The 72089-nt window shown below is 35.9% G+C and overlaps 2 protein-coding genes and 1 long non-coding RNA gene across 14 annotated transcripts; 1 reads left to right on the plus strand and 2 right to left on the minus strand.

Moving 5' to 3' along the window:
* Nucleotides 1-8455: 8455 nt before the first annotated feature.
* LOC122317790 lies at nucleotides 8456-31534 on the minus strand. Of its 4 annotated transcripts, none has more exons than XM_043134795.1 (9): nucleotides 31145-31530; nucleotides 30799-30912; nucleotides 24349-28154; nucleotides 23650-24174; nucleotides 12746-13483; nucleotides 11383-11880; nucleotides 10483-10971; nucleotides 9603-10331; nucleotides 8456-9474 (listed from the first exon to the last, which is right to left on the minus strand). In XM_043134795.1, exons 3-9 carry the CDS (start codon nucleotides 26017-26019, stop codon nucleotides 8827-8829), a joined length of 5298 nt encoding a protein of 1765 aa, XP_042990729.1. In that variant the 5' UTR covers nucleotides 26020-28154; nucleotides 30799-30912; nucleotides 31145-31530; the 3' UTR covers nucleotides 8456-8826. The 4 variants fall into 4 exon arrangements, with proteins under 4 accessions (XP_042990729.1, XP_042990728.1, XP_042990730.1 ...); XM_043134794.1 differs by having other exon boundaries at nucleotides 24349-28159; XM_043134796.1 differs by having other exon boundaries at nucleotides 24349-28191.
* Nucleotides 31535-40991: 9457 nt separating this feature from the next.
* LOC122317794 lies at nucleotides 40992-46221 on the plus strand. Of its 7 annotated transcripts, none has more exons than XR_006244647.1 (7): nucleotides 40993-41449; nucleotides 43286-43529; nucleotides 43658-43902; nucleotides 43998-44207; nucleotides 44374-44465; nucleotides 44544-45330; nucleotides 45813-46221. It is a non-coding gene; the product is annotated as an uncharacterized LOC122317794 (long non-coding RNA). The 7 variants fall into 7 exon arrangements; XR_006244642.1 differs by having other exon boundaries at nucleotides 40995-41449; nucleotides 43998-44045; nucleotides 44127-44207; nucleotides 44374-45330; XR_006244645.1 differs by having other exon boundaries at nucleotides 40992-41449; nucleotides 43998-44639; nucleotides 44728-45330.
* Nucleotides 46222-55625: 9404 nt separating this feature from the next.
* On the minus strand, nucleotides 55626-66101 carry LOC122318091 (protein BONZAI 3-like). 3 transcript variants are annotated; one of them, XM_043135224.1, is made up of 16 exons: nucleotides 64953-66095; nucleotides 63682-63729; nucleotides 62427-62575; nucleotides 62250-62298; nucleotides 61409-61465; nucleotides 60960-61139; nucleotides 60742-60876; nucleotides 60576-60637; nucleotides 60373-60466; nucleotides 60165-60279; nucleotides 59953-60029; nucleotides 59348-59485; nucleotides 58567-58731; nucleotides 58364-58477; nucleotides 58192-58288; nucleotides 55626-56830 (listed from the first exon to the last, which is right to left on the minus strand). In XM_043135224.1, the coding sequence occupies exons 1-16, from the start codon at nucleotides 65106-65108 to the stop codon at nucleotides 56709-56711; spliced, it is 1758 nt and encodes a 585-aa protein (XP_042991158.1). In that variant the 5' UTR covers nucleotides 65109-66095; the 3' UTR covers nucleotides 55626-56708. The 3 variants fall into 3 exon arrangements, 2 of the variants coding, with proteins under 2 accessions (XP_042991158.1, XP_042991159.1); XM_043135225.1 differs by lacking the exon at nucleotides 60960-61139 and having other exon boundaries at nucleotides 64953-66096; XR_006244714.1 differs by lacking the exon at nucleotides 55626-56830 and having other exon boundaries at nucleotides 58592-58731; nucleotides 64953-66101.
* Between the last annotated feature and the right edge of the window lie 5988 nt (nucleotides 66102-72089).

The following is a 72089-nucleotide window of genomic DNA, read 5'->3' on the forward strand; positions in this document are numbered from 1 at the left end:
CATTGTCTAAAAAGGACACTACCAAAGCCGAGCCTTGAATTACCTCCCACGGTTGAGGTTGAAAAAGCTCTTTAATGTCCATCGGCACCCCCTATGATTTAATGACCCATTTCTGACATCTATGATTTAAGGCCACCAACAATTAGGATGTAATTCTACAAATTAATGGGTTAATTACCCATTAATCTCGGAGAATACAATAACCGGGCCAAGTATAACTTCCAAAAAATATATCATACATAAACCTTTTTTTTTGGGGGGGGGGGTTAAAATGTGCATGATTCATCTAGAGAAAACAAATTCCATAAGGTATTAAGCTTAGAGAAGGTAAAATCAGGGGAACACGGGGACTGAAAATTGTAAACAAATGGGGCTTCAGTTCCCTCATATCAAATTTTACCGAAAAAGAAAATAAGTTTCTAACATCCAACATTATTTCTTTTCCTTTCCATCATTTTTATCAAAACCAAACCGAAAATGATATAGATTACCTCGAATGAATTCTGCAAAATTGCCGAGCCTGTAAAAGGGGCGAATAAGAAGCTTTTCTCCCCTCGGCCCTGCACAACCAATCTTCACTGTGCCTTACGCACCCCAAAAGCTGAATCACATCGCCATACACACAAATATCAAGACCGACCCAAAAATTTCCAAACCAACACAAAACCTAACCCTAACAATTCAGACCATCTTACCTTCGGTCACAGAGAGAGAGATAGTGAGAGAGGGCGACGAAGGCTAAGAGAGTCGGAGACTGAGAGTTGAGATGGAAGATGCGACTATGAGAGGCGGAGACTGAGAGCTGGGACTCTGGGAGTGGGAGAGTCGTGGACTGAGCTGAGAGCCTCAGAGGGAAAATCAATTTGCATCTAGCCGTTTTCTTACATGAAATCGAGACAACGATTAAATGTGAATGGGCCAAACGGCGCCGTTTACAATCGGTTAAATGTGTCTTAAGCTTTGCAGTGAATGGGTAATTAATCGACTCGAACCAAAAGAATGCAGAAATGTCCAAAAGCTTCCGAATCCAATCCATTTTGTTCTGGGTCTTTTATTATTAATATTATAATTATTTAAATCGGATCAGGTCAGGCTCATGGTTGAAATGTACACCCCCTATTCCAATGGGTATGTGATTTCTCTCATTGATAGAAAGTTTTCATTCCAAAGCATTCTCCAACAATTACTTCAAATATGGGAACATAATAAAATAACTTCCCGAACAAAAGCTTGTGAATGTAATCACCATTTTGACTTCATCATCCCCCCGTCACAATTTCTATTATTTCTTCGCATGAACTTATACTTATTTTTCTGAGTTGCACCAAGCTTTTAGCTATTGGTTATGTTATTAAATTAATCAATCCTTTACAATTCAATATCTCAAGATTCGTCAAATTTTGCAAACACACCGAGGATGGCACTAAAATTTTCAATTTGTGACATTCTTACACTGTTTGAATTTCCAGTACTTTACAAAAAGATTCTTAGGCGTCTTCTTTCCACAAATATTGTGTCGGCATATGTTCTTTAGACACCCTAAGTTCTTTTAGTTGTGGGAGTATCCTGGCATGCTTTCTTGGGCCAATAATTTCTTCATACAAGAATATTTCTCCAGATTTTGTAACTTTTTAGTCAATTAGATAGAGAAACAGCCGATGTATCATGGTTGCATTTCACCTCTAGAACTTTTAACTTGCATAAGGACTACCAAAAACTAGTCATGCCATGTGGTGTGATGAAAGTCCGATTTCAAAACCTCCCCCTGTAAAAGAACCAAAGTTAGCATTCAAATTTCTCGAAAACTATGCATTACAAATCTCTTTATCTCGAGATAGGGGAAGAAGAATATGAATCATGCTATTTCAAGAGTTAATTGATTGGCCTCTTACTGTTTCAACCTAGAAAAGAGGATGTTGATGTGACTCTCAAGTAGGCATTGTTGACTTGTATGTTGAAAGCTTGAGGATTTGGAAGCAAATATGCTAACTTGGACACATCTCCACACTTTCAATTCTTTCAACATTGGCCGTTCTAAATTATGCGTCCTGGGGAAAATTCACTTGAGTTTTGGTAATGCCCTGAGCGCCAGAGAAGTTAGTTTAGGGAACACAAGTTTTCCTTCTACTTCTTCCTTCTCAGCAATGACCTCAACCCTGCAGTCAATTACCTCAAGAGATTCCAATTACATGCGAGTTCTGGCCATGGAAGCTGGAAAGAGACATTCCATGCTCTCACACTTGTTGGCACGTACATCACGTAGATTTTGAAAGCTCAAAATATCATGGGGATTCTTATTCGATATGTGCTTTAGCTTTGGTAGATCACTCAAATATAAGTACTTCAATTGTGTGACTGTTACAACACTTGTTTCTTGAAAACTTGGCCCTCGTAGGTCAAACACTTGTTTTAGGGAACCGCAACCGCTGCATTCACCAACTCCAGACTCTGGAAGACTTTAAACATCTTAAACGAAAAGATGCTATTAAGATTTGCACAATATTCAACTCTCATCATTTGAAGTTTGCAAAAGGAATTTGTTGCCAATTGGGTATTCCATATAACTTTCATGTCATCCATGTGGGAGATTACCAATATTTCCAAACAAGGTAATGTGACCTGTAGGAGTAGGATTCATCCAATAGGTATCAAAATAGTGACAAATCTACGCATCATAACTTCACATAAATCCATCTAACATACCTAGTTAAAATGGCAAAATATTTCGATGTTTACAATCATTAATTTCTTGCATTTTTCATCCACAAGAAGACATTATAAACAAATGTGAACATCTTAAAAGAGTACTAGTTGAGGCTATTACCTGATCTTGATCAACCAAGAAAAGGGATTGTTCACTTGAGATATTGCTTTGTTGACTTTCTTCAAGTGCCTTTTGAAGGCTCATATATTCGGAAGCAAATATCTCAACGTTTTGACATCCATCCACCTACATATTTTTCAATGATGGCCAATTTTTGAAGTATGCACTCATGGATAAAACCACTTGAGTTTTGTGGGAGATTAGATCTAGACAAATAATGGCCATTTTGAAGTATGCATTCCTAAGAAACCCAACCATATTATGTCTCTCATATTAAATCTAGACAAATAAAAGTTGATAACAGCTTTATGCTACTTCCATAAAATAAATAGTATTATAATTTTGTTGATTGGCAAAAATAGAACCGTCTTCTCATTAGATCTAGGGGATGTCATGATTACAAATTTGGCTTATAAATTTCTTCCGTAGTTATGTGTGATGTTGCATGTTTATGACAAAATATGACATTTTAATTAATTATCAAGTTCAATGCAAGTAAATCTTGCTCAAATTTGTGGTGCTTTATTATGTTCAACATTTATGAGTATACTTTTCTTGCTATATGTAATGGCAACATATATCCATTCACAACTTAGTAAACTTTAACTATTATAACTAGTTACGTTTAGAAACAATGTTAGTTCTAGAACTTCTATATTTATTACTAGAGATGAATTAAGCCACTTTTACCTCATGCACCAAGAAAAGGGGTTGCTAAGTGGAGATCTCATGCCGGCTCTCTCAAAGTGTTTCTCAAAGGCTCAGAAGTCCATAAGTAAATATGTCAACTTTTTGGCATCCTTCCACCCATATCTTTTTCAGCATTAGACATTCTAAAGTATGCACTCCTGGGTATAATCACTTGAGTCTCGGTAGCCTCTTAAGAGTTAGGAGAGATACTTGAGGGAACACAAACCTTTCTATTGCATCTTCTCTCCCTTCACCTTCAACAATTTTCTCCACCCCACAATCTATAATCGTAAGATACTCCAATTGCACGAGACTTCTAGCAAAAGTGGCTAGAAAGAAACTTCTTAGATTCTCACATCCACCAACCTGTATTCGTTTTAGATTTTTAAAGCTAAAAACTGTTTTGAGGTCTTTACTCTAAACATGCTTCATTTGTGGAAGACGAGCCAACCACAAGTCTTTAAGTGATATGGTTGTTACAGCTTGATTTTCATTAAAATTTAGCTCTTGCAGTTCAAATACTTCTTGTAGTGAACTGCAACTAGTTACAATAAGTTCCTCTACACTCTAGAATCTTGTCAGCATATCAGATTGAAAGATGCTCAAAAGATTTTCACAAAGTTCAACTTTTATGATTTGTAGATTGCAAAAGGAATGTTCTGCAAATTGGTTATGCCATATGTTAATAATCTTCTTTCTTAAATAGGAATTTTCTTATTTTAATTGATCCTTGCATTCCATTCAATATTGCTCATCTGGACTTATTAGAAGTTTTTGTTTTAAATAGGAAAAGGTTTTTCTTTAAATCCGAGGGTTGGGAAAATCTTCTTATACTAATATGGACAAATTGTCATGTGTCTTGTGAGCATATAAGAAATACATGTATTTTTTTTTAATTAAGGGGCCGGCACATGTCAATTTTAGCTTTGATTATTAAAAAAAGGTATACGAATTACGTGCTTAATAGACTTTTTTCATTTCTAAATTAAAATGGGTCGAAGAAAATCTGGTCTCCAACATAGTTTGGAAAAAAATTATGTTCTTTAAAAAATGTTTGAGTTAGGTTGGGTTAAGTCAAAAATTTTTGCATGTGCCAAAAGTACTTGGGAATATTAAAAATGACTAGAAAAAAAAAAAAAAAAAAACAGCTGAGAAAAGTAATATCTAATTTTTTTTTCTATAATTTTTCATATATAAAGATATATATCCTACTTTTTGGCTGATTTTTTACAAGGACAAAATTTTAAGAATCCATGACTTTGATGATCTCTACCATTTCTCTACAAGAATATGTAGTTATTATGAATGTGCCAGATCGAATGATTTTCATAGTCTATAAATATTTTTTTTTGATAGAATAAATACTCTTCATTGATAAATCAAACAGTTACAAATTTATCCACCCATACAATTTGCGCTAAAAACTCTGGACAAGAATTCCACTAGATTGCAATGTCTTCTACATGCCACCCATACCGACCCAGCCTCTGAGCTGCTCCATTCCCATATTCCTCCAACATATTGGATTGAACAGCTGCTGAACCTAGCTAGCCATTAGCATTTTAACTTCTTTTATAATGTTCCCCAACAGAGACCAGGCTTCTTCGCCATGTTGCAGCTGTGTTACCATTGCTAATGAATCACTTTCTAATATGAGTTCCTCAATGCCCAAGGGGAGGCACAGCTGTAGACCACGCACCATAGCCAGCAACTCTACTTCTATCGGGTCATTAACTTCATTTTCCTATTTACTAGCAGCTAGTAATACTTCACCTGTTTCATCCCTGAGTATAATTCCCACCCCTGCTCTGTACTGATCTGGGAGAATAGCTCCAGCCACATTTATCTTCAGCACTTTTGGTGGTGGTTTTGCCCATCCAAGTGTGGAAGTTTTGTTCTTCTCAGGTTTTGTCTTCATCTTCTGATGTACCTTCAGCAATGATAAAGCCTGCTCTAAACACTGCTCAGTAGCTGTTATCTTGCCCTCATGTACATGCTGATTCCTTCTATACCAAAAACTCCATGCCATCATCACAAAGGCTTCCAGCTCCTCTTTTTTGCCTCTTCCATTTATCTGTGAGCTAATCTCCATAAAACTCTTACTACTCATTATGTCCTTGACATATGGGGCTAGTGGGGATGTATTCCAGCATTCTACTAGTTGTTGATAGGAAACTAAAGCATGTGAAGCATCCTCAGGTTCTTGAAAACAGAATTGACAACAATGATCCACCAACACCTTTCTCTTCTTCAGATTGCATCATGTAGGTAAGCTTTCCTTACATGCTCTCCATGCAAAAATTTTTATTCTATAAGGCACTCTCATCTACCATAAGGCCTTCCACACGCCCTTAAATAAATAAGTGCCTCATGAGACCCACCATAAGTAATCTTGTAGGACCTAGATCTGCACATATCTCTTTAGATTCAGATTCAGCTTAGGTGGCATGATCAGAATGCTTGATTTTTCTTCCATTTCTTTACATTTATATCTCATGGTTCCTCTTAATGTCAATTGCAGTCTAATTTTCACCAAATTTGGCTATGATTTTGCCAAGACTGATTTTGGACAGTCTACAAAGCGATTTGACAATCGACTAAACTGAATGCTACATCGAGTGTTACTATTCACTTCAAAAAATGCAAAATTAAACACTTCACCATAAAATGATAAATAATCATACGAACCTAGTGGTACAATTCGTTTCATAAAATTCAACTCCTAAGTGCTCCAAATAAAATCAGTCGATCTTCATGCTTAAGCACTAAAGCTAATTCTGCATGCACGACGTTGCACTTGCCACTTGGACGGTGTCGATCGGTGGAATATATTGTTGCTGCTGTTAACAAATTAAACTTCTTATTCACATAGGCAATTTTGAATTTAGCTAAAATTTTAAAATTCTTCTTTATATTCGGGTCAATAATGACGGAAAAACATGATTACATACATTTTAGTGCAATGAGAAAGTTACTCTTTAATTTAATGAAATGATATTCATAAGAAAAATCAGTTTTGAAAATTTTTTCCAAGAAATATAAGATAAAAAGTTAGGATACCGATACAATTACTCTCTATATATATTTATTTTTTTGAAAAAAAACTAGGCAAGCCACAAATAAAACTCATCAATTATTTGTTTTACTTAATAGTTAAAAAATACTTTTTATTGAGTTTGTGAATTTTTTTAAAAAATGTTTAAAATCGTTTAAAAAAATTTTGAAACAAAAATTTGCACGTTTAGTAGGAACGACTTTCGATGGCTTTCCTCGAGTAGCATTACCTCTATTATTTAATTATATTCTTATTTAAAATTCCAAATTCGAGTAAAGAAAAAAATAAAAACCAATCGTAATGCTCTTACGAAGGAACTTTGGAAAGAAAAGATAAAAGGGATTGACGGACCACTTGCTACTTTGTCTGTTTTGGCGTAAGGCAAACAACCCTTTCAGAGCTAGATGTGGAATGAGAGCAGATTTCCATGCCAGCTTGGATGATCTCTTATCACTTTGGATACTAATATTTGAAAAAAAAATTTTGATAACACTAAAATAATAATATAATAATAATAATAATAATAATAATAATAATAAAATAGTTTAAAAATATTTGAAAAACAATTTATATTTTCCAAACGTAACCTTAAATGTATTTTAGAAGCCATTTAGAACCGATCAACGCAATTATAACCTAAAGTTTCTTACAATTGATTTTGAAACTTTGAGTTTATAAAAAAAAAGTTGTAAAAAATTATAACAGTGTTAAGTCCATAAAAATACACAATAGACTAAAAGAATATATTTTCTCAGAATTTTACATTCATATTCAATAGATAAATTATTTTTAGCAACTATTTATCAAAATATATCTCAACGGGAGGGGGAGTTAAAAAAATTAGGAGGGCCAAATACTAACTTTTTATACACTCCACCTTATAAAAAATAGCATTTCAAAATTTAATTTTTATCCGATTCCAAAAATTGAATTTTTATCCGATTCCGAAAATTGAATTTAGCAGTTCCGCCCCTGCATTACATATTCTATGACTCGGTGATGTAACGAATGCCGAATGGTTGAACTTCTCAAGTTTCATTCTAACTACATACAATGAAATGCAAGGCCTGGTTAACTCCAGTTCGATAAATATATATATATATATATATATATATATATTTATATATAAAGAGGGGAATACTTGCACAAATGTATATTACAAATTAAACTGATACAAAATTTGCACATTCTAAAGAATTTCACCAAGAACTGCAATATTATATTCATGCAGGAACCTTTCTGCAATAAAAATAAAAAATAAGAAAGTCAAAAATTATATATTTTTAATCTTCAAGAATAATTAATTATTTAAATAATATCTATTTATAAAAATTGGCATTTCTACACTCACCGAGGATGTAGCCCGAGATATTCTCCCTGATAAGGCCATTTGGTGTTTTTATTATATATATTCTTAAATATCTTTTAAAAAAAATGCACAATATCATTAAAAAATATTTTCTTAGTCACCAAATTAAAAACAAAATGAATTATAAAAAATATATCGATGGCCCAGGCATTTTCCTCAAAGAAAAGGTGTTCCAGTGAGCCAAAAGATTAGAGGACTGATAGGTGCACCGGATCCCGTGCCCCAAGTATCCAAATTCCAAATCCTACTTGTAATTATTAATTTCGTTGATTTCCTCAAAAAGTGAAAAAAAGATACAAATTTATGATTGCTACTTAATTTACTAGAGTGGCTCTAAAGCCACACATGGGATTCCAATCGGGTTCTTGACATAGCAAAATTTCTTTTTCTTTTTTTTTTCATGTATTACTTTTAAATATTTTTTTTTAAAAAAATACAACATTATTAAAAATATTTCTTTAATTACTAAATAAAAATAAATAAAACCCTTTTGAGATCCTCATCGGGATCCTCCATCTAAAAGAGTAGCAATTCTCTTTACTAAAAGTGTCCAAATTCATAATATTACAATATTTTTACCATGGCATGTTTTGGGAGGATTATGAATTAGAAAACAAATTAGTGGTGCTGAAAATATGAAAGGTGTAAAATAATATACTTGCCTTTCTTCGAATAGACTGCTGGCAATCAAACTAGTTTGTTCTTCCAAAGCGAATGTATAGTGCTATTCAGGTTATTCTTCCAATCGGTTTGTGATTTATCTCCTCTTGTTGTTGCTTGGACACCTTTTAGCTTTGGTGCGCTTAGAACTCCGTGACTGAAAGTTTTCATCCCAAGGCATTCTCTTACAAATACTTCTTCCAAATATGGGAACATAATAGAATAACTTCATGAGCAAAAGCTTGTGAAGTTTGGTAAGCAATCAAATTTTAAGCAAGTCAATTTGCTGAATGTAATCACCACTTTGGCTTGATCATCCCCCTTCGCCATAATTTCTGTTATTCCTTCGCATGAGCTTACACTCATTTTTCTGAGCTGCACCAAGCTTTTGGCTGTTGGGTATGTTATTAAATGGATCAATCCATTACAACTCAATATCTCAAGATCTGTCAAATTGTGGAAACATACCGAGGATGGCACTAAACTTTTCAATTTGTGACATTTTGACACTGCTAGAATTTCCAGTACTTTATGAAAAACTAGAGATTCCTGGATGTCTTCTTTCCACAAATGTGTCAGCATTCGTGCTTTAGACACCCTAAGCTCTTTTAGTTGTGGGAGTAACATGGCATGATTACTTGGCCCAATAAATTCTTCAAACGGGAATATTTCATGCCAATCATTACAGCTCACAACAAGTTTCTCCAGATTCTGTAAACTTTTTAGTAAATTAGATGGAAAAATAGCTGATGTATCATGGTTGCATTGCACCTCTAGAACTTTTAAGTTGCAAAAGGACTCTATAAACAACTGGTCATGCCATGTGGTCATGTCATGAAGATTCGATCTCAAGACCTCCAATTTTGGAAATGTACCCTGTAAAAGATCAATCAAAGTTAGCATTCATTTTTCTTGAGAACTGTGTATTATGGAACTTTCTCGAAAGAGGGAAGAATACAATATGACTCATGCTATTTCAAAAAGTTAATTGATTGGCATCTTACCTCTTCAACCAAGAAAAGAGGATGTTGAATGGAACTCTCAAGTAGACACTGTTGACTTGTTTCTTGAAATCTTGAGAATTTAGAAGCAAATATGCTAACTTGGTCACATCCCCACGCTCTCAATTCTTTTAACACTGGCAATTCTAAATTATAAGCCCTCGGGGAAATCCACTTGAGTTTTCGCAATGCCTCGAGTGCCAGAGAAGTTAGTTTAGGGAACACAAGTCTCCGTTCTGCTTCTTCCTCATCAACAATGACCTCAACCCCGCAACCCAATACCACAAGAGATTCCAATTCCGTGAGAGTTCTGGCCATGGAAGCTGGAAAGAGACATTCCATGCTCTCGCACCCGACGACATGTACACGACGTAGATTTTGAAAACTCAAAATATCACGAGGATCCTTATTCGATATGTGCTTCAACTTTGGCAAATGATCCAAATATAAGTGCTTCAATTGTGTGACTGTTATAACATTTGTTTCTTGAAAACTAGGCCCTTGTAGGTCAAACACTTGTTTTAGAGAACTGCAATGGACTACATTCAGCAACTCTAGACTCTGGAAGACTTTAAACATATGAAATGGAAAGATGCTATTAAGATTTGCACAATATTCAACACCCATGTTCTGAAGTTTGCAAAAGGAACCTTCTACAAATTGGGTATTCCATATAACTTTCATGTCATCCATGTGGGTGATTATCAGTATTTCCAAACTAGGGAATGCGACCTGTTGGAGTAGAATTCATCCAATAAGAGTAAAAAAAGTGACAAATCTAAGCATGCATCATAACTTCACATAAATCAATATATATATATATATATGTATATATATATATATGTATATATATATATATAACATGACTAGTTGAGGCTATTACCTGATCTTGATCAACCAAGAAAAGGGGTTGGTGACTTGAGATATTGCTTTGTCGACTTTCTTCAAGTGTCTCTTGAAAGCTCATGTATTCTGAAGCAAATATCTCAATTTTTTGACATCCACCCACCCATATCACTTTCAATAATGGCCATTCTGAAGTGTACACTCCTGGATAAAACCACTTGAGTTTTTCCAGCCCATCAAGATGTAGTATACTCATATGAGGGAACACAAACCTTGGTGTTTCTTCTTGATCTCCTCCTCTTGCGACAATCTCCTCAATCCCACAATTGCATATCTTAAGAATCTCCAATTGCGTGAGACTTGTAGCCACCAAGACTGCTGGAAATAAACTTTTCAAGCTCTCACAAAATTTAACCTCAAGTAAGTGAATATTGCAAAAGGAATTTGCTGCGACTTGGTCATGCCATATGGTTATCAAGTTATCCATATGTGAAATTGCTAACTTCTTCAAGCTTGGGAATGCTATCTGTGAATTCAACCCAATTAATGTGTTAACATATTATATATTCTCATCCACCAAAGCATCTATTTGATTAATTTTGATCTCTTTTAGCCATGACATCCAAATTAACAAGAAACTGAAGTGTTGCAATCCAAAATAAAATGCCAAATAGAAACTCAGTAAATCCAAACTAGAGAATGCGACCTATAGGAGTAGGATTTATCCAATAGGTGTCAAAATAATGACGAATCTAAGCAAGCATCATAACTTTACATAAATCAATATAACATACCAAGTTAAAATGGCAAAAGATTTAGAAGTTTATAATCACTTCTCGAGTTTTTCATCCACAAAAATAAATTATTCTAGTTGAGAGGCTATTACATCTACTACTCAAATGTGAACATCTTAAAAGACTTGTTGAGAGCCTATTACCTGATCTTGATCAGCCAAGAAAAAGGGTTGGTCACTTGAGATCTTGCTTTCTCGACTTTCTTCAAGTGCCTCTCGAAAGCTCATATATTCTGAAGCAAATATCTTAACTTTTTTACATCTATTCACCTCAATGTATTTTAATGATGGCCATTCTGAAGTATGCACTCCTGGATAAAACCACTTGAGTTTTGACAGCCCGTCAAGATTTAGTGTAGTCATACGAGGGAACACAAACCTTGGTGTTGCTTTTTGATCTCCTCCTCTTGCGACAATCTCCTCAATCCCACAATTGACTATATGAAGATCCTCCAATTGCCTGAAACTTGTAGCCACCGAGACTGTTGGAAAGAAACTTTTCAAGCTCTCACATCCCTCAACATAAATTTGACGTAGGTTTTGAAAACTGCAAAAGGACTCTGCTGCGACTTGGTCGTGCCATATGGTTATCAAGTTATCCATATGTGAAATTGCTAACGTCTCCAAGCTTGGGAATGCTACCTGTGAATCCATCCCAATTAATGTGTTAACATATTATATATTCCCATCCACCAAAGCATTTATTTGATTAATTTTGATCTCTTTTAGCCGTGACATCAAAATAAACAAGAAACTGAAGTGTTGGAATCCAAAATAAAATGCCCAATAGAAACTGAATTATTTTTTGATAATTTAGTTAATTTTTACATTAAGCAAACTCTTTTTTCCACACTGTTTATTGATGATTTGATCGGTACTCAGGCAAACAAACCCCAAGTTATGGAGTGTTCAAGCATTCTTATCTCCGTTGGCTGAAAATCTCTTTGTGGTATATACTTCTATCTCTCATATTAGATCCAAACAAACAAAAGTTGATAACTGTGGATTATAGATTTCAACCACTTGAATAAAATAAATAGTATTAAAATTTTGTTGATTGGCTCCAAAACTTTGAATATTTTTTTGTCCAGGAAATAGTCATACAAAGTATCACAATAAATATAAGATGTGGCAAAAAGAGTACCATCTTGTCATTAAGTTTACAATGTGACCAAGAATTAGAACAACACTAGATAGATCTAGGGGATGTTAGGATTACAAATTTGGCTTATAAGTTTCTTTCATAGTTATATTTGAAGTTGCATGCTTATGATAAAATATGACATTATAATTAATTATCAAGTTTGATGCAGGTAAATTTTGCTCAATTTTGTGGCGCTTTACTATTTTCAAAATTTATGAGTAACCTTTTCTTGCTGTATGTAATGGCAACATATATCCATTCACAAATTCAATACTTTAACTATTACAACTAGTTAGGTTTTGAAGCAATATCAGTTCTAAGACTTCTACCTTAATTACGAGAGATTAATTAAGCTTTTTTTACCTCATGAACCATGAAAAGGGGTTGCTGAGTAGAGATCTCATGCCGGCTCTCTCGAAGTGTTTCTTGAAAGCTCAGAAGCCCATATGCAAATATGTCAACTTTCTGGCATCCTTCTACCCATATCTTTTTTAGCATTGGACATTCTAAAGTATGCACTCCTGGGTAAAACCACTTGAGTCGTAGTAGCCTCTTAAAAGTTAGGAGAGTTACTTGAGGGAACACAAACCTTTCTATTGTATCTTCTCCCCCTTCATCTTCAACAATTTCCTCCACCCCACAATCTATCATCTCAAGAGTCTCCAATTGCATGATACTTTTAGCAACAGAGGCTGGAAAGAAACTTATCAAATTCTCACATTCACGAGCCCATATTTGTTTTAGATTTTTAAAGCTGAAAACTCCTTTGGGGTCTTTACTCCACACATGCTTCATTTGTGGAAGACAATCCAACTTCAACTCTTTCAGCTGCATGGTGATTACAGCTTGATTTTCATTAACATTTAGCTCTTGCAATTCAAATACTTCTTGTAGTGAACTGCAACCACCTACAACAAGTTTCTCTACACTCTGGAATCTTGTCAGCATATCAGATTGAAAGATGCTCACAAGGTTTTCACAAAGTTCAACTCTTATAAATTCTAGATTGCAAAAGGAATTTTCCACAAATTGGTTCTGCCATATGTGTTTTAGGTAATCCATGCGAAGGATTCCCACTCCCTTCAAACAAGGGAATGCAACCTGTAAAGTTAATCCCATATATCAATGATATAATATACCTGACCATAATATCTCACATAATAGAGGAACTAATACGTAGCTAGGATCTAAAATGATATTTATCCATGTAAAGGCAAAAAAGTTGGCTAGGATTAGATGAGTGAATGATAAGGCTTATCTTATCATATTATTTATTATTGTTGGATGAATGTAAAAATAATTATTGATTTATATCTAAACAATGTTGAGTCTATCTAGAAATGTTAGGAGTTGTTTAGATAAGTCCCTGAAGTCAAAATCGAGTTCTGATAGCATTACACTTATCCAAAAGAAATCTGAACAGAGTTTAGTCTATATCAGAAGAAGTTATCATGAAATGTTAGCAGTCCGTTGGAACGCGTTTTCGCGTCTGTTGCTAACCGTCAGCAGAGTCCTACTGCAACTAGAACTCTTTTCAGATCTTCTATTTAAAGGGGATTCGGTTTTGTATCTCTTCAAGGACTTCAAGCCACGAATTTTACAGAGGAGATTTTGTGTGCTTATGAGAGAAAATTCACTTGAGAATTTTCATGAGATTTTTCATATCTTCTTGAGTGTGATCGTGCTTTGAGTGCGAAGCAACATCGATTGGGTTTCAGCCTTTGGAGTTCCAGAAGAGAGGTCAACATTTGAAGATCGCCAGAGGTTCTGGCTGCTACTGTGGTAGAAGACAAACGGGTCGTTTGTCTAGGCAAGTAAGAGAGTCGAATTGCAAAGGTTTTGTAATTGATTATTATTTGTAATTGTTCTTCAAATAATAAGATTGACTTTCCTGGGTTTGGCTGCCCCGTAGGGTTTTACCTTTAAAGAGTTCTTTAAAGGGTTTTCCTTCGTAACCAATCGTTGTGTCTTGCAAGTTTGATTATTTATTTTAAAGTATTTGATTCATTTCATAATCTTTATAATTGAGATCTAACTTATTTGTTCAAAGAAATTGGTAGACAATTTCGTGGTTTTACATGGGTACATTGGGAATTTCAATTGGCATCAGAGCGTGGTTCACTCTTTCGAGTGTGATCCGTGCCCCTGCAATATGTCATCATTGACTGCCCCACCGCACTTCAATGGTGAAAATTATGCATATTGGAAAGTACGCATGCGAGCCTTTCTCAAATCATTGGATGAGCGAGTGTGGAACGCGGTTGTACGAGGTTGGATTAGACCAGAAACAAATATTGATGATTGGACGAAAGAAGAAATCACCAACTGTAATTGGAATAGCAAGGGGCTGAATGCTATATTCATGGCTGTATCTCCAGAAGAATTTAAGAGAATCTCCATTTGTGAGATTGCTAAAGAGGCATGGGATATCCTGGAGGTTACACATGAAGGAACAAAAATTGTGAAGAACTCAAAATTACAATTGTTAACTTCTAAATTTGAGGAGATTAAAATGCTGGAAGAGGAAAGTTTTAATGATTTTTATTCTAAACTAAATGATATTGTGAATTCCAGGTTTAATCTTGGAGAAAAGGTGGAAGATTCAAGAGTTGTAAGAAAGATTCTAAGGTCTTTACCTGAAAGATTTCGACCCAAAGTTACTGCAATTGAAGAAAGTAAAGATCTGGATGCAATAAAGGTAGAAGAACTGGTAGGTTCTTTGCAAACATATGAATCTTCACTTCCTCAAACAAGAAAAGGTAAGTCCATTGCTTTAAAGACTATAGAAGAAAATTATAAAAATATTTCTGATGAAGAAAGTCTGAATGATGAAGAGATTGCTTTACTTGCTAGAAAATTCAGAAAGTTCATGTTTAATAAAGAAAATGGTAAACAAAAACGAGGAAAAAATGTTTTTGCTAAGAAAAATGAATCTGAAAATTGGAAAAAAGAAAAAACTGAGAAAAAGGATAAAGTTCAATGTCATGAATGTTCTGGGTATGGTCATATAAGAGTTGAATGTCCAAACTTCAAGAAAAACAAAGGGAAAGCATTGAATGTCACACTTAGTGATATTTCAGATTCTGAAAGTTCAAACTCATCCTCTGATGATGAAAATTCTTTTATGGCTTTCTCTACTATTGTGAATGATTTTCCTGATATTACACTGACAAAATCTGAAAGTAGTTGTGAGTACAATGATTCAAATGTATCAATTGTTGAGGCTGATCAAGAACTGAGTTTACAGGAGGCTTACAATGATGTGTGTGAAGAAGTGATCAAATTAAAGAAACTCAACAAGAAGTTGTATAAGAAGTTCACTGATATGGAAAGTGAGAAAAACAACATGTCTGAAGCTTTAAAAGTCTCTGAAAGTGAAATAGCCAGGTTAGAAAATCGAAATATTGCACTAGAAAAAGAATTGAAAAAGGTTGAAGAAAAAACAGCAACACAAAAATTAGAAGAAATGTTGAGTTTTCAAAAAATGAATAGTGACAAAACTGGTCTAGGGTACACGACTTCTAAAGGAAAAGAAAAATCTGCCTCATCATCCGCTGCTACAACCTCCAAATGTATTGTTTTTGTTAAAGGAAGTCAAGGTAAGAATTTTCAAAATCATGCTGAACTTAAGCCAGTTTATTCAAAAAATCTGCATGATAAATTTATCTCTACATGTCATAAGTGTGGAGTAATAGGTCATATAAGACCACATTGTTTTAACATGAATCAAGTGCAGAAATTTGAAGGAAAAAGAAAAGAAAAGAGCCTACAGACTCAAGTTGATGACATAAGCCAACAAATGAATCTAATAAATCTTAAGCTTGGGGAACTAGCAGATATTTGTCTTCAAAACAAAGAAAAACACAAGTCAATACTCAAGACAAAATGGGTGAGAAAGAAAGATGCAGTATGTCTTGTTGCTCACACAACACTGAAATCAAAGGAAGATTGTCTGTGGTACCTGGACAGCGGCTGTTCTAGGCACATGTCTGGAGACAAAAACTTATTCAAAAAGATTGAAACATCTCATGGAGGCACCGTGACCTTTGGAGATGGGAGCAAGGCTGTCATAGAAGGGAAATGGAGTATTGAAATACCAGGACTACCTGTGTTGCATGATGTTTTATTTGTTAATGGTCTGAAAGCTAATTTACTTAGCATTAGTCAGTTTTGTGACAATCACTTTTCTGTGCAGTTTTCAAAAGATGCGTGCAACCTATATGATAAAGGTGGAGAATGGGTCTTAAAAGGTACTAGAACTACAGACAATTGTTATGGAATTTCTCCAAAACCATTGGAGAAATGTCATAGAGTCACACTTGATGAAGCTGAATTATGGCATCAACGCCTTGGGCATATTAATTTTAAAAATTTGTCAAAAATCTCAAAAAGAAAAATTATTGATGGACTGCCCAAGGTAATAAAAGTGAAGAAAATAGTGTGTGGAGCATGCCAAGAAGGAAAGCAAACTAGAGCTCAACACAAGAAGATTTCTCATATTCTTACCTCTCGGCCTCTTGAGCTATTGCATATGGATTTGATGGGTCCAACACAAACTGAGAGTCTTGGAGGAAGAAGTATATCATGGTGATTGTAGATGATTTTTCAAGATTCACATGGATAATGCTCTTAAGAGAAAAATCTAAAGCTTTTGATCTTGCCAAAAAGCTATTCAAGAAACTACAAATAGAGAAAGAAGTTTCTATCTCTAGAATACGCAGTGATCATGGTCGAGAATTTGAGAATACTAATTTTACTTCTTTTTGTGATGAACAGGAAATACACCAAGAATTTTCTGCACCTATCACTCCACAACAAAATGGAGTGGTGGAAAGGAAAAATAGAGCAATTTAGGAAATGGCACGAACAATGTTAAGCAACAAGAAGATGGCTTTATAATTTTGGGGCGAAGCTGTGAATACAGCAAATCATATCTTGAATCGAGTGGTTCTAAGACCCGGCACCAATCAAACCCCTTACGGTTTGTGGAAAAATAAAAGGCCTACGGTAAAGTATTTCAGAATTTTTGGTAGCAAGTGTTATATTTTGAAAGACAGAGAAAACAATCATAAATTTGAAAGCAAAAGTGATGAGGGATTGTTTCTTGGCTATTCCTCCAATAGTAAGGCTTATAGAGTTTACAACTTACGTACACAATCTGTTATGGAATCAATTAACGTAGTTGTGGATGACATTTCAGTAGAAACTACCATGAAGGAGCTTGAGAATATGAAGGAACTGGGGCATACCAGTGGAGAAGACTCACAAGTGCAAAATGAGGAAGATAATATAGAGGAAACACCACAAAATCCATAAATCAAAGAACCTTCTTCAAGAATCACTCAAAATCATCCTAAAGAAAACATTCTCGGTGAGCTAGATGGAGGTATGAGGCTTAGAAGAAGAGTACTAAATCAGGTTTCTTTTGTGTGTTATTTGTCACAGGTTGAACCCAAGAAAGTCGAGGAAGCACTAAATGATGAAAGTTGGGTCAACGCCATGCATGAAGAACTCCATCAATTTACTAGAAATGATGTATGGGAGTTAGTTCCTAAACCAGAAAATTATAACATAATTGGGACTAAGTGGATCTTTAAGAACAAATCCGATGAGCATGGTACTATTGTGAGAAATAAAGCAAGGCTGGTTGCACAAGGTTACACACAAGTAGAAGGGATTGATTTTGATGAAACATTTGCTCTTGTGGCCCGGCTAGAATCTGTTCGCATTCTACTAGCACTTGCCTGTCATCTAGACTTCAAATTATATCAAATGGATGTCAAGAGTGCCTTCCTAAATGGAGTGTTACAAGAAGAAGTATATGTCAACCAACCAAAAGGATTTGTTAATCATCTCTACCCTGAATATGTCTACAGGTTGAAGAAGGCGCTGTATGGACTGAAACAAGCACCTCGAGCTTGATATGAAAGGTTAACTGCCTACTTACTTGATCATGACTTTGTTAGAGGACAAGCTGATAGGACTTTGTTCATAAGAAGATCAGGTAAACAACTCTTAATTGCTCAAATATATGTTGATGATATTGTTTTTGGAGCAACACTTGAATCTCTTGCTTATAACTTTGCAAATGAAATGAAATCTGAATTTGAGATGAGTATGATTGGTGAGTTAAATTTCTTCTTGGGTATTCAAGTAAAACAATGTAAAGAAGGAATATTTATTTCACAATCTAAATATGCAAGAGATCTTGTAAAAAAATTTGGAATGGAAGGAAAAAGCAATGCTCAGACTCCCATGAGTACTTCAGTGAAAATCAGCAATGACTCCACAGGTAAAAATATTGATCCCACTCTTTATAGAAGCATGATAGGAAGTCTTTTATATATTACAGCAAGTAGACCTGATATAGCTTTCAGTGTTGGTGTATGTGCTAGATTTCAAGCTAATCCTAAAGAATCTCATCTTACTGCAGTAAAAAGAATCATAAAATACCTTAATGCCACTGTTGATTATGGGATATGGTACTCAAAAGACACTAATCTTACACTTGTTGGCTATTCGGATGCTGATTGGGCTGGGAATGCTGATGATAGGAAGAGTACTACGGGTGGGTGTTTTTATATAGGTGGAAATCTTGTAGCTTGGATGAGTAAAAAGCAAAATTCTATTTCTTTATCTACTGCTGAAACTGAATATATAGCTGCAGGGAGTTGTTGTACACAGCTATTATGGATGAAAAAAATACTTGATGATTATGGTTTTTCTCAAGACACTATGACAATATATTGTGATAATTCAAGTGCTATAAGTATTTCCAAAAATCCTGTCCAGCATTCTCGAACCAAGCACATTGATATTAGACATCATTTTATAAGAGACTTGGTTGAGTCTAAAATAATATCCTTGGAACATGTGCCTACTGAACATCAACTGGCTGACTTGTTTACTAAACCTTTGGATGGACTTAGATTTGAGTTTTTACGAAAAGCTATTGGTATATGTGATCCCAAGTGAGAGTTTTCTATCATGCTAGTTTAGGATATTTTCTTCCAGATTTTTTTTCTTTCTTTAAAAGCATGAATGTTTCAGTTTTTCTTTTTTTTTTTAAAAAAAAATATATAAAAAAAATAAGAAATAAAAATTTATAAAAACAAAACTGGGTTGTGTATTTTCTTTAAGGTACATGTTTGTTACATCACAGTTTGAGCATGTATGGAATTGCTTTCAAAAATTTTCTGATCTTATGTATTACTCCTCTTTGTGCAGTTCTCTGTAAGTATACTAACCCTATAGGTCTTTTTGGCAAAGTTATTCTATAATGCACTGTGAGGAACCTATATGTAAGCATCCTATAATTAATTTTTTTTAAAAAAGATGCTCATCAAAGAGGGAGTTCATGCCTTGAATTGACTAATACTAGTTGAACCTAGTACTTCTTTAAAGAGCTCTCTTCTTGCCAAACACAAAGAGTGATCCATATAGAAAAAGTCGGTATCTATTCATTGCGGAAGAAGACAAACACCCTACACGGATCTATCACCTTGAGTTCTTACAGAGAAAATCGTTGCTCCAATCATTATGGAAAAAGATGAGCAACCAACATGAACAAAGGAGGTGTACAAACTAGTGTTTGGAGGAGATGCTTATGTATCTAGGCCCTAGCATAAAGTTTGACTTTTAAGGTCAAGAAACAAACTCTTGAGAGCATCTTTATAAAAAAATTTATCTTTCTTTGAACAAAGGTATCAAAAATAACACAAAAGAGAGCAACAAAAAAAAAAAAGGGGGAAGCTCATAACATGCTATGATATAAGTATACTCACTCACACACTCACATGAACTTTGGCATTACTGATTCTATGAGGAGTGAACATCCAAAAAGGGACTGTTGCAAACATGAGTGTGTTAAGGATTATTGAATTTTGTTTGTATATTCTGACTTGATTAAACTAAGATGATTTTAGGCATGTTATCTTTTTTTTATATATTAAACAAAACAAAACAAAAAAAAACAAATCTTTTTATAATAAAAAAAATAGTTTTCTTTTTCGGTTTCTTTGTTCTGTTGTTCCTTTTTATTTAAAAAAAAAAAGAAAAAGAAAAAAAAAAGGGTTCCCAGTGTGTTGCATACATATATCGGGTCTTTTATGTCTAAGTGTAGAAGTCCTAATAGGACTCTTTGGTCCAGCACGTGCACCGGGGGGGGGGGGGGGGGGTCTTCTTTTAAAACCCTTTAGCATACCTCTTGGCCTTTGTCACCTACACTCAGCCCGATCCTCATAAGCATCCCCTTACCCATTTTCACGGCAGCTTGCTTCCTTCCCCCAATCCTCCATACACGGTGCTCTTTTCACTCTCATTCTTCCTCATTCCATCTTCACGGTAAGTATTCTTGGATCCTCTGTTTTTTTTTCTCTTCTTTCCTTCTCTCCAGTTTCGGTATGTTGATCTCTACAGTTTTTTTGAGAAGGGTTTTATTTTTTATTTTTGAATCTTGGTTGTTTGGTTGAGCTGCACTACTCGGAAATGGGTTGGTTGTATTGATTCTTCCCATTATATACATGTATTGAGGACAAAGCTCCATTGCACATGGATTCTCTGTTTTTATTCTCCACGGGTGCACACCAAGTGTTTGTGTTTTTTCCTGACTCATGTCTATTTTGTTTTGGGGACTTGTTAGGATGGCTCTTTCTTATCTATACATAGTAAGGTTTTATGCACATATTGTTTTTGGGTTGTTATCAACGTTCTAACTTATAATAATAATAAAAAAAAACCCAAACCACCCTTTAATATCATGTTTTGTTTTATCTATTCTTATCCTCTAAACAGTTTGAAAATTTTCTTTCTAAACTTGATTCTTGTACTGATTCAGATGAGATTCAAAGAACGGGCAAAACGCAAAAAGTTCACTACTCCGGTGCCATCCGAGCACTCTTCAAGTGAGGATGTCCCATCACTTGAACCAATGCAATTAGGCGACACTTCCGCCCCTCCTCCATCTCCATCACCATCTGTGCCTGTGCCCACAGAAGCACCTACTGATCGCTTCACCTCCATTGAAGCCGAGAATGCTTATAGAAATATATTTTCCAAGAGACCCGTCTTGGGTGAACGGGAGGTAAGCATCCATGACTTTCCTTCGGATGACTTTCAAATTATCCGCCATATATTCATTGAAAGAGGCTGGGAGAAGCTCACTCATGCCCTTCCTACACTTTGTGTTGAGGTGGTCCGGGAATTTTATTCCAATATAGCCCACTTCAATTTAGATGATCATAGCATCATCTCTACTGTTCGCGGGATTCAGATTGAGGTATCTCCTGCTATTCTCCGCAATCTATTTACTCTTCCTGAGGTGGAATCCCCTCTATACCCATATAAGGGCATGGGCGCCCCAACTAAGACTGCAATGCGCAATCTGTTTGTTGGTCTCACTGGCCCCAAATGGACTGCCAAGACACACAGACTGCCTCTTCACAATATGCTTCCTCAGTATCGGCTCCTGGCCAAAATAGTCTTGACCAATCTCTGGCCTATTAGTCGTCACACTGAAATTTCCCTAGAAAGAGCTTATTTTCTGTATGCTCTTGCTACTGGTGTGTCTATTGATTTTCCACGACATGTCATTGATATTATTCATTGTTCACATGTGGAAAAAGAGTTAAATCTCCCATTTGGAAGTCTAATTACTAAATTGGTCATGATTGCAAAAGTGCCACTTCGAGCAAATGAACCCACCATGAAGCTGCCAGGGCCTATTTCTGCCTTAACCGTGGTTAAATCAGCAGCTGTCATCACCAAGAAGCGCCCCCTCACTACTGAGTCAGCATCCTCTCCACCTGAACCATCCATCCCCACCTCTCAACTTCTTGAGCAAATCTCTTTGTTATCTCAGAAGATGGATAGCTTCACAGCTAAGTGGGAGGCCAGTCAGTCCAAGTTGGAGCAACAATTGGCTGCAGTACGCTCTGATTGTGTACAAGCAAATGATCGACTAGTTCAACTGTCCTTGGATGTCCAACACATTATGGCAAGCGTAGCAGATTCTGACGAGGAAATATAGACCTCCATGGCTGATTGTTGACAAAAAGGGGGAGAAAAGTTTGAGGGGGAGCAGCAGCATCAAAGGGGGAGTACAATTGAAAAACTTATCATTTTTTTTTGTTGTCCAGTTTAGTTTTTTTTTTGGGACTGTAATGCAGATACAATTTGACATGTATTTTGATTAGGCTAACTGACCATTCTGGTTTTATTAAATCACAACTCTTTATAATCTTCTATACTTTTTGTGATTTGATAGTTGACATATTTTCAAGGAATTTACATTCATCAAACTGGTTTCGTCATCAATCCGCCAAAGGGGGAGATTGTAAAGGCAAAAAAGTTGGCTAGGATTAGATGAGTGAATGATAAGGCTTATCTTATCATATTATTTATTATTGTTGGATGAATGTAAAAATAATTATTGATTTATATCTAAACAATGTTGAGTCTATCTAGAAATGTTAGGAGTGGTTTAGATAAGTCCCTGAAGTCAAAATCGAGTTCTGATAGCATTACACTTATCCAGAAGAAATCTGAACAGAGTTTAGTCTATATCAGAAGAAGTTATCACGAAATGTTAGCAGTCCGTCGGGACGCGTTTTCGCGTCTGTTGCTAACCGTCAGTAGAGTCCTACTGCAACTAGAACTCTTTTCAGATCTTCTATTTAAAGGGGATTCGGTTTTGTATCTCTTCAAGAACTTCAAGCCACGAATTTTACAGAGGAGATTCTGTGTGTTTATGAGAGAAAATTCACTTGAGAATTTTCATGAGATTTTTCATATCTTCTTGAGTGTGATCGTGCTTTGAGTGCGAAGCAACATCGATTGGGTTTCAGCCTTTGGAGTTCCAGAAAGGAGGTCAACATTTGAAGATCGCCAGAGGTTCTGACTGCTACTGTGGTAGAAGACAAACGGGTCGTTTGTCTAGGCAAGTAAGAGAGTCGAATTGCAAAGGTTTTGTAATTGATTATTACTTGTAATTGTTCTTCAAATAATGAGATTGACTTTCCTGAGTTTGGCTGCCCCGTAGGGTTTTACCTTTAAAGAGTTCTTTAAAGGGTTTCCCTTCGTAACCAATCGTTGTGTCTTGCAAGTTTGATTATTTATTTTAAAGTATTTGATTCATTTCATAATCTTTATAATTGAGATCTAACTTATTTGTTCAAGGAAATTGGTAGACAATTTCGTGGTTTTACAGGGGTACATTGGGAATTTCAATCCACAAAAAAATAAAAGGAAAGAAAGGAGCCTGACATTACCTCTACAGTGAAGAGAGGTTGCATAACAGTTAAAGGCCTCTCCACTGCATTCGTTTGAATGATCTCTTGGATGGTTGTTGCGCTTGAACTTATAGGATTAAATATAAATGTCACTAATTTAGGGCAATGGTCTATCGACAGGATCTCCAAGGACGAAAATTGGATGTTACATCCTATGCAGAATCTTTTGAGGTTTGGGAGATCTGTTAGCCTCAAGCTTTCTAGTCCAGGGAACACCTCCGTAATTTCGCTAGCTTTTGCAATTTCTTCTAGGACTAATACCTCTTCCATAGCCTTACAGTCCGATATGTGAAGATGTTTGAGATGCACCATAAATCTAGCTGTAGAGAATGATAGCAGATATTTTATATTACAAGAGCCCTGCACCTCCAAGTTTGACAAATTCTGAAACCTCGACATTGCTTCCATGGTGGTTAATCTGTGCCTTGCCCGATGTTGGTTGTGATGTGTCTCTTGCAACTGTACTGAGGATAGTTCCAATGTTTCCAAGTTGGGGAACACAATCTGAAACAACATTTAATTTTTTTTCCATCAAAATTTTTATTTTTGTTATGGTTCTTCATTTGAACCTTGAGAAAATAACAAAATTAAAATGGAGTGTGGCTTTTAGCATTATTCTTTGACACATGCTGTGTGTGTGGAATTATTACTTTGGAAAATAAACTTCACCTAGCATACCTGTTCGTGTAGAATTGGCATGTAAAAACCAAGTGTGTCCTCTGAAACGATTTCTCCAGCATCAGTTGCGAATGAATTTTTTGTTCTTAAGAAGCTTATAAGCTTTGGAAGATGCTCAAGTGCCGAGTGACGTAGTTGAGGGAAAAAGATCATATCTGTGTCTTCTATTTCGCCTTCTTCTTTCATGACTATTGCACCCATGATGCTGCATTCTCTTATCTGCAATTCTTGGAGATGTGAAAGGCCCCTTACTACGAATGATGGGAAGACAAATTTTAGTTTTTCACAATTTTCCACTTTTACAACTCTCAAGTTACAAAAGGATGTTGAATGAAGTTGGCCATGACAAATATCTTCCAAACCAGTCATATTTTTCAGAAGGAATGTCTCCAAGGCAGGAAAGGAAATGGTCGAGATATGCATCGGAGAGCTAATGATATATTTGATCTCGTCATTATTTTGTATATGAAGATGCTTCAGTTGTTGAAAACCTTCTCGATCTAATTCATGTAGAACACTTTTAACACCCTTTAACTCATCTAAATAAAGACATTCTACTCTATTCAACAACATCTTTATTACAACCTCTGATTGAAAGCTTGTCTTTAACTTGAGTTTTAACATTCTTGAGCATCCATGCTTATCAGACCAGTCCCAGACTTCTCCTACCAATATGTTGTATCTTTTTAATTTCCCAAACCGCTCGCGTAGATCTTTTGGAAGCATGCAGGCATCTTGAATATGTATCTCCAGAGTAGTCAAAAGTAACATATACTTTAGCTCACCAAGGTTAGCATTGTTTGATCTTTCAGTGAAGAGTCCTTCAGCCTCCCATTGAACAAAGCTATTTTCCATATACAATTCTTCTAATTCCACCAAGCTAGATAGGATATTAGGTGGAATCACTTCAAGTTTGGAACAATTGCTCACATCGAACAACCGCAAACAACTCAACAAGCCTATTTCTCTTGGTAATGTTGAAATGTCAGAATGAAGAAGACTAAGAACTACTAAATTCTTAAGTTCTCCAATCGCAGATATGTCTCCTAACTTACATTGATCAAGGCACAATGTTTGTAGGTTTCTAAGAAGAAGAAGTGATGAAGGAAGTGATGAAAGTTTCATTGCCGTCAAAACCAAAACTTTGAGCTTTTTTGTCCCTTGAAAGAAAGTGTCTGGGATTGGTAAAGAACGATCTCTGCCATTGATAGAAAGGAAACTTAATTCTGGACATTCTAGTTCATTTGGAAGTTGATGATGAATATCTCCACCACGAATAGAAAATGCCTTGCATCTTTTTAGTGCATCCATATCTGGCCATTCTTTGGGCCCTCCATCATCACCTATGAAAAGCATACCATAATCCCTTAAAGCAATTAACATAGCAACATCACGAACAACGTCGTGCATACGACAAAACTGAGAGTCATGAGGAAAGTCTTGCAACAGACAAGAGTCTTTCAAGCTACGTAATATTCTATATAGTCTATTCCTCGCATCTTCCAATGTGTTAATTCCATGAAATAAACCCAAACCATAACAGTATTTCACCAAGTCCAGACGGTCAATGTCGAACTCCATTCTAGCACAATGCACAAATACATATTGAATCTCCTGACTTTCAAGATGTCTAAAACTCAACTCTATACAAGAGTATATAGTTGACTGCATTTTTGTGAGATGTTCGGGAGCAGGATGCCGTAGTTGCTGTAAGGCATCCTTCCATTCACATAAATCCTTATTATTTAATGCCTTGGAAATTGTTACAAGTGCAATAGGCAAACCTCCACACTCTTTAGCTACCTCAGTTATTGTACATCATAAATTGGGGTCTTTAACAAAATCAACCGCCATCTTCTTAACATGCATTTGAGAAGATAATAAATCGCGTTGTCTGGATACCGGCACTACTTTGCATCCCTTATAAGGATCAATTCCTATTGCTTCCAAATCAAATTTCTCCCATATATCATCTAGGATAACAAGTATCCTTTTTTCCTTTGTTGTTAACCTCTCCCGTAGACGACTTGCTCTTCCGGGCTGTATTGTCTCCTTATCAAACGTGAGATCTACCATGTCTACGATTTCTCCTTGAATTCGTCCTAGGTCTGGGCTTTGCGTCACATCTGACAGAGCCACCTCATTGAATAGCTTATCTTCCTTGACTTTACATCCCTTACAAGGATCAATTCCTATTGCTTCCAAATCATGTTTCTGACATATATCATCTAGGTTAACAAGTGTCCCTTTTTCTGTTGTTGTTAACCTCTTCCGTAGATGATTCGCTCTTCCAGGTGTTGACTCCGCATCAAGCTTGAGATCTAGCATGTCTGCGATTTCTCCTTGAATTTGTCTGATCGGGTCTTGGCTCTGTGTCACATTTGCCCAAGCCACCTCATCGAATAGCTTATCTTCCTTGACTTGCCTGGCAACTTCTCTCATCAATGTAGTCTTTCCCACACCAGGCATCCCCCATAAACCAATCACGTTGATATTAGCATCTTCGAGTGCCTCCTTATGTCCCTTCACAGTTGGCATTCTTGACACAAACTCCATGCAATCCATGTTTATTGGAGTCACCATTTCTTGCGAAGTAGGACGATAGGAAACTCTATTGAAGTTTCCACTTTTAAGAAGTTCATCAATATCACCCCCCATCTTCTTTGCCTCCCGGCTTAATTGATGTCGATGTTTCAAGTTTAGGCATGCCGCATTAGAGCTTCTCGTACCTGCTTCTTCGATTTCACGAAGTCTCTTGGTGGCCAATTCTGTAATTCGATCTACATCTGTCAACCACTTGCTAACATCAGAATAAATTTTCTCACCATTGTTTGAAGCATCATCAACGGATTGTTTCACCCTTTCTTGAGCATGTTGCAACTTCTCTTTCTGATTCTCCAAATTCTTTATGTTGTTGTTGTATTGAAATGAATAGCATAACCACTGTCCAACAGGTGCAACAGTGTACTTTACTATTGTCTCCGCAATTAAAATAACAATCTCCATTCTTGGTCCAGTGGTTTTTTGCCCGACCTCTTTTGCTTTTTTTTGGGGGGGGGGGGGGGGGGGTTTGGATTTTTGTGCAAGTATAAAAGCAACCAAATACCTATTGTATCAACTAGAGTTAAGAAAAGCAAAGATGGAGAGAAGAGAGAATAGGAAAATCAAGATAGATCGGACTTTGGCAGAGAGAGTACTTCAGAGGAAAAATGAGTCCAACAGCCTAAAGAGGGAGAGGCTTTCATTTCACAAGATGATGAGTGAATATTAGTAGCAACCAATACACCTTAAGGAAGAACAAAGAAATGATGTGGTCACCCAAAGTCGATGACAGATCCTCCAAGGAGTAAGTTGTGTGCTGAGCATTCAAATTTGTGTACACATTAGGAGCTGGTAAGATTATAAAAGTAGTCACTACAATAAATTTTGAAAACCAAATTGGAAATATGACTGACAGATAATGGTTGAAAAATAAACCTTTACAACCAATAAATAAAATGAGAAAGAGAAAGAAAAGAAAATTGAGTTTTGTGCAAGTAAAAAAGCAACGAATTAACTATTGTACCAACGAGAGATAACAAAAGTAAAGATGGAAAGAAGAGAGAATAGGAAAATCAAGATAGATCGAACGTTGGTAGTGAGAGTACTTCAAGGGAAAAATGAGTCCAACAGGCTAAGGAGGGGCGAGGCTTTCATTCCACAAGATGATGAGTGAATATTAGTAGCAAGCAGTACACCTTGGAAGAACAAAGAAATGATGAGTGAATATTCCCAAAGTCGGTGACAGATCCTCCAGGCAGTACGTTCTGTGCTGAGCATTCAAATTTGTATACACATTAGGAGCTGGTGGAAAAAGCAAACCTTTACAACCAATAAATAAAGATAAAAAAATAAAAAAAAGGTAAAAAAGAAGCATGAAAGACTGAAAATGATAATAACCCACCAAATTAAGGTCTATTTCAAGTTTCTATAGTGAAACTATATCAACTTATCTTATTTAATAATTATAATTTTTATAAATTTTTTAAAAAATACAATACATAATTTAACTTTTTTAAATTTTAAAATAAAAATAATATTTTAATAATATTTTATTAAAATTTCATTTCAACTCACCATCCAAACTAGGCCAAAATGAGTTTTGATTTGATTTTTCACTATGACAAGTCGTTAGTGTCCATCGTTGGCACCATTGTGGCCCTTGTGAGTGTCATGCTATTTGATAAAGAAAAATTATACTCATCATCTTCATATCATACACTACATATAATTTTTTTTCTTTTTTTTTCCCCTTACCAAATGTGTCTGATGTATAAATAATAAGTAGAAGAAATCAATTAGTTTATGAAATATAAAACAAAAAAAATTAAAAAACTTTTTAAAAAATAAAAATAAATGTGGTGTGTGGTATGTGGGGATGATCTTCTTTCTTACACAAATTTTTGCTACTCATCATCCCCACACACCACACATTACACTTATTTTTTTGTATTTTATTTTTTAAAAATATTTTCTAATATCTAAAAAAAAGTTCTAATTTTTTCTAATATCTACACACCACCACAAGTATTAATATCTAATTTTTTTTTTCTATAATTTCTCATATATAAAGATATAAAGTGTGTATACACTAAAGAACGGCCCCGGGTGCGTTAGCCTCGGGGTGCACATAACATAATGATTTAAATAAAAAAAAAAATGAAAAAGTCAGTAACTTATTTGTCTGGAAAAAGAAAATACAAGGTTAAAGAAATGGAAAAGATCAAGATAAAAAAATCTAAATTTTAGCAAAGTATGAGCATTTGTCTGCATCTATATTAGATTATCTATTTACTATCTACATAATAATAAAATATTCTTAATTTTATTTTTTAATTTTTATTTTTATCACATTTTATAGTTCTACTAATTAAAATATTAGTAATAATCATATTCTAATCAAATTACTAATATTAAATATTAATATTAATAATAATTATATTCTAATTAAATTAATAATTAATATTATATATTGAGTGTTTTAAGTATTTTATTAGTTAAATTTATTTAAAGTTGAATTTTACAATGAGAATGCTTTAAAGCGTTTCTGTTATAAAGAGTAAAGTCATTTTAATTTTTTTATTTAAAAAAATTGAAAGAAAAAGAAAGAAAAATGAGTACACTATCAAAACAAAAAGGACATAAAAAAAGACGTCAATTCATGTGCACCGTGGGGCCATTAGGGGCCTTTTGATAAAACATAATCATTCGTTAAATTCTACAATGGAGCTACACGTCAAATGATCAATGGTCTTAACGGTCTTTTAGTAAAATAGGACTTAATAGACTTGACAGAAACACAAGAAAAGTTAACGGAAAAATAATAAAATTACTATTCGATAGCCACTTATTATAATAGAATATATATTCACAAAATTGTTACTCGTTTGTCTTGCTATATATTTTTTGACCTTTTGCTTTATGAAGCAAATATATAGTATATTTTGGCTGATTTTTTTACAGCACTATGTTTTAAGAATCCATCTCTTTGTCCTCAAATGCCCAATCATAAATTAACTCCGTTTTACTATTGGCTCGAGAGAAAAATTAATGCACTTAATAATTTTTTTCGTGGGTCGTATGATTTCAAGCCTTTTTGCACTCTAGATATCTGTTAGGAAAGTTGTTAGAAAGAAACTCATAAACGTAATCATCATTCCTAGTTAACTGGAGTAATAATACAGTTTTTAATATATAATTGCATACTTTAATATATATACTGTATTTAGTATGGCTCTACCTTTTTATGATAGTATTAACTTTTGTAATTCTTTAGAGTTGTTCTTCTTCCAAACTCTCCAATAAATTCTAAAGAGATATCGTATGTAGATTTAGGTCCTGTCTACAAAATTTCATATTGGTCATGATCCATGTGCAAACCTTTATCGAAACTTTGATGGGTCTCATGACATACTTAGTTTTGTCATTTGGTCACTCATTTTTCTACCCTACTTTATTGATTAGATGTTGATATATGAGAAGTCAAACTAATTGATATTATTTAAAAAAAACAATACCCACAAGACATTAAGATGAGACGATGATAATGGATTATCATATAAATTAGTTAACAAGGGTCAGGACCAGCATGATTAGGCTAAAATTCTCTCACACTCTCCAACAACCTGTTCCTCCCCTGTTCAAACAGGGTAGTTTTGACCGATGATCCACCTAATAATCTATTAGTCTTTTCTAAAGACTAAGCCACCAGCGTACATAACAGCATCCATCATCATTCCAATCCTCAAGTAGAACATCTATGAAAACTTATCAGATTATAATCAAACAAGAAACATTCACAACATACATACAACATATCCTGTTCGGATGCAGACCAGGTAAAATCTTCATTAAACGCTCTAACTGACCAAGCATAAAGACTGCAGAAGTGAAAGTAGATGTTACTCATACCGAGTTATCAGCTAATCAACTAACGGAAATGGGTAAAGTCGGGTGCAAATCAACAGTTAATGTTATAGCAGCACTGTGTGGAAGAGTTCTCAGCCCACATCTTTGACCACGAACCTGAGCCAAAAAATAGAAACAAAAACTCAGATTAGAACAGGAGCACCACACCAGACAACCAAAATGATCAATACAGCTTCCATCTACTTTTGTTTTTCCCAATAATCACACTTAGTACTGATCCTGCCAACCCAAAAACAAAATTTAATCGACGATCTACCACACAAACCCAAACTAGCATCTCATAAAATCAACCCACCTAGTCGGATAAAATCACAGTGTTGTCCCTTACCTTCAACCAGTGTTGTTTGGTGCTTGTAGAAAAAGATTCCACCATCCAATCTAAAACAGAGAGCGAGCGAGAGAGAGAGAGAGAGAGAGAGAGAGAGAGAGAGAGAGAGAGAGAGAGAGAGAGAGCTGCAAGAGAGAGTGAGTTCTAAGAGCTAGCTGAGAGTGTTGAGAGAGTGAGACAGAGTGAGAGAGAGAGAGAGCGACGAGTATGAGAATTCTGAAGGGATCACCAGATTTGGGTCCTAATTATAGAGATGTACATAATTAGAAGCACCTACGTTCGTACCTCTCGATGCCCAACCACGATTGATCCATTACCAATCATATTATTATTGTCAATTGATTATACCATGCCATAATAAAATGATATGACCGAGTTTGAAATGAGATGAGATAGAACGTGATGCTCTAAAATGTGAAGCAAGCTCTTAAAGCTTATCCAGATGCCCTTCTTGATGCATGCATTACCAAGGGTTGAGATCGAACGAACGTGCTCTAAAAAGTGCAGCTAGCTAGCTTTTCATGCTTAAGCACTAAGCTAATTCTACATGCACGACGTTACACTCTATGTTGGTGGAATATATCGTTGTTGCTGTTAACAAACTCAGAAATAATCACGAAATTTCTTATATTTTACATTGGGCTTTTTGAATTTAACCAAATCTTTAGTATTCAGCTTAATTGTTTATGTTCGGGTGATCAATAGTGAAGAAAAAACATTACATACATACATTAATTTTAGAACAATGACAAAGTTATTTTTAATGTAATGAAATCATATTCATAAGAAAAATCAGTTTGAAATTCCTAAAACAAAAATATAGGAGAAAAAGTGAGGACAATGATACAATTACCCTCTATATGTGTTTATTCTTTTCAAAACAATCACTATAAAGTCAAAAACATGGTTACTCTTTATTTTAAACGTTCTTATACTTAATCATATAAAATAAATGATAAATTCTAAATAATTTTATAAATTAATCATTTACATAAAAATTATTTAAAATTCTAAAAAGTAATCTAGAATAATGCTTTTACAAAGGAACTTGGGAAAGAAAAGATAAGGCATCGGTGGACCACACGCTACTTTTTCTTTTTTTGGTACAAGGCAAACAACTTTTGAGTTGTACCCACATACATTCTAGGCCCGAAAACCGACACTATCGATGTGGTTTTGGTCAAAAATTGAAACCACACCGATAGCTTATAAACGGGGTGGTGCCGACCGAAACTGGCCGGCAAGGACAGAGAAAACCAGTGGTTTCTTACGGCCGGTACCAATCGGTTCCACAGTTGGTCCGTCGGTCGGTACCCATCCCCAAGATTTCACATTACAAATTCAAACTTCAAACCAAATCAACCAAAATACAACAAATTTTCGAATATCTATAACAAAATAAAAAATACATAACAAATTTGGAGGAGAGGACTAGGAGAATGAGAGAGCTGGCCTCGGCATAAAAGTGAACTGGTGATCGACTGAGACTGAGAGGAGAGATCTCAAGCCAAGCTTTGAGCAGCGTGAAGGAGGAGGGGAGGGAGTCGCTCCCCTGCTGCATGCTTTTGTGGTTGCACCGTCGTTGGAGGAGTTTGGAAGGGGTAGAGGGAAATGGGTGGTGATAGCGCTTGAAGAGAGAGAGAGAGAGAGAGAGAGAGAGAGAGAGAGAGAGAGAGAGAGAGAGAGAGAGAGAGAGAGAGAGAGAGAGAGAGAGGGGGGGGGGAGTGAATCGAATGAAATGGAGGAAGAGGGAGGAGAGGGGAGGGGAGGGGCAGCGGATCCTTTTTAAAATTTTTTTTCCCTCCAAACCCCAGGCCCAAAACGAGTACGTCGTTTCACTTAAATAAGTGAAACAACGTCATTTTTGTATAAGTATAAAATGAAAAAAAAATATGTTAGAACTGGTTAGCTGGTTCAACAGTTTTTCCCTGGGTTGGATCGAGACCGAATCGGCCAACGTCGGTTCTGCTTATTTTCCACCGCCGGCCGACCAGTTTCTTGCCAGTTTTAGTTTATTTCGTGCTCCGACGGCATGTCCAATCGGTTTTCGGCTAGTTTAGCCGGTTCTTGTACACCCCTAATACATTCTAATATGGCCCGTGGGCATCTAGTTCAATATACTTTTGAGGAAAGCCCATTTCCCTAGCAAGCTGTTAGTCAGGTCACCAAATTACACACCCGAGCAAACGTGGAAGACACAAACGATCGTGAAGCACCGGAATCAAACAAAGTACAAGCATAAAACTCATACAAACGGACTCTTCCTGAACCAAACACACAACCCATGAAATCCAAAAACAACGAAGAGACCAAATGCACCAAAAATTAAATCCAACTTAAAAAAAATTAAATTAACCCATACCTGTGATTACTCCAGCATCATGGGTCGCTGGTGCCTCATCATCCACCTCTCCGGGCGTGACAGCATAAACCCGGGCTTGCACTGCTTGTCTCGGGTTGGTTCTTCCACCGTGTCTACCTCCACGGCTTCCTTGAGCTCTGACGGGGCAATCCCGAGCAATATGTCCCACTTGGCCGCACCGATAACACTGGGGTCCGCTACTCGTCCGACACTCGCCCTCATGAGCTCTATTACAAGCCCCACAAACAGGCATACGTCCTCCCATGCGAACACTTAAGGATGCTTGAGGTCGAGTTCCGGTCCGCTGAACAAACTTCTGAGGCGAACCCGAGCTGCTTCCTTCACCAGAAAAACTCCGCCTCTTTTGCCCTGGAGGGGAGCCCATACTCAGATTATTTTCCCGCTCTATAAGGGTGGCCACATCCACTAACTCCTGAAAAGTGGATATCCGATGGCTGACCACCATACGGCGTATGTCCTGACGCAGCCCCTCCTGGAAACGATCTGCTCGCATCTCCTCAGTGGCGACAAGGTGAGGAGCAAACCGCTCAAGTTCTATGAACCTCCGGGCGTACAGCTCCACTGTCGCGCCCCCTTGGACCAGATTGGAGAACTCTCTTGCCTTTTGCTTCCTTACCGATGCGAGAAAGAAGCGGTCATTGAACTCCTTCTTGAAACGCTGCCAGGTCACCGCAGCGAAAGATCCCAGTTCAGATTCCAATAGCACCCTTTTGGTATCCCACCAATCAGAAGCGGTACCTTGCAAGAGATAGCTGGCGTAAAGTACTTGCTGTGCCTCAGTGCACCCACACACCTCAAAAGTCTTCTCCAGATCTTTGATCCATTTTCCAGCCTGAAGTGGATCCTCATTTCCAGTGAAGTGTGGGGTCCGATGCGCCAAGAAGCGCTCATAGGTGCATCCGGCTTGCACCATGCTACTGGACCCTCCTGGATACATCCAAGGCCCTCCCTGATATGGCCAGGGACCTCCTGGTTGTGGCCAATACCCTCCTTGTTGCGGACAAGGCTCTCCTGACGGTGGACAAGGCCCTCCTGATGGTGGACAAGACCCTCCTGATGGTGGCCAAGGACCCCCTTGTGGTGGCCAAGGTCCTTGTGGTGGCCAAGGCCCTGCCTGTTGGGACCTCGCACTCTATTGCATAAACTCCGTCATCTGCCGAATTGCTTCGGCTATGGAGTCATCTCTGGAGGTATTTTCTTGCGGTTCCTGAGTATTTTTCCTTGGTCTCCCTGGTCTCCCCATATTCCTGTCACAACACTACTCTTGACCCTCCTTTAAGAAAACAAATAAAACCATCATAAAACCAACAAAAACAAAAACAGCACTACTCAGCAAGAAACAAAAGAAACCAGCATGCCAAAACATAACTAAATAAATAAAAACAAACAAACAAGCTCACACAAATAAAACAAATAAAACAACTATACTTAACATAATTTTCAAAACACAACTTTAAAAACATTCTGGTACTACCTACGGGACATGTGGTTTTACCCAGAGCCAAACCGCTCTGATACCACCTGTGACGCCCCCAAATCCCCACGCCCAAACACGGGAAAATTGAGACGTCCGGATGGTGACAACCCGGGTCACCATCCCATCGACGGGTGCCGAGTGTGTGCAAGGCAACAGATGTGTACAGAGAAAACACGCAGCGGATAACGAAAGTCATAACTAAGTACCAGAATTTTTCTTAACATAATACAAGCTGTTTAAAACATACATAGATGAAATATTACAAAACACAAATACAGTTTTAACAAATAAAAAAGATAGCATCAGCAACCCGGCGGAGCCGCATCCTCGGGCTCAGCCTCCTCCTCATCGTCTTCTAACTCTGCACCAAAAGCTACGGAACCACGAATGGTACCGCAGGTAAGTAAAACCCAAACACTACCAGATAAAAACACATAAAACTCAAACAAGATGCATGAACCATGCCCAATGCCCAAAGCCCGTAAACACCAGTTTTCCACACACGCCAAAAACCCATTTGGCCCAAAAACACATATCCTTTCCAAAAAAACACGCCAAAAGTCACATTTGACCGCCAAAAGTCCATTTGGCCCAATATCTCGCCAGAAGTCCATCCGGCCCGATATCTCGCCAGAAGTCCATCTGGCCCACGCCAAAAGTCCCATTTGGCCTCATAAACCATTATCCAATTTTAACCGTATGCACCATGACCTCCCCTAGGGGTCATCCGCACACCCTGGCTCCAGTGTCACACCGTAGAGTACCACCACGCATGTGACACCTAACGAGCGATGCCCAGTTCCGCGCCCCGCGCGTGCGTAGCCAAGCATCCTCTAGCCCTCGCCAGCGAAGGGCCACGGAGTCGGTGAGTAGGGCGATGCCCGGTTCCGCGCTCGGCGCGTTCGTAGCCAAGCATCCCCTAGCCCCGCTCCCGTCATCTCTCTCGACAACTCAGGGGACATCACTCAGTTTATTCCGCTCCCGAGTGACCAGAGGAGCTCCACCGAGATAATAACCCATCCCGGCTTGGGCTCGTGATACACACGCACCCGCAATACACTTACGCCAAAACACAGGCTTTTCACATAAATCCACAAACACACGTGCATGCACCATGTAATACCATAACAATGCATAATAAAATAATCCAACAAACATAAATCACATAAACAGGCAACTCCGTCCTCCATCCATCCGACCCCCGAAACTCCTCGGACTCAGTCCGGAATCAACAACCAACAACAGTAAATAAATTGAATGAGCGATATATATTTAAATCTGAAAAATAGGGTTTGGAAAATACTTACAGCGCTATATGGCAATTTTAGAAAACAAGCAGCGTTGCAAACGGCGGAAAAACAGCAACGTCACAGTGAAAATTCACTGTGGCCGTGGGTTTGAAAAACCCACTTTTGAACGGGGACAAACTAGGACACGAAATTGATAGGGAATGGTCTAGGGATGGTTGTGAAGCTATTGGAAGTGATGAACGGCCGTGGGTGGCGGCGGAATCGCCGGAAATGGCCGGATTACCCAAAACGGAAACTAAGCTCGTAGGAGTTGTTCCGGTGGTCGTTGGAGGCCGGAAATGGGTGGGTTAGGACGGCAAGGAGTCGGTGATGAAGTGGTGAAGAAGTGGTGGCCGGAGGTGGAGCGACGACGGCGGATCGGAGCCAAAACCGTGCGGCTTTGTTGGGCTTTTTCCAGCCAAATGGCCGGCCGGTTGGGGGTGAGCTTGGGTGGGGTGGTGCACCGGAGGGAGAGGAAGAAAATGGGACCGGTGGGGGGTCGATTGGTGGGAGGTCTACTCAACCTCTTACTATTCACACAACCTCCACATATTACAATTATTTTAATTTTAATTTTATTTTTTTCTTTTATCAAATATTTAATATATAAATAATGAATAAAAAAATTGAATTAATTTAAAAAAACTCAAAAAAAATCTAAAAAAATCATTAAAAATTTGAAAAAAAAAATAGTGTGTGAAGATTGGGAGGTTATATAGCATTGCTCAAAATTAATTAAAAAAAATTAAAAGGAAAAAAAAAAAAATAAAACAAAGCTAAAACAAGGGAAATGCTTATCCTACAGATCCGCCACCGCTTGAGTATTTTTTTTAATTTAATAGTTAAGTAAATATTTTTTAATAAATTTGTAATTTTTATTTTTATTTTTCAAAAATATTTAATAAGTTTAAAAATGTGTTAAAAAGTTAAAAATTTGAAAACTTTTGTCTATTCGATACCCTCTCGGTGGCCTCTTTAGGAGTAGCACCACCCATCAAACAAAGCACGACAGATTGATCTGACTTTTCACTGTCACAATCCGTACCTGGTTGTCCAACTTGGTGGGTGTGTTATTTGACAAATATTAATACTTGTACAAAGTTTTCACATTGGAATTTATGAATTTTAGAAGAAATTAGTTAAAATAATCTTCTTTCATATTTTAATTGTCCCTTTCATTCCGTTCAATATTGCTCATATGGATTTAATAGAATTTTTGTTTTAAATAGGTAAAAGTTTTCCTCTAAATCCGCGGGTTGAGCATATAAGAAATAAATGTCTTTTTTTATTAATTAAGGGGTAGGCACATGTCAATTTTAGTTTTGATTATTAAAAACATATATTCTAATTATGTGCTTAATAGACTTTTTCAATTCTAAATTAAAATGGGTCCAAGAAAATCTGCCTCCAACATATATAGTTTGAAAACAAATTATGCTCTTCCACAAATGTTTGAGTTAGGTTGGGTTAAGCCAAAAATTTTTACATGTGCCAAAAGTTGGGAATATTAAAAATTAAAAATGTTAACTATTGTTGCTGTGGGAACATTTGTAGATGGAAACTTCCTCCAAGGGGTTTTTTGAAACTAGGATTGGGATGATTTTAAGATATGGTAATGGAGAGGCAGTGATGGCAACTACAGTTTTAGAAAATTGTAGATAGAACAAATTATGAAATTCGATCATAGACACAAGAACAGTAAATCAAAGATTATAATAATGTTGTTCGCAAAATGGGTGGATAAAGAATCTCAAAGGAAAAAACATGTACTTATAGCCAATCAATAAAGATAGGGGTGGGCAGCGGGGCCTTGCACCACGCTACCCTGCCCCCGTTCGCCCTGCCCCCCGCATGGCGGGGCTAGCAACACCGCCCCGCATGGGCGGGGGTGGGGGGCCTGGCCGGCCCCGCATCTAGTCCCCCTAGCGGGGGCAAGGGGCGGGGAGGGCCCAACCCCGCATTTCCCCCGCCCCGCCCCCTACATATATATTATATATATAAAAACATAAATATTTATATATATACAAAAGCATAAATATATGTTTATATATATAAATATAAATATATTTTTATAGTTTACAAATTGTGTATATATAAATATATATATTACAATTTGTTAGACTTGTTTACAAAGTATACATTAGCAGATTTAAAAACTATATAGTTTAAAACTACTACACTACAACTTACATAAAATATGCACTAGTAAATTTAAAAACTACATAATTTTTAAATTATAGTCATATTTACAAAATTTAAATTTACAATTTGGATCCAAAAATATATTTTTGATCACTTTTTGTTCTAGAAATAATTTTTAAATATAAAAAAAGTACTAATTTTTTAAAGTGAAAATGAGACGGGGTGGGGCGGGTATTCGCTCCACACCTCGCCCTGCATGGTGTGGGGGCAGGGGACGGATGAGAAAACCCCACCCCCGCACCCCGCCCCGCATAGTGCGGGTAGCACCCCTAAATAAAAATGGGCAGAAAAATCAGTATCCAAATGACAAAAATAAATGCATCATGAGACCCACCAAAAGTAGTCTTGATTGCGCAAGTATTGTATAATTATTTTTAAAAAGTGAATCAATACAATACTCATATTAAAAAAATTAATTTTTTAATAATGAATCTCACTTTTTTTCAAAACGATTATACGATAGCTATGCATTCTACGACTGTATATATATATAAAACTAAATTTTTAAATATTAAAATTTAAAAATTATCTCATCTTATTTTATTATTTAAATACACATATTTTTTTCAAAAATTATATCATCTTATTTTAATTTAAAATTTTTATTACTATTTAAAATATCTAATTTTATAAAATTTGCATGCTTTATTCAAACGAGTTCGCTTTAGCGCCTAAAAAGCAAAAGGCATTTTTTTTTTTGTCAAAAAGTAAAAAGCACTTAATAATTTATTTGGTGGGTAACTGTCAATCGTATAATTTCAATTCAGTTTTATATATTTCGCTTTATTTTTTAAAATAATTATAGATCCGATCTATTAGCTGTAAAGTAGAAAGTGAGAAACGTTAATAGTACTTTAAAAAGAAAGGATAAAAAACTTTAGAAAGAAAAGATAAAAAGGGCTTGGAGTATTCCGCTTTACTTTTTTTTATAATCTACAGATCCATCCATTCGCTGTAAAGCTCTGAGAAACAAACTACTTTGAAAAAAAGATAATAATCATTTGTTTATTCATGTCTTTTATTAGGCTCCGTTTTTATAAAAGATTATTATTTTTACATGTTCTAAAAAATCGATCAAATAAAAAAAAATTAATTTTTATCTAATAATTAACTAATCATTATAATTTTTTAAAACTCTCAAACAAAATATAAAAAAATAATACAACTTTTTTAAATATTAAAACAAGAATATCATTAAAAATTATATTTAAATAATATTTTAATTTTATAATATTGTTATTCAATTTTTTATTTCTCATTTTTCAAAACTCAATAAAATATCTTAATTCAAATTATTTCATTATTATTTATAAACCATTTCACTATTATTTAAAGTATTTTAAAATATTCTTAATATTCAATCGGGCCTTAATTCTGGAGTGAATAATAATATATAACACAGACTTGTTAATATATAATGAAAAGTGTATTATTAATTAATCACTAATGCAATATAATATGAATATTATATATATAAATATATATTATGCAGATAGATCGTGTACTGCGCAATTAAGATCAGCTTAAAAATCAATTTCTCAAATAAACAACATAAGCTGTTATCAATTTCTGATAATTTATGAAGCATTTCCTTTGGTCGGATGGATGTAGGTAGCTATCTCGGCATTTTCTAATTTCTTTACTATTTTATTGTTTCTTTAATTTTATTATTTTACTTATTAATTACGTTACTAACTTTTCCACATCTTGGTCCATTATTATCATTCACCTAGTCATCAACTCTTACACTCTTCCGATTATTTAAATGAGCATTTAATGCATAAAAAACCATTCGATTTTCAATTTCCCGCAAGGTCCTTCTTTGCAAGTTCCACATTCATCGTAGTTACACTACTACGTACAGAAAAACTAGGATTGTTTTTCCTTTTTCTTATCCTATAATAAATTTAGGGCTTTTTTTCACGCGACATATATATAATATATATATATATATATATATATATAAATATTTATATATATGAAATTTAGGTTTTGATAGTGAGTTGAGATAAAATAAGATGAGATGAGTTGATATGAGAGTTAAAAGTTTAATAAAATATTGTTAGAATATTATTTTTTAATATTATTATTTTAGAATTTAAAAATATAGAATTATTTATTATATTTTATATGAAAATTTGTATAAATTATAATAATGAGATAAAAATAAGATGGGTTGGGTGTTTTTAAAATCAAACAAGACAGTTTGATTTTAATTGTTTATGTATGAAAAGGCCAATTTATAGATATAAATTATATATCATATATCTATATATATCAATTTGAAAATAAGAAAGTTCAATTCATGGAGATTAAAGTTCATTAATCTCCAATTGTGTCGTTTAGTCACCTAATTAACTTTCTAATTTTTATTTGTTAAAGTTCATTAATACACCACTGAATTCAATTTTATGCGGCTGCCTCAGTACTATATAAAAGTAATTAGTCGTTTAGCTCTAGTTTTAGTAAGAACGTGAATGGAGAAAGGAATTAATCTTCACCTATGATTTGAGAAGCCAATGGCGTGGCAATGACGACAAGAGAAGAGTTTGAGAGGCCATCACGGCAGAGCTGGATTTAACGCACAAGGGAAGAGGCGGGATGGGCAAATTAAATGGCGGGATGGTAAAACCAAAAGTATTTGTTCCAGGTGCCAAGGGTCACTTCCAATAGTACCATCAGCAGACCTGGCTAAGCTGGCTTATTTTTAGATCAAATGAGCTGGCGATAGAAGATTAGGTAGTTTGCTGGAGGAAAGTAGAAGCACTCAAGCTTTCTTCATTACCATCAGAAAACCAGTGGCACTACCTTGCAGCCTTCTTCTCTTTTCTTCATTAGCTTCTCTTTTCTTCCAGCTTGCTAAACAACTATTTGTTGTTAGGTCCTACTTGGGCTCCCTTCCACTGAGAAGAGAAGTTCTCTTGACCTCTGCCACGCAACCCAGAGGTGACCAGGTACGTGCTTACCCATGCGAGGAGTCTTTCTCTCTTTTCCCTGTGTCACTGCATATTTTTCACAGCTTTTAACATGGTTTTACACCCTCATCTCCCAACATTTCCTGTTTAGCAGCATATTACAACATTGGCATAAAATTTATTTCTTTAGTTGCACAAGTTGTAAAACATAGATTTGCCTAGACTAAAACCATTTCTAAAAATCAAATGGCTTTCCAAGACATAGTGTTAGAAGGGCAAACTCTATAGGCTTGTATTCTGGGTTTCCAAGGAGTACGTCCTACATGGGGCTAAATAATACCTTTCCTTCAAGTGTTTTCATGGACCTGTGACATTTCAGTAGAGGTTCTTGGCTGTTTCAAAGCTAGTTTATAACTTTTGTGAGCTAGTTTGTAACTTGTGTAATCAACTAAAACCTAGATGTTAGCTAGTTTAAAACTTAAATAGACTTTAGCTAGTTTGCAACTTAGTACATATTTCTGTTGTGATTATAACTTGTGTTAAAAAAAAAAAAGCTAGATGTTAGGTAGTTTATAACTTAGTAGTAATTTCTTTTGTAAGTATAACTTGTGTAATCACAAAAACAGATAGATGTTAGCTAGTTTTTTTTTTTTTTTTTTGAAAAGAGATGTTAGCTAGTTAGTAACTTAGTATAGATTTCTTTTGTGAGTTTAACTTGTGTTATGAAAAAAAAACTAGATGTTACCTAGTTTATAACATAGTAGTAATTTCTTTTGTGAGTTTAATTTGTGTTATGAGTATAACTAGATGTTAGCTAGTTTATAACCATCTATAAATTAATGTTGAGAGATTAAGATGTGTTATGAAAAAAATCAAGATGTGTTATGAAAAAAACCAAGATGTTAGCTAGTTTATAACTTAGAATTAGAAATTATTGTGAGTTTAACTTGTGTTCTGAAAAAAAGCTAGATGTTAGGTAGTTGATAACTTAGTACAGATTTCTTTTGTGAGTTTAACTTGTGTTATGAACAAAGGCTAGATCTTGTGAAGTTTATAACTTAGTATTGAATTCTTTTGTGAGTTTAACTTGAGTTATGAGAAAAAAGAATGATGTTAGCTAGCTTTTGGCATGAGTACAGATTTATGTTGTGAGTATAACATGTGTTATGAAAAAAAGCCAGATGTTAGCTAGTTTATAACTTACTATTAATTTCTTTTGTGAGTTTAACTTGTGTTATGAGTATAACTAGATTTTAGCTAGTTTATAACCATCTATAAATTAGTGTTGTGAGTTTAAGATGTGTTATGAAAAAAACCGAGCTGTTAGCTAGTTTATAACTTAGAATTAAAAATTTTGTGAGTTTAACTTGTCTTATGAAAAAAAGCTAGATGTTAGGTAGTTTATAACTGAGTATTAAATTCATTTATAAGTTTAACTTGAGTGACTCTAAAAAGGTTAAGATGTTAGCTAATTTATAACTTAGTACAGATTTGTATAAATGAGTTTAAATTGTGTTATGAAAAAAAGCTAGAAGTTAGGTAGTATATAACTTAGTATTATTTTCTTTTGTGAGTTTAACTTGTGTTATGAGTATAACTAGATGTTAGCTAGTTTATAACCGTATATTAATTTCTTTTGTGAGTTTAACTTGTGTTATGAAAAAAACTGAGATGTTAGCTAGTTTATAACTTAGATTAGAAATTATTGTGAGTTTAACTTGTGTTATGAAAAAGGCTAGATGTTAGGTAGTTGATAACTTAGTTTACAATATTCCAGCTACACTGATTTGCTGTAAGTTGCCAGTTAGCATAGTGTCTAAATTTAAATGTTATAATATTCCAGCTATACTAATTTGATGGTTGCATGTTCAAAAGTCCTATGAATTCCAGAAAGGCAAGCATGTGACAATCTGTAAGGGGGGAAGGAGGGGGTGAGGTGGACACTCAAGAACACAATCATCTGCACGTAGCAGCCCGGATGCACAAGGATTGCCTTGGAGAAGGAATTTAGGGGATGAGGCGGACCCACTTTCAAATGAATCGACTCAAGCAGTAGCAGGTGTTGGAGTACAAGAGTCCATGGGTGTCAAATAGGGTGGAGAGGGGAATAATACTATGGGTATGCATGCCATTTCTTACTCCAATACAGAAAATTGATGAAAATTAATATTTTCTTCAAGAGTTGGTACATTTATTCTTGTTATTAGTTGGTTGACTCATTCAAATTGCATCCTATTTTTTTTCAAGATATAGTTCCATCCATTAAGAAATGGGGCCGAGGGCCTACGCGGGGCACACAATTTGAACACCTCTAGAAGGTGGGTAAGATTCCTTTGCTTATAAAGGAGGGTCATAGAGGCCCATCGTGCGAGAATGCCTCCATCTTCATTGGTCGAGTGACATAAATCATCAAATTATATGCCGAAATGAGGCATGCAAGCTAGAGTTCTATACCTAAGGAGGAGAAGCAAGAGTTAATTAATCATGTTAGGGTAAAGCTTTATTACATATGCATGTAGTTTATAACTTATTGCTTTTAATGTGAGTTTGATTAGTAGATGTTTTAACCTAGATTTTCAACTTGTAGGTGGACTTTGTGTTGGATTGGACAAAAGACCACTATCATGAAATTGAGGTAATGTATATGTCCGATAAGTACAATGCATATTACTATGAACTACACAAAGTTTAATTAAAATATGCATCGCATGAGAAGGCCCTATGTGGTGAGACATCCATGGTGGAGCAACCTGTTTGGTAGTGGCTATGTGAAAGTTGGGCCAGCGGAACATTCAAGGTATATGGGTATTAGTATATATATTTGAATAAAAACTAGTGGCAATTTAAGTTGCATTTGTTTTTGTTTATATGTACATTCAGGTGGGATTTATTTTGCTACCTTTTTAATTCCGAGCAGTAAGATAATATTTTGGGACTTGATATAACAATAAAATGTGTAACAGGAGAAGTCTTGAGAAACATTACAAATAGGAAAAAACTTAAGGTGAAACATACAGGCAGAAGGAAATCATTTGTTAGGATTTTGAAAGAGAAGGTAAGAGCGGTTTCTGATTTATAATTCAAGTTATGGAATTGTATCTAATGAGCTATAACTGTTAATGATGTGTGGCAGTGGGAGACAGCACCAAATATGGTCGCTTTCTATAAAGAAACACACTAGTTAAGGCAGAAGGACAAATTTATCAATGCCACAACTGAACACAATTATGTGAACTTTCTCATGTTTGATTTAATTTTTGTTGGACTATATACTGCATTAAAATATCTATACTGATTTTCTTTCATATGATATTTAGAATCTAATGGTGGAGAAATTGGCTGAGAAAGACCTCGAAGAGGACGTTGATGAAGCGGCCTTAGTTGTTTTCAAAGACGTTTTAGGGTTTAGATTTGGGTACGCACAAGGGATGGGGCACATGGTCATTATCGATCCCTCTCCTTCAATGATGAAGAACAAGGCATTTATGCATTTGGCTGAGCAGAATGAATGAAACAAGACTTGTGTAGAAATGTATAAGAGTAAACTAGACCAAATTATGGGTGATATGGCTGACATGAGGAGAAATTTTTCTGAGTATGAGAAAGGAATGAACTTCCAAATGTCTGAGTTGGAGGGAAATAGTGAGGCTCATAGAGAGACTTAGGGAGATGCTTGGGCATCTCTATTGCTGGAAGTAGGTTGATTTTTTGTGGATTTTTTTTGTGGATTGTATCAATCCAATGGCCATGGTAGTTTGTAGAGAGGCAAATATTTTGATGTGCAGTGTGGGAAGTTTTCCATAGGGAATCAAATTTTTGGAAGTGGAAGGGAAATGGTGGCTTCAGCTCATGAATGGGTCTGGTTTTAGGAAGTGTGTATGATCTGACTTTTGGATATGGGGAAGTGATTTCACAACAGTGTATGTATTTCCTTGAATTTTCATAAAGACTTGTGGTTATTATGAAGGGGTGATTATCTTATACTTTGTTAAAATATTTTTTGATTGATTCTCATATATTGTGGTGTAGTATGTTTTATGTGAAAACTGTTGCTAGAGTTTTAGTTTGAGGTCTGTATGTAATCTGGTTCAATGGCTCCTAAGGTGAGTCCAAGTAAACCACATACTTGGGGCTAAGTTTCAAATATGTTAACTGAAAACAGTATTTAAATATGTCTTTAATTCCACATAAGTCACTGGTGGGATCATGTTACTCATTAAATCTAAGTAATGCACTTGGATCAAATTGGTTGTTCTATGGTTAAGATTTAATTAGCCATTATAATGTCCCAGATTCATAGTTTGTATTAGCCTTTGATTGATTTGCTAAAGTAATGTCCTAGTAGCGGTAAGAAATGTTTTCTATTGGCTAATACAGTTAAGTACATGGTTTTTAATTTCAGGACACTATGCTCTTATGATATTTCTGGATTAAGAGGCATAGCTGTACATATGAATGGAGATGAATTGGAGCAAACAAGAGAAGCGATGATGTGTATAGAGCTAGAGTAATGTGTCTAGAATGCAAAATATGTATACATGTAGTCAGGCACATGTGCACTACTCCCCCTATTTGTTATGTAATCTGGTTCAATGGCTCCGGTACAAGATTTGTTATATTAATTACTAACCATGTAGGCTTCCCTTGGGCACTACTCCCCCTATTTGCAAACATTGATGTATATAGTCATGACCTTGATTGACTGGTACTTAAGCCAGTGGAAAGAAGTGTAAAACAATCATTTAAATTCTGTTATATATGGATGTTGAGGAAAATTATGTCGTTGGTGAATTATTCAGGTGTTGGTTTTCTTTTAAGTGAGTGGCCTTTTGTTGTATAGTTGTAATTCTTCAATTTGAGTCTCTTGTGATATTTTTGTCACTTTTTTCCAGAGAATTTGAGTGCCTTGATTGTAATACTTTGTGGGAAAAAATTGTAGGGAACACTCTTTTCCATCGTCAATTTTGTGGGAACAAGTTTTTTGAGAAGAGTTGGTGTGCTGGGGAAAAGGTCACTTACCAGTTTCAGTATTTCCCATAAAAGGCTAGCTAGTTTTTCCCAACGAATATAGTTCTTGCAAACAACATTTTTTCCATTAAAAACCTTTTTTTTTTTTTTAACTTGATAACTATTTATCTCCATTAAACCTCTTCATGGCAAATACAATTTCGCGATGAACAAAGTTCATGGGTTAAAACATATTTGGCAGGAAAATGTTTCATGCTGTAAACCACATTTTGCACAAAAATGTTTCATGGGTAAAACATTAAGCCACAACAGTGTTTCATGGGTAAAACAGTTTTGGGACGAAAATGATTCATGCTGTAAAACACAATTTGCACTAAATTTTTTCAGGGGAAAAACATTAAACCAAGCCACCACATTGTGTCATGGGAAATTTCCAACGAGAAATACAAGTTTTCACCGCAAACCACGTCTTGGGAAGAAGTCATTTTTTCCCATAAATTATACTATTGGTGGGGAAAGTGGCTTACCTCACCAATAATATTCCATGAGCCTCCCACAAGAGAAATTGGTCAGAAAAAAGTTTTTCACTAATGTTTCAATATTCCATGAGCCTCCCACAAGAGAAATTGGTCAGAAAAAAGTTTTTCACTAATGTTTCAATATTCCATGAGCCTCCCACAAGAGAAATTGGTCAGAAAAAAGTTTTTCACTAATGTTTCACCTTTTCCAATCACAGTCTCTCCAGGGTAAAACACGTATTTGTTGTGTCAAAAAATATTTGCTCTGTATATTCAATCATCATCATTTTACACAATCGTTTATTACAATTATATATTACTAGAATAAATCTTCTATTCTAGGCTATAAAAATCAGGTTCCTATAATCATGCTCTCGTGTAAAGGAAAGAATTTCTTTCCATATATTACAACTCATGCCAACACTCCCCCTCAAGTTAATGCATACGGATCCCTTATGCACAACTTGACTAGTGAGTAGTAGAAATCTTTGTTGGACATGGCTTTGGTAAGTATATCTGCTAGCTAGTCTTCAGACTTGATGAATGGGAATCGAATTGTCTTAGTCTCTAGGTTATGTTTGATGAAATGCCGATCCACCTCCACATGTTTAGTTTTATCATGCTGAACCGGATTATGAGAAATATCTATGGCAGTTTTATTGTCACAAAAAAGACTCATTTCGGATGTGGGAGCAAACCTAACCTCGATTAGCAACCTTTTCAGCCAAAGAAGTTCACACAAACCCTTGGCCATCCCTCGGAATTCTGCTTTTGCACTAGAGAGTGCCACCACCTTTTGTTTATTACTTCTCCATGTCACAAGGTTTCCACCAACAAATGTGAAATACCCTGAGGTTGACTTCCTATCTGTGATGTTCTCGGCCCAATCTGCGTCTGTATAGCCCTTGACTTCCAAATGATCATTCTTAAAACATGAGCCCTTTCCCTGGAGAAGACTTCGAGTATTTCAGTATTCGAGTTACAGCCTCCATGTGTTCCTCACTTGGTTAACAGCCACTGAGGCTATTAAAGCATCATGTTGTTCAAATAATACAGCGTCCAACGAACCACAACCGATTATATGTAGGGAAGTTAGACTTTGGAATGCTGTAATTAGCAGATTGGATTGAAAGATGTGCAATAGATTTTGACAACCAATGACAATTAATAGATGAATATTGGAAAATGAACTTGCAGTGACTTGATCGTGCCATATAGTTTCCAACTTGTCCATTTTCACAATATGCAATATCTCTAAGCTCCGAAATGGTAGCTGTAAAATTAATTGGAACAAACGTTAAGAAATACCCCATCCCATGATAACAAGTATACTAACTAGTTTAATTGGATCTACAAAAAGATGTTACATTCTGACTCATTACATTAAGAAATACCGGATCCCATTATAGCAACATTAGTTTAATTAGGTCTTAAAAAATATTACGTATAATTTATTTTATCAAATCACGTCAGTTTATAAGTCTATTTTTATAATAATTCTTTATAGACCTACCATTTCTCGTAAGGAAAACATGATGACTTCATTTTCATATGGAAAAATGTAGTTGCAAGCACAACTGCTTACTAATATGTGCACCAATCTAATGCGATTGGTAAAAAAGTAGATTTTATTGAAAACAATGCTAATTTAAATTTTAAATATAAAGGAATCGGTATTGGTATGCAGATTAGTACGCACTTTTGCTTGTACGTAGCACAACTCTTTTAGTATAAGTATTACATGATTCGGTTGTTCGTGGAAATAAATACTAATTTCTTGTACTCGGCCTAAAGGTGACTTTCAGTTAATTTGGGCATGCTATAAACAAAATAAAGAGATTTAAGTATTCTTTAATGAGGATGCACTATAACACTTACGGGTTTTTTTTGGAGATCACCACAAAATAGTCACAAACGTGTGGTCTTAAATGCTATTTTGTGGCGAAATGATAGAATGATTGCAAATAAGGCATTATTTACAGTGAAAATCTTAATATATAACTTTAATAAAAAGAATTTAAAATTCTTTTTCTTGAAGTGATGAAAATTGTAATTAAAAATATAATATATAAACACTAATTAATTAAATTTATCAAATCAAAATGATTTCATAATATTGGGATGTAAAGAGCACTCCGTTTGAAAACGTTCTACATCTTCTACGTCCTTAATGTGGAAATTAGAGCTTGAGAGAGCTAATTAAATTAATCGCGTACCTCATCCACCAAGAAAAGGGGTTGTTTAATGCACATCTTAGGCGGGCTTTCTTTAACTGTTTCTCAAAAGCTCACAAGTCCAGAAGCCAATATCTCAACTTTCTCACATCCAATGACCAACAACGTTTCCAGCATTGGCATTCTGAAATATTCATTCCATGGTAAAACCACTTGAGTCTCCATAATTGTATAAGATGCAGACAAGTTAATTGAGGAAACACCAACGACCTTGCTACTGCTGCTTCTCCTCTTTCAACTGCAACAATTTCCTCCATTCCGCAGTCAACAATCACAATTTCCTTCAATTGCTTGAGACATGATCTAACGATAGAGGCTGGAAATAAACTTTTCAAACTCTCACATCTCCAAGAATTTACTACTTGTAAATTTTGAAACATGAAACTTATTTGAGCTTCTTTACTCCATACATGCTTTATTTTGGATAGACCATCTAGACACAGTATTCTCAGATTAGGAAAGGCAACCTGTAGGATTAATGTCATGTATCAATCAACGACGCCGAAGATTTCTTTGCTTAGAATTTGAAAACATGCAAGATCAAACGGGGGAATGAGTACGAAAATAGCACTAATTATTTGAGAACTATGGTCCATTCAAGTACTAATGTTGGCTTATAATTCGTATGCTCTTCTTTTCCTATGTTGGAATGGGTACATCTAGAAATATTCATTATTTATTTTTTGAGAAGTTCCATATTATTTTTTCAAATTTAACTTTTATGTCCGGCCTAGAGCCACAACCTTAATTAGTAAAGGCCACAATTATAGTTTTGGGCCTCAAACTGAAGTCAACTATTGTGTCATGTGTGAGTTCGAAGCTAACTAACTCATTTACCTGATCATGTAGAAGTGGCAAGCCAGGATCATGGTTGTCCTTCGAAATGGTTTCTCCGCCATCCCTCATAAATAAAGTTTTTGTGCTCAAGAAGCTCACCAACTTTGGAACGTCCTCTAGCACCAAGGTTTGGAGTCGATGAAACAAGATTATATCTCCATCTTCAATTCCTTGCCCTTCTTCTTTCATGACTATTGCACTCATGTTGTTGCATTTTCTTACCACCAATCCTTCGAGTAATGGAAGGCCCCTGGCCATGGTTGAAGAGAAGACATATCTTAATTTCTCACAGCTTATCACACCTTTAAAACTCTCAAGTATTTAAAGGATGTCAAGGGTAGTTTGCCATGAAAATTTTCTTCCAAACGAATCATATTTTCGAGAACGAATGTCTCCAATGTAGGAAACGTGATAACCGATGTCCTCAAGTTACGGATATGCTTAAGCTGAGCACAATTTTGGATATGAAGATGCTTCAATTGTTGAAATCCTTCCCTGTCTATTTCGGGTACAACACTCTCAACACCGTTTAGCTCGTCTAAATGAAGATCTTCCGTTATCTTCAATAGCATTTTGATCCAAAACTTGGATTGAAAGCTTGAATTCAACTTGTGAAATCACTACTTGTCCCAAAAACTTAAGTTGATGGGGAGAAGTAGATTTTCTTATTTATTTTATATCTTCACACTCCCCTCACGTGTGGCCAGACTCCCCCTCAATAAGTGGCCTAACACATGGAATATTTAATTAAATGGGATACAGTGTAGAGTCAGGATTCGAACTTAAGACCTCTGCTCTGATACCATGTGAAATCACCACTTGTTTCAAAAGCTTAAGTTGATGGGAAGAGGTATATTTTATTATTTATTTTATATCTTAACACCAATTAACCTCCACCCAGGTAAGAAGAGCTTCCCAATGCAGTGCAACAGGTTGTGGACTATTTCTAGCCATAGGTTTGTGGTGCATTGCCTCCCTAAACTACACCTTCCACTCAAGAGTGAAGGCAGGAAAATTCCTCACTTCCCAAACATGACCTCAGGTAGTTTGTAAAAGAAATAGATTTAACAACAAACTATATTATATCCTGTACAAATTAAAATGGTGAAAAACACAATACTGTTATAAAACTCATAATCAAAAGGCCAAGATCAAATGGTCAAATTATAATCATAAGATTATAATTCAAACCAATACAATGTCAATCTTTTTTTTTTTTTTGGCATTTTCTTGTACATAGAAGAGAGATTTGAAAGTAAAGAAGACATAATACAACAAGCAACCATAATTAAACTGTTTTATTTCACTAACATTAATGGGAATGAAGGGTCCTCTACCCCCATTGACTTCAAACCATTGGATCCACCAATTCTGCATTGACGTATATATATTAACCTTCCGAAAGTTTAATTTTTTACATTCGAACAATAACCCAATAACGTGTGAATGAAACATTCAAACGTCAAATCACAAATGTTCACGTTTGAACATAAAAATAAAACGTTCAAATAAAAATATCGAATTGTCTTGATGCAAAATAGAGGAAAATTGTCTTTGCAATCTTGGATGAGTCTAGCTGCAAATTGGCGAAGATGTAGTTTGATTTATGATTCGGAAATAGAGTTGTAATTCATTGTTTTACAGTTTTATGTATCTGCATATCACTAGTAGATAGTTGTTCTCCCTGTGTACTTGTCCAAAGTTGATAAAGATTGGTTCTTCACCATACAAGGGAGTCAATGATGCAGGTGCCCCAAAGACTTTATTCCTTGGATGAATTGAGGTGAATGGAATCGAAGCATTGTCTCTTTTGTCACCAGCGGATGCAACACTTGGTTCAATAGAAAAAAAACCTGCAACTTGCAGCTGCTCTGGGAGGGCTTGTTGCCTGGAATGTGCTTGGCTTTAGCCCACAACAGTTTTATATTTTTTTTATAAGGCTGCTGTTTCTATGGACACTAGATTTAGTAATTCCGCTCTCTCTCTCTCTCTCTCTCTCTCTCTCTCTCTCTCTCTCTCCCCCCCCCCCCCCCCACGGGGGGAAACCCTAGCATCCTTAAAATCATTCCTTTGCCATTGGTGACTAGCAGTGGCCGTTGTATGTTAATGTCACTTTCTTCTCTCGATTTTTTCTTGCTACTCAGTACGTTCTCTCTCTCTCTCTCTCTCTCTCTCTCTCTCTCTCTCTCTCTCTCTCTCTGTGTGTCTGTATATTACTTTCCTCTCTCGTTGCCCACTTTGGCTATATCTTAGTTTTTGTAATTGTAGATATGAGTATATGTGTTTGTAGATCTAATTTTCTATGTTTGTATACCTGAGTTTCTATATTTGTAGATCTATCTTTTTGGGTTTCTTTGTTTTTAAAATCTTTAAGTAAAAACTTAGTATTTTTTTCATGTTCTACACGTCCAAGCACCAAACATACTTAAATAAAGGTATGTTAGAATGAAGTGAGGATGGAGCTGACTATAAAAGGAGTGAAGGAAGTACAAATGGTTCACTTTTGTTTGGAGAGCAAGAAATTTAGTTTTCCCTTTTGCTCTTAGACAATTTTGAAGATTTTCAGTATTCATTTTACAAATAAAGGTTGATTCTTTCAAAATATAGATGGTGGTTTGGTTGCCAACAATCTTTTTATCATAACTGAACCTTGGATGACATTGATTGATATGATTATGGGTATGATGCGGATGCAATCCAAGTATTTTCATTTTTCTATTTAATTTCCTTTTTCAAAATTTCTCTTCCAAGGTGCATCTTGTTTTTTTTTTCTCCCTAATGAATTCTTACATGTTTTTTCAATTAGATTATACCCAATACAAAGACCTAATCCACAATACAAAGAAAAACAAATCAACATCATTATCCAAGAAATAATTGAAAAGAAAAGGGTATAATCTAATTGAAATGGTGATAAATTATAGTCAACCTCAAGTACTTGTTTAGATCTTTGAAGTAATAGTTTGCATCAGAAGCCTTAAAAGTAATAGAGGAGGTTACAAGTACTCACTTCCCCATCAAACAACCTCAAATGCATGTTGTAATATAAGGAAAAAAGTGAACGAAGTTTATAGCAAGCAAAAGAGAAAAGATAAAAGAAACATAGTTGTGAGCCCCAACATGACCCATGAATGTGTGGTTGCATCAATAGTTAACCCCACTGTTTTTTCCCCTTCAATATATCATTGTTTTTTCCTTGTAACTTCACTATGAAGATAAAATGAGAATCAAAATCAGCTCCATGGATGAAAAAGAAGAGGAAAGAATTGAGTAAGATTCTACAGAATGTCTAAAAGAATTGTAGACATGATTATTTGAAAACTCTAGATATTCTTTGGCAACAATCATCACTCAATGATGTTGTAGAATTTTCTAAATCTGCTCCATGTTACTAAGCTAAACGTGTCTTGGAAGAAATGTGAGAGTATTACCCGCCAAACGTTTACCTCCCATATGGTAAACACGGAAAGTCTTCCATGCTCTATATATGACAGACCGTTCTTAAAACTTTTCAAAGTTCAGTTCAAGAACTGTCATTCTGCCTTCCCTAATATCTAATAAAACCTCACTCTTTGTTTATAGAGTCCCAACATGTACATTGGGAGCACTTGTACTAGCAAGGATATTTTTCAATACGTAAGAATTCATTAGGGAAAATAAATAAGAAAAGACTAGATACACCTTACAGGAAGAGAAATTTTGAAAATGGAAATTAAATAGAAAAATGAAAACACTTGGATTGCATTTGCATCATACCCCATAATCATATCAATCAATGGGGTCATCCAAGGTTCAATTACGATAAATAGCTTGTTGGCAGCCAAGCCACCATCTATATTTTGAAAGGATCAGCCTTTATTTGTAAAACGAACACTGAAAATCTTCTAAAAGAACATTTGCTTTCTATTGAGAACAAAAGCGAAAACTAAATTTCTTTCTCTCCAAGCAAAAACGAACCATTTGTACTTCCTTCACTCCTTTCATAGTCTACTCCATCCTCACTTAATTCTGACATATCTTTTATTTAAGGATGTTTAGTGCTTGGACGTGCATAATAGAAGAAATCACCAAATGTTTGAAAAAATACTAAGGTTTTGCTGGAACATTTTTAAAATAAAGAAACCCAAAAAGGTAGATCTACAAATACAAAAATATCTACAAACACAGAAACTCAGATTTAGACAAAGTGGGCAACGACCAACGAGAGAGGGAAGTGATATACAAATACAAAAACTCAGATCTAGCCAAAGTGGGCAACGAGAGAGGAAACTGTTATACAAACTGAGAGAGAGAGAGAGAGAGAGAGAGAGAGAGAGAGAGAGAGAGAGAGAGAGAGAGAGAGAGAGAGAGAGAGAGAGAGAGAGAAGTGATTTTGTTTTCTCTGGCATTTGGGGAAGGGGAATTAATCCTATGACCTCGAGTTACGGTCACATTTGTCTACTTAAATTCATTTTAGTTAAAGCTAATGACGGATACTTGTGTCAATAATCTGTATACATAACTGGGTTTTGGGTAAATAACCGTCCAAATTCACTCAGACTTTCAGGTTTAGGACTAGATCACTAGAAACGAATATGCAGCCGTAGTGAGGCACGAATAATATTCCTTTTTATTAGCTACGACCTCCAACCCCGACTGCCTAGTCCACCATTAGATTAGAAAAAACTGCATCTCTTATAAGTTCTTGATTTTGCCAAGGAAGATGACCACAGAGCATTAATTTATTTAACTTTTTATTCTCTTGCTTTTCATGCACTCATGTATTAATTGTAAAGAGATTTTTTTGAACTCCCTCCCTCTTTTCCCTTATTTATTTTATTTTTGGCCTCCTCTCTCCTCCAAGTTATTATTATTGTTGTTACTGAAATTTTTTCTTATCATTTTTCTTTCATCCCCGTATTGTTTTGAAGAGAAGGAGATGCCATGTTCAAAAACGACAATGCAAATGACCTTTTTTTTTCCAAAAAAAGACACCACCTTTGTAATTCTATCAATCCCTCTCATTTGTGCCGTGAAATACTGTGAAAAGAATACAAGAAGATTTAATATTTATATTAGTTAAATTATCTGGTGCTAATTAAAGATGACCCGTTGTTGTTGTCATTGTTGTAGATGTACTCCAACATGGATGAGATTGATGTGTTTTAATATGCAAAATTCTTCTCATCAGCCACTATTCACCGCTCCACACCCCTCACCCTATAAAAAAACATCCATATACTGTATGAAAAACACCCCTACACCCTATGAAAAAACTAGAAGTGTGTGGTGTGAAAGTGAATAGTGGCTGATGCATAGTAAATCCCTTTTAATATTTTGTTTTGGATAAATAGTTTAATTATTTAGATTATGCTGTCTCATAGGTTTATAGTTTTTCAAAAATAATCCCAAAATCATCATATATTAAAGGAAAATAGGTATTCAAATTTCAACTAGGCACTTTTACAAACTAGCTAGGACCACAAACTGTTATAACATCCTAATTTGCTTTCTCCCAAAAACTTTAGGGTGATTGATGATTAAAAGTCTTACGTCTAAAATAAGAAAAACGAAATCATAAATCTTCTATTTGAGCTTAGCTCTTTGAACTCTAGATTGGGATTCTTACGGCCAAAAGAAAATAGCCATGTGTACAATTATATGTTATAAGAGAAAAACTTGGTGTAAAAGCTCACAGTCAAATAATATTGATACACTTACCAGTTTCTTTGAATATATGCTCCCCTTTTTGGGGACAAAATTATTACATTAGTAAAGAAAATATGAATACAACTTGAGGGGATGGGATATCCCATCAATCACCCTAAAAAAACTGATAAAACAAGAAAATAAACACGACTCGAAAATTGGTATCAGATAATTAGTTTGATCCCATAGTTGAAGAAAAACAATGAAATAAAAGTTAAATGAATTGTAGGTATAGATCAGGTAGAGCCGTATAGGGGAGAGTACATTGTGGTGGTGTGGCGGTACATGAGGACCATGCATGTACAGACAACGACACATATGGCTCATACGCGCATTGATCAAAATAGCAGAAGAGTGAGTCGTAAACTGAATGAGGAGATATTTGGGTGGTGCATGCATGGCTGCAATTAAAGCCTAGATTTGAAGTTCAAATTTCTTAAAATAAAAGACTGAAAAATCAAGAAAATAAGGAAAAAAATGCTAGTAAGCCAACCAGTGGCCAACTAGAAGAGAGTGGCTTTAAAAAAAGGCCAAAATCAATACCATACGGGCGGCATGCATGTGGTGATTGTTACATGTGCAGAAAATGGCTTTTGACAACCACGCACATGCGGAAGACTTCTTTTGGATGGTGGAAGAGGTTGATGAAGAATTCACGCTTCCATTGGTGGTGTGCAAGTGAGATTGTAGAATAGATGAAATACAATGTATCTGGCTTATAATGGCTTGAGCGGATTAAAAAAAAAAAATTGGAGCAAAAGAAGAGGTTCTCGGTGGGGGTTTCTTTCAATGGGGGAGAGAGGGACATCGAACAATCTCATATACCCTCCTATTTCGTTCTTGGCATTAAAATTGTAACTCCTTGCCCACACCCACGAAGGAAAAAGGAAACAATACGTACTTTCAGGCAGCTCAAGCTATCGGTGGGATAGCCTTTAGAAAACCTTGGCAATTGTTGTTGATCAGCGGTATATATCATACCTTATTTAACCCTTATCCAACCTATGTGTGTCGTCGATATATATCGACCTTTTGTGGAGTTGGTACTTATACTCAAGTACTAGACACTTGGGCTTCATGGAGAGGGCGTGGCTTGATATCTCTGCACCGCATGTACGTCAAGAACTGTCCTGGTAGCTCTTCCAAAAGCGCCTGGACCACAGAAATCTGCCCACCTGCACATACCACACAATGAGTAAGTTATAAGATGGGTTTGAAGCAAAAACATAACAGCTGCAACAAGATAAAAGTAAAAGGAAACAGTTCATGTCATTTGATACAAAAGTCAATAGGCCCAAACAGATGATACAAACGTCAACTGAAAAATGAAGTAGAACTGAATTTTGGGTTGTAAATGAAGGAGCCAAGCTGTTTGGTGTTGGTCAATGTTTAATCCATAAAGTGTTACAAAAAAAGACGGAAAATAAAGGACCAGGACAGTGGTGCATGGCAACAACAGTTCATGCAACATCTCCATCAGACACAATTTCAGTGTTCAAACCTATCCTTTAATCCTTTCTTCACTCCATCATTGAATAATTATCTAGCTAGGCATTGCAATCAACAATGTGGTTTTGTTGCTTTCTCTCTCTCTCCACAAAAAAGCTCTTAACTGTCTCTAAAAAACTCTCCCTCCCAACCTCACGCTATGAGGAACGAAGTACCTCCCAACTTCTCCCTCCCCTTTCTCTCATTCCTTCCTCAATCTTCTCCCCATTCTAGATCTTCTCATTCCATTTCTTCAGTTTTTTTTAAAAAATTTCCCCTCATCTTCTTCCTTCTTTTGTCTCTATTTTGTTTAGTCTTGGAGGTTAGTTCTACTGCTATCCGACCGGTTCCAACCACCACTAGCCCACCATATATAGAATCCCCACCATTTGATCACCCATAGCCACCGCACCCAGGTACCAAACAACCACACATACTGCCACTCGCCACCAACGACAGGCATCAGTGGCACTCGCCACCCCCCGCCTGCTCTCTTTTCAGTAGTTAACTCTCCTTTACTTGCACCTCCAGTCCCTAAAGTGTTTTCCAGTCATTTTTCATTTTATTTTCACCTCCATTTTCCTTACCCTGACACCATTTTGCCGGAAGTGTAAACTCTCGATTTATTTTTGTCAATCCACTTATGATCACCACGTGCCTTATCTTTGATTTGGCTACTTGCCGATCTACCATCCACCACCACAAGATCAATATTTTGATTGGTGCATGAGGCCTATGCGTCACCATCCTCAACAGTTTCCATCCTTTTTCAGGAAACAGACTGTCTTCTTTTTTGCTAGAAGCAAAGATTTGTTCTTGCTTATTATTCTGAGAATAGGGAAGATGTGAGCATGGGACTCTCCCAACACTCCAAAGCAGTTAATTATGGTGCATCATTACCACTGTGGCTCTGAGTCACAAGACCACAATCTCTTAGTTGAATTGCACCAAAAACGACCTTTTATGACAGTTCTTTCGGTTTGGTAAAGACATATGCATCTTGACCCAATTTTTAGCTCCATACGTGCACGTGCCATTATGTACTTACCATGAACATCTCGCATTGGAACAAACTGTACAATGTCACGTGTAGCAACACGATCTGTAGAGCTCTCTAATCGTTGTCCTTTATCAGCATCAAGGACCTGTCACAAAAACTAAGTTAGATGACATATTAACACATGAGGGTAAGTTCAAGTTCTAGAAAAACAAATCCATACCTCCATCTGTCCAAAATCTGCACCTCCCACTCCCACTATAAGAATTGATAGTGGAAGATCAGATGCCTTCACCAAAGCGTCTTTCGTTTCTTGGAGGTCTGTAAGGACTCCATCCTAGAAAATGTGACAATTTATTTGATTACCAAACGAAGGATTGAAGGTGGAAAGAGGCATCAAATTATGAAGTCAACTATTCTATTTACCGTAATAATGAGCAAGACGAAGTACTTTTTGTTGTTGTATGAAATGGATTGGCTTGCAATTTGAGCAGCTCTTTTAATCACTTGGCCAAACAACGTTGGTCCTGCCAGAGTAACATTATGTAGAGCACTTGCATAAGCAGACATGATGCCTTCAACACCTTCGACCTATTGAAAATTAGAAGCTAAATGCGTTACTTGAGGAGTATGAACATGTAGTTTTCATAAGGATGATATGTATGCTATGCAACAATGAAAAATCACTTGATTTCAATGAGTCTTATACGGTACATATCATTTTCATTATGTTAACAATTGTACAAGGAAGAAAAAAAGTACCGTAGAGTGTAACACATAATATTAGGAAGGGTATTGGGTGATAACTCGATCCATTTGATTTTCATAGTTTTCATTTACTTACATAAATTTTGAAGGACCATAAAGACTTTCTAAAGCCTATTAATTGCATATCTAAAATTATTGTATATAACAGTTTTGCATGTGTTATGGTTAATCTATACTCTGTGTTTTTTCAACTAATGCTTTTACCAACTTCTTACTTATTTGGTTGAAGCTGACTATGACACTGATAAATATTAAATTTTTTAAGAACAAACAATGATGAGATAAACAGGTTGAAACAAACAAAAATCAGGGATTAACTATAGTATTGCAGGAGGGCAAACAAGATGGCGATAGTTCTGTGGAAAATGCCAGTACATGCAAACCAAAATGTTGCATCAGAGACGAAGAAACAATAAATTATAAAATGGGCTTCTCTCACCTCAAAGCTACCTGCGCTTCCATTCAGGTTGAAGCAATGTGAGATGGTTCCATCAAATGTTTTCCCACCGAAGCCCCAAGCAGGAAAGCGCCTATCAGAATCATAAAATTGAATGACCTCCCCAACCTCCATTATAGCCTGAAACAAATTCAGTTATCAAGCAGATAATAACTTCACCCATCAACAATAATTTCTTTAAATACAGGCTAACAGAAGGCCCACTTAACAAACTAGAACAAATAAACTTGTCTTTCTCAAAAGCTCAAGAAAGCAAATTGGATATTGAAAACGAGCCACTTGATCAAATTGAGTTATAACAGAAATAAAAGAAAGCAATTTAGAGACTTGTTTATGGACCAAACTTCATAATATATATATATATATATATATATATATATATATATATATAAACCAAATCAAGATAACAACAAATTTCTCAGGTCAGTGTTATATGTGGGGAGGTAAATTTGAGTGTCAATATCATAATGAAAATACAACTCATGAGGTAAATTTCCATGCCAATCGATCCAAACAATTTGCCTATACTAGTTTTGGAGTCAAAATAATATGATGTTGAAAGCACCAGATTAGGATGCATAGACTACCTTCTGATAAGAATTCAACTGGCCGGAAGGATCAATGTAGTGTAAAGAATCTGGGTTCTGAGGATTTCCATTTGAGGCTGGACAAATTAAAATTGACTATTCAAATTATGAATAAGACATTCGGGCGAAACATTTACAACCATAAAAAAGAGAACAAAAAATAAAAAAAATCAATTATCACGTGTATAAATAGTCCTCTAGAAATTACTTACCTGTAAAGTCAACTGCAACCATAAAGTTAAGCTCAAATCCACAAGAAACGTAATCAAGAAAGCTGTATTGTTCCTTCTCACAAAATTGATCCACAAAGAGCTCCCCCTTCAAAACCTATATTGATGAATCATTGAACAAATGCAAATTCAAATAAAACGAATAAACTGAAATATTTTAATAAATTCTACTGCAATTATGAATAGGTACCTTCTTGTGACCATGATGAGATGTTATAGTAAGATTTTCACCACTTCTACCTTCTTGAAGTTTTTCCAGGTCGGCCACTGACTTCTGAAGTTTACTGATATGGTAAATTTAAGAACAATATCTTCTTTAGAACCAAAGACTAAACTCAGATAACAAGGGAAACAAGCAAAAATGAATCTGCAGATTAACTAAATTCCACTTACCCAATAAGTGAATGTTTGCCACTGCTATTGAAATCAAAGCACTCGATAATCAATGGGTTATCCTGCAACAAGTCAAATTTCATACACCACATGCATCTTCTTAATCGTCCAAATAGCAGAATATCCTATAATATAGTGTGACCAAATCATAAGGTGACAAGTTTACCTTACTTCCAAACTGCTGCATACTTAGGCATAGGGGTTTCCATTTTGGATTTAAATTGTTGTTCACTACTTCAGTCTTGCATATTGGAATGGAGCCTCCACTCTCCACAATTCTAGATATTCTTAGAAAAGGGTCCTAGAATAAAGTGATGAATTTTAAGGATGAAACAAACAACAAATATACATGCATACGTAACATAAAGCTTTGCAAATACATACACTTATAGAAAATATGTCCTTGTTATCCAAGTAAGAACAATGGAGCATCATCTCAACAACCCTCCTTGAAGCAACTGTTTCCTCTGCATGGATGGTGAGTATCCCTAAGTTCCTCAAACCCACATGCCCAATTTTACTACAAAGATTAAGGGTTAAACTCCGATTTTGTTTGGTAAGTACCTGCCATGGAAGAGGGGGGAAGGATTTGATGTTCAGTAAGGTTAAAAATGGCAGCAATTGCAACATGCTCTATAACTGCATCGATGGTAACCTAATATCTTAATATATCACTTAATTAGGGAAGAAGCTCTCACAATAGTCTTTCTGCTATTGAAGTTTTTAATAAAAAAAACTCTAAAAATTGATATAATTTTATACTCAATTTGCACCAGCTTAGTTAAAATGCATATGCATTCTCAATGAGCCTGATTGATCCCAAGACAGCATACCTCTGATAGAACACACGTGGCCTCTCCAAGAAAATCTTGATCCTTCAATTTCAGTGTCTGAAACACAACAGAATAGATATATTTATTATGTGCAACAGAAAAATGGTTCATACAAATTTTCTAAAAATTACAGATCATATGGTAATAGTTTAACATTATGTTTTCCTCTGGCGTTTTGTCTCTGATCCAACTCAGATTTTATCTGCACTTCTCCCATAAATTGTTTTCTTTTCTCACATGACTATGAATCTATGATTAAAAACAGTGACAATCTTTCGAAAGTACTCATTCATTAATCACAATTAAGATAGTTGACCCCCTTCACACACATAGATGTACACAATAGTGACCGAATTAAGCAAGCAAACCGCTGCACACCATTCAGTGAGTACTTTCCCATGTCGGTCTTACAAGTTATACAGTTATACGATGCATGGCTGCATCTATATATATTGTCCAAATAACTTAGGCTGACATGAACATACAGTTGGCATCCAGAAGTCATTTATTATTGTTCTCGAATTAATGTTTTTTGCCAATTCAATGTGTTTAACCATGTATCAACAAAAATATAACTGAACAGGCTAGTGAAAGTATAATGTCATCTAACTAACACATATTTTCTCAGAAAAACCAGTACCCAGCTCTTAGTCCCCAGTGTAAAAGAGTTCTAACTTGCAAATTGCGGTATTCAACACTTAAAAGTATTGGAAGAGATACTACAGAAACACTTAGCATGTACACTTTTTCTTGTATATTGTTGGTACAAATTATAATTGGAAAAACATAACGTACAAAGATTTAAAACATTAGATACTCGAGAGCAGAAACTATAATGTACCTTCACAGGTATATTGTGAAATTTGGTATCAACATCATATACATGAAATCTGGAGCGAAAATAAAGAAGGGAAACGCGAGTGAGTCAAAAGAAGTCAAATCAAAACAGGAGTTTCCGTAATAAAAAGAAGTATATCTATAAAAAGATAAGCACTTAAAATGAATTTGTAAAGCTTACACCAATGGCTGTACAATCTCGAACTGGAATGCAACTATAACTTTTTCTATCCACGTGGGATTCAAGCTATTCAGTATAACCTCAGTGCGGCCTAACTCCTCTAGTTTTCCATCTATATTCTTCGCATATACCACAGCCATGGGATCACTCTGAACAGAACAATATCTTTTTTAGCTCAAACAACGGTAAGACAATCCTGACCAAAACACACACAAACAAACTACTGTGTATTGAAAAACTCAAACCTTGAAAGCTAAATAAACACCTTTTTTCCAGAAACGGTCAACATGAAGTATTAGTTCAGCTTGCTGCCCATGTAAATACTACTTATGGTAAATGTAAACCAAACACTACCAGGATGGGAATCCCATGAAAACTATTCATAAACTTGAGAAGAAAGAAAAACACCAGAAACTTGGGGTGTTAACTCATTTTCTAGCAACTTTGAGCAAACAAAGATGGCGTCCAGGATTTAGTCATCCAAAGGTTAAGCTGAAGAGATACAGAAGAAGCAAGAAACTCTTCAAATTTGAAATCCATTTCTTGTTTGAGAAAGTCCTAATGGAAGACATATATCCTCCTGATCAGTAAACACAAGACACGAGTACAAACTAATATATCATTAAGAACACCAAAAACAGAACAAACTAAATTATATCACTGAGCACTGTATTTTTCTTACCCAGGTTTTTCATCAGTGTATAGTAACTACCCATACTAACCAAGACGGTTATCGATCCACATACATAGTAATCCAGCTCATTACAAGAGTATGGCTACAAATATCTTATGTAAACAAAATACTATCAAAATAGTAACATAAACTTTTTTTTTATAGGTAAATAGACATAGCCCAAGTACACAGAACATATAAAAATAGCAGCTTAACATAAAGTAATGATCAGCTCACATGCCCATATCCCCCTCTATTTTGGTTGTATCTTGAAGTGAAACTCACATAGTAAAATGTACTTCAACATAATGAACCAAAATTGTGATAGTTATCCCAAAATATAGAACTGATTAGTTCATAGAATTATGTTAACTTGAGAAATATTATACCAGAGTCTTGAATTCATACAAATTTGAAGTGTGGTTTGGATCATAATTTCCAGTCCATGCTAAGCATAGAAAATATATAGGTGATGAAGTTGGACATTAGAGCAGTTAAACAAATGATCGGCAAAGGAAAGACGCTAGTATAAACCCTCAGTAAACATCACTATCAAACATATGGTTATGTTTAGAGGAATACCTTTGAAATGATGTCACGATCTCGCAAGTTAATTGCTGATAGGGATAACTGCAACATAGATTAAAATACATGAATACATTTTGAAAAGGAAAAACAAATGAGTTAACAGTACAGACATAAATAAAAAGAAACTAAAAACAAAAGAGCCACGCATGCAGCAAAAATAACAATTCCAGATGTTGACATCTCTTATAATACTGATAACCGATCCCATCCCATGTAAAATTTTTGTCAGGCAATATACTGCTTTGGAGCTTGCCATTATTCCACCCATTTCTTTCTAGTAAGGGGCAACAGAATTGCACAATTTCCATCTGTTGGAGATGAAAGAAATGGCAGGTAACCCTTTTCAAGAATATAGGTGGCACTTCATCCTTTGGCACTTAAAAATGAGAAATATTCAACTCCTGCACAATACTAAAAGGCAACATGTTGCTTCATACAACCTCATTAGTCTCCAATTTTCTAATATTCGGTTAAAATATCTAGGTCGTTTTACTGCAGTCTTAAATTCAAGAAGTTGGTTACTATGTGGGGTATCAATTTAGTCAATCAAAACATCATCCTTTATCTAAGCGCCAAAACACATGGCACCCCGACCATGCTATCCTTTCCTGATTCTGAGAAACTAGTAATAGGCCAAACATTTAAATGACAGAATCCGCATGCTTCATTTATCAAGCGAAACTCATAGCTTGAAGAGAGCTAAGGATGTAACATTTCAGCACCTTTGAAATACACACAAACTGATCCTCTACCATGCAACGAAAACGACTTCTTTGATAATTTTAAACATATATGTATTGTAAACAAAACCATAACACTAACACGAATACAAAATTTTTATTATTTTATTATTTACTCTTTCTGGATAACCTTTTTTCAATCAAGTTTTGTGCCTTGCATTTGTATAAGAATAGTATTACAGGGGAGAAACTTTACTGGAGAAGAAAAAAGTAACCACAATTTTAAAAAAATAATAATCGTATTCATATTATTCTTGTTCTCATTGTATTTTATGGGCAATGGCCAACATAATGATCAAGTAAAATGAGAATAGTAAGAACCTAAGCCAATCTGGGATAGAAAATAAATAACGATACGAATTTCAGCCAACGTGGGGATAAACAGAGTAAAGAATATCAAGAGTCTGAGCCAATGTGGGGTAGATAATAGAGAGCAGCGCAGCTAATACAAATGCATAATACAGTTCTGAGTGCGTGTAATATATATATATATATATAGAAAGGCGTTAGAATGGCAGTCACTACCTCGACTCGGGTGAAGTGTTGAGGGAGACCCCAAGACCTGTAGAAGAACTCAACGGCGTCGTTGTGGCCGGCATTGTTGTTGGTAGCTGTGGGGCTCTGTTGGACCCCACCCACGGCTTGCTTTCCTCCTTCCACGTCCGAATAGCAGTTCCCCATCTGTCTCTCTCTCTCAAGCCCAAATGAGATTCCTTTTTTGTTTTCGTTTTCTCTTCTCAATTTAAAACCCTGGATAAATTATATACTTATCCTCTAAAAAATTTTCAGAGCTCTTCAAACTCAGCCTGTCCTTTGTATCTAAACATACAAAAAGGAATATATTTTTTTTATGTGTTTGGATCGCAACCCACTTTAGAGAAAACGTGTGTTGAGGATTGTGATTGTGGAGGATTGTCTATCTCTGCTCTGCTGTATTTATTAGGGGAGAACAAGCAGTTTCCTACGTATACGATGGAGTGTTTCCTTCCTTCTTTCCTTGCAGGAACCTACGAAATTGTAGCATCTGTTACGAAGTAGGAGGTGTTTTCTTCACAACCACAACAGTTGTTTCTTTCTTAGGACTCAACGAAACGCGGATTCCCTTGACAACTTGTTTTTCCCCTTTGAGCAATTATGCGGTCAAACCAAAACAGAGGAAAACCGAAAAAGGAAAATGATGGATGCAGGGGACTTGCGCAGGAAGTTGCGCACGAAAAACTGACGGGATCCATGCGGAAAATGATACGGTGCGTTTCATTGGGTTTGCTACACGGTGCGTTTCGCAGTCTACATTCGGATCCCTCCATCTCCGAAGCTTCCCGAGACCCGTTATGGGTTTCTGAACCCTAACCTTCGCATCTCCCTCCTCCATTGTCACTTGTCATTCTTTGCAAGTACAACCCTCGCCACTCAGTTTGATGGCCAATATAAGCACATGGAATGATTCCAGCCCATGAAACAGGATGGGAATTCACTAGCTAAAAACATCTGAAATGCATGGGTGCCATCATAAAGGGCAAAAAGATAAGCGTTGACTATAAATGAGAAAGAAAGCGTAAATCTCCATAAACAAAAGGAAACGGAAGGGAAGAAATGATTCCAAATCACTGATTTGTTGGGAGACCAAATTATACAGAACACTTACGGTCCTACCATTACAGAAAATCCAATCATAAGACAGAAGAAGAAGAAGAAGTGGAAACCCAGCTGCCACTGCCGTCCACCACTCACGAATTCATTAAAATTAATGGAAATAAAAATTAATTAAAGGATATGAACCCCGATCGAAGTTTCAAGACATTAATGGAAATAAAAATTAAGTGTAGCTCTACAGCTACATATGAGAGCTCCCGCTACTTCCCTTTCATTTTTTTTTTCTTTTCTTTTGGCTTATATATATTTATATTTAATATTTTTAAAAATTAAAAAAATTATAATATTATTAAAAAATATTTATTTAATGATTAAATAAAAATAATAAAAAAAATAAAAAATCCTAATAGTAACTCTTGGTGAAAGCTATCCGAAGAGTAGTATTTTTCAAAAGTTAATTAAAAGGAGTTCGACCCTCGACAGGATCTTCAAGGTAATATATTATCGAGCATAAGTCATGTTGAAAATGGCCTTTCATAGAAGGGAGAAATAGCATAGATGACGCTGACAATTGGTGAAGGTGAAGGGTTAATAGCTTGTAAACGTTCAGATTTTTCGAATTGATGAAGACTGGGCATAGTTTAATTACAGTAAATAAATAAACAATGATAGCACTTGTAAAAGAACTGAGCGGCATTCGGATTTAAATTTAGAAAAAAAAAATTACAATATTAATAAAAAATATTTATTTAATCATTAAATAAAATAAAATAAAAATAGGGTGTTAGAAGAAATGTTGGAGACCCATTGTCAGTATTCGAATGGGGCATGCTACCTATTTAACGTTTGCTTGGCAAGTTGGCACAAAGGCTGTGCGTTATTCACATTATTGATAAAATACACTATCTATATTATTGATAGTATGTTAATTTATAAGATTTAAATTTATTTAAAAAAATTTATAAATTTAAATCTTATAATAGAATTTTTTTTTTTCTTTTTAGTTTGGAGTAAAAAGATGAAGGAGCATAATTAGATTTAGAGCGGCTTCCCTGTTAATACATGTTAAATTTTATATGGGAGTAACCTAAAGGTTATTGATATGAAAATAAAATAAAATCTATTTACCCACCAAATTGTTGAGGGAAGGATAAGATTTACTTATTAAATGCCTATTCATAGGTTTTCTTGCTTAAAAAAGTCAAATTAATATTTATTACATTCCTGCATCACCATTCACACCAAATTTGTTGAGTCTTTTTCTGAAGTAAAATTTGTAATACATTTACCATTTCCTATATCTCAAAATAGTATAACACTTTGACTTTAGAATATTGTTATGATGTAATTTAATCAAATTATGTGTTGAACGATTGTGTGTAACTTTTTCTTGGAGAATCCACCAATGGATGCGCGTGATCCTCTCTAATCTCTATGTACCTTCCAAGTCATTAATGTAATGGTCCTTTTCATTTTAATTTGACGTGACAAATGCATAGAATAGATATTTGAAGGGTTGAATCTTCTTATTTTGAATTTGAATTCTTTATTTCTTCCATCCTTCCATTGAATATCCAATTGGTTGTCCAAGAGGGCTTTACTTCTGAGCAAATGTATAGGATGAAGTTAAGAGCACTCACAAACCAATTTACAAATAAATTCAAGGTTTCTAGCTACCTTGAAATTCAGGAATAGATGTCATATGATGTGCAGTTGGTAGCCCAAGAACATTGACCAACTAATCGACCAAGTTTGATTGTCCCACATTTTTTATCTGTTTCAAAAGTAATCGCAATTGACAAATAGATTTCAAGAAGATTAAAAAAAAAAAAAAGGAGTATCATTGTGATCATAAAAAGGAAAGAAAAGAAAATAATAATATATCAATAAAGAGCACTTTCGAGTCTTTGACAAGATAAAAGGTATCGAAAGAATTTTGATGGGTACCAAAATGCTGCTTACACTCAGTTTCGTACAAATTTGGAGCCCATGTTCCCTCATCCATACATTATGCAACTGAAGATTGCCTCATATGTGTTAAAAAAAACCACCTGCAGTGTGAAGCTCTTGGCGTATTAGGCGCCCCCCCCCACATGCTGCAATTTGCCTGCTGCACCGAACGCACATGCACCGTTCGGTGCTTTTGTTTCTATTAGGCACCGATCCCATAATTTCAGCAGCAAACTGCTGCATCGAAACTGATCAGCAAGAATTGCTGAAGAGAACTTCTCCTATAAATAGGAGAGTTCTGATCTTCAGAAGATGCAGTGGGAGAGAAAGAAAATAGAGAGAAAGAGGGACGTGAGAGAGATAGAAATTTGTAGAGTGTTTTGTAAATCTCGTACAAATTCTATAAAAGATGCTCCAGTGGATGTAGGCAATTTGCTGAACCACTTTAAAATTGTTTTGTGTGATTTTCAGATAGGCCGGTGCCACAACAATTGGTATCAGAGCCACTAGGTTCTTTTTTTTTTGTGGGGTGGAGCTTTTGCTGTGGTAGTGTGGATACGTACAGTCTAAGGAGGTTCTGTCTAGGAGATTGGAAATTTTAAGTGTGTTCATTGTGACCCTCCAACCTTTCCTGGGAACTGACTTAGTGAGGTACTATTCATTTCTACGGTAAAAATTCATCAAGAGCTCTGCTTCAAGCTGTCCGAAAATTCAAATTGGTCAAAATCAATTTTTGACAACTCCAGGGTGTTCCTCGCGTTGAGACGAATCCGTTGCCGCAAACGGAATCGAAAACGGAGGTCGGAGGAGCCCACACGCGCCCCTAGAAGATCGGCGCGTGCATCTGCTGTAACTCACGCGCCCCACGCGCTCCAGAGGAGGAAGACGCGTGTCAGACACGCTCCCCACACGCCCCCACGCGCCCTACAGTGTTTCAGCGCGTGAAATACACGCGCCCACGCGCTCCCACGCGCACATAGTGCTGTAGCGCGTGTGTCACACACGCCTACTCGCCCCATGCGCACTGTGCAGCGCGTGCATCCCACGCGCCAGACAGATCACAACCATCCGTTTTTCAGATCCAATTTCGGCTTGATCTAAGCCGTTCGAAGTCGGATTTGAGCAATCAAATAGTGCTTTCCTACTATTTGGATCGTTCCGGACTCATCCGTACGGTTAGAATTTTGAAATTTTGAGTCTAAAATTTTTAAATTCAAATGGAAAGATCTGGAAGAGATAGGAGTTCTGATAATGCCAGTAGCTCCGGGCGTCGGTCCACTGTGTCAAATGCCAAGTTTGAAGTTGAGAAGTTCGATGGAACAAGCAATTTCGGCATGTGGCAGTGTGAAGTCATGGACGTGTTGATCCAACAAGAGTTGGATATTGCGTTGGGAGGAAAGCCAGATGATATGACTGATCAGGATTGGAAGAAGCTTAATACTCAAGCTTGTAGTACAATCCGATTATGCCTTACCAAAGAACAAAAGTATTTTGTCATGAGAGAGACAAATGCTAAGGTACTTTGGCAGAAATTGGAGGATAAGTTCATGAAGAAGAGCATTGAGAGCCGTTTGCACTTGAAGAAGAAGCTCTTCAGATTCCAATTTCGTGAAGGTATTTCTATGTCTGAACATCTGAATAGTTACAACCAAATTCTTGCTGATTTGTTAAACTTAGATGTTGAAATTGAAGATGAAGATAAAGCTTTACTTTTGTTAAATTCCTTACCCGATATATATGAGCATTTAATTACTACTCTACTGTATGGGAAGGAAAGTATTAGTTTTGACGATGTATCTAGTTCTTTAATTAGCAATGAGTACCAGAAAAAGGATAAGCAGGTACATCAAGATACATCAAGTGAAGCTTTAACAGCAAGAGGGAGACCACAGTCAAGGTATCCCAGAAAGAAGAACGGTTTTCATCAAAGTTTTAAAATTCGTTCCGTTCCGGCCGGAATGGCCGGAATTTTTCGTGCCGGAACAGTGGCCGGAATGGGATAGGTATCTGTTCCGTTTCGGGTCAAATTCCGGCCGTTCCGGTCAAATTCCGGCCATTCCGGTCAATTCCGGCCGGAATTCCGGTATTCCGGCTGGAATTACAATTCTGGCCCGAAAAAAAAAAAAAAAAAAAAAAAAAAAGCTTTTAAATAAGTTAAAAAATAATGAATAAAATTGTACTTTAAGAATTTAAATACCCCTTTCCGTGCATTAGAAGTATTGTTACTTTTAATAATTTTTCTATTCTTTAATTTTTTTCCTTTATTTTTGTGTCTTAACTCAAGTTTGTGAATTTTTTCAATATATATTCATTTTATAAATCTTTAATTCTTCTATATATATACACATATACATATCACACACTTACATATATGTATTTATTTTATTAATTGTTAGTTTATATATACATATAAATATTTATATATAATATATAATTAATCCCGAAACGGTACACCGAAACGTACCGGTACCGAAATATTCCGTTCCAGTGCCTCAACCGGAATGGTCTCCGAAACGGATTTCAAAACTTTGGTTTTCATTCGAAAACCCGAGCCACATCACGTGGTTCATCAGTCGGAAGAAAGCTCGCCAGAGACGAGTGTTCCTTTTGTCACAACAAAGGACACTGGAAGAAGGATTGTCCCAAGCTGAAGGGACAACAGCAGAATCAACCCACCACAGCCAATGTCGTGGACAGAGATGATGATTCGGATTTTTCCTTGATAAGCTCATCATCCATTTGTCATTCCGATGAATGGATTATGGATTCCGGATGTACCTATCATATGTGTCCCAATTGGGACTGGTTTACTGACTTCACAAAGATCGAGGGTGGAGCAGTACTTATGGGCAATGACAGTGCCTGTAAGACATAGGGAATAGGTAGCATTCGGTTGAAGCTGCACGATGGCAGCATCAAGACTCTAACAGAAGTTCGGTATGTTCCGGACTTGTGGAAGAATCTCATCTCACTGGGATCTCTGGATTCGAAGGAATTCAGAATCGTCATTGAAGACGGAACTCTCAAAGTACTAATGGGAGTTCAGGTGGCAATGAAGGGCTTGAGGCGAGGAAACTTGTACTTCTTGCAAAGAAGTACTATTGCTAGAAGAGCTTCCACAGGCTGTGAGAAGCTAGATGAGACTGATGATGACACCACCAGTCTTTGGCATATGCGTATGGGACACGCAGGAGAAAAAGCTTTGCAGACACTGGTGAAGCAAGGCTTACTCAGAGGTGCCAAGACTGGTAAACTGTCTTTCTGTGAGCACTGTGTATTGGGGAAGCAGAGGCGGATCAAGTTTGGAACCGCAGTACACAATACACAAGGAATTCTTGACTATGTGCACTCCGATGTTTGGGGACCTACCCAAAATGCATCTTTGGGAGGTAAACATTGGTTTGTAACTTTTGTTAATGATTATTCTCGTCGTGTGTGGGTGTATACGATGAAGAATAAAGATGAAGTGCTGAAGATCTTCCTTGATTGGAAGAAAATGGTTGAGACTCAGACCGGCAGGAAGATTAAGCGGCTCAGATCTGATAATGGAGGTGAGTACACTTCAGACCCCTTCATGGAAGTATGCCGGAGAGAGGGAATTGTCAGACACTTCACGGTACGAGGTACACCGCAGTAGAACGGTGTGGCAGAACGAATGAATCGTACTTTATTAGAGAAAGTGCGATGTATGTTACTGAATGCTAGACTCAGTAAGAAATTTTGGGCTGAAGCTGTGACATATGCCTGCCACCTCATCAACCGACTACCCGCAGCTGCCAATGATGGGAAGACATCCATTGAAATGTGGAGAGGTAAACATGCTACTGATTATGACTTTTTACACATTTTCGAATGTCCTGCTTACTATCATGCTAAAGAAAGTAAGCTTGATCCTAGAGCCAAGAAAGCAAAATTCTTGGGCTTTAGTACTGGTGTAAAAGGGTACAGACTCTGGTGTATAGAGTCCAAAAAGGTGATCATCAGTAGAGATGTAACATTCAACGAATCTGAGATGCTTAAGTCACATAAGCATAAAGATTCCAGTGAAGGCAGCAGTGATGGCGAAACATCAGATGATTCGCAAAGTGTGGAGTTTATTACTTCAAAGAAGTTGGGAAA

Source organism: Carya illinoinensis, chromosome 8 (assembly GCF_018687715.1).
Source record: "Carya illinoinensis cultivar Pawnee chromosome 8, C.illinoinensisPawnee_v1, whole genome shotgun sequence".
Classification (NCBI taxonomy): Eukaryota; Viridiplantae; Streptophyta; class Magnoliopsida; order Fagales; family Juglandaceae; genus Carya; species Carya illinoinensis.

Excerpts from the sequence above, each read along its gene's own strand:
- LOC122317790 (XM_043134795.1), bottom strand. The coding sequence starts at position 26,019 with ATGCAGTCAACTATATACTCTTGTATAGAGTTGAGTTTTAGACATCTT. Across the intron at positions 24,175-24,348 it reads TGCCAATTCTACACGAACAG|ATTGTGTTCCCCAACTTGGA; the intron begins GTATGCTAGGTG and ends ATGTTGTTTCAG. Across the intron at positions 10,972-11,382 it reads TCTTGGCTGATCAAGATCAG|ATAGCATTCCCAAGCTTGAA; the intron begins GTAATAGGCTCT and ends TTGAATTCACAG.
- LOC122318091 (XM_043135224.1), bottom strand. The coding sequence starts at position 65,108 with ATGGGGAACTGCTATTCGGACGTGGAAGGAGGAAAGCAAGCCGTGGGT. Across the intron at positions 60,280-60,372 it reads CTCATCATGGTCACAAGAAG|GTTTTGAAGGGGGAGCTCTT; the intron begins GTACCTATTCAT and ends TCATCAATATAG. Across the intron at positions 60,030-60,164 it reads GGTTGCAGTTGACTTTACAG|CCTCAAATGGAAATCCTCAG; the intron begins GTAAGTAATTTC and ends TAATTTGTCCAG.